The 72,089-nt window shown below is 40.2% G+C and overlaps 1 protein-coding gene and 1 long non-coding RNA gene across 2 annotated transcripts; both read right to left on the reverse strand.

Moving 5' to 3' along the window:
- Positions 1-1,325: 1,325 nt before the first annotated feature.
- On the reverse strand, positions 1,326-7,412 carry LOC116714814 (uncharacterized). Its single transcript, XR_004338133.1, has 2 exons — positions 2,303-7,412; positions 1,326-2,164 (listed from the first exon to the last, which is right to left on the reverse strand). It is a non-coding gene; the product is annotated as an uncharacterized LOC116714814 (long non-coding RNA).
- A 1,040-nt stretch (positions 7,413-8,452) lies between these two features.
- On the reverse strand, positions 8,453-59,453 carry LOC116714910 (GDNF family receptor alpha-4-like). The gene is made up of 8 exons (XM_032555711.1): positions 58,786-59,453; positions 30,984-31,280; positions 25,450-25,521; positions 23,775-24,129; positions 23,141-23,250; positions 21,440-21,574; positions 18,439-18,575; positions 8,453-11,583 (listed from the first exon to the last, which is right to left on the reverse strand). Exons 1-8 carry the CDS (start codon positions 58,823-58,825, stop codon positions 11,362-11,364), a joined length of 1,368 nt encoding a protein of 455 aa, XP_032411602.1. The 5' UTR covers positions 58,826-59,453; the 3' UTR covers positions 8,453-11,361.
- Between the last annotated feature and the right edge of the window lie 12,636 nt (positions 59,454-72,089).

The following is a 72,089-nucleotide window of genomic DNA, read 5'->3' on the forward strand; positions in this document are numbered from 1 at the left end:
TCATTGTTATGTTTTTTGTTTGTTATGATCCAGAGACGGAGACTGAAGATTGTCCAGTGCAGTGGAGGAGCATGTTTGTCCCCGGCCAAACTTCACCAACAACCCGAAGAGAATCTGTGTTAGTGAGTGGACAGCTCTTTGGCCCAGTCTCTTATCTCTTATCAACAGAAACATAAACTGGGTAAGAAGTGATGGATCTGATTATCAGGTTGGTCTGTTTTGTACTGTAATATCCAACAATCTACCTGTTAAAAGAACATTTACTCTATTATATTACATGAACTGCTGGCTTTACTTTCTCCACCTTGTACTTTGAACAATTTCATGCATATTGAAGAAAAATGCATTAACATACTGCATTTTGTATATCACAGCTGATATGTCAGACCTTTTGATAAGCAATATGTGAATGAAAGCGACATGTGAAACATAATTACAAAATATATTTTGTCATTATGGTGCACGTTTTGAAATAAATAAATGCCTCTTTATTACATGTTTATTTTCCAAAGAATTTGTACAAGTTCGAAACAATAAAATACCTCCATCCATCCATCCATTTTCTAGTGCTCTTGCTGGTGTCTATCTCCAGTTAACGTTGCAGGCGAGAGGCGGGGTCACCCTGGACAGGTCGCCAGTCTGTCCAGGGCAACACAGAGACAGACAGGACAAATGACCATGCACGCACACACACACACGCACGCACACCCCCACACACACACCCACCCACCCACACACACACACACCATGTTTTTGAACTGTGGGAGGAAGTCGGAGTACCCGGAGAGAACCCACCATGCACAGGGAGAACATGCAAACTCCAGGCTGGGAATCGAACCCAGGACCTTCTTGCTGCAAGGCAACAGTTCTACCAACTGCACCACTGTGCAGCCCCAATAAAATACCTATTTAACATTAATTACAAATAACTCTTATGAAGTTAAAAAAAGTTCTCTGTGAGAGTTAATATTAAGATCTAACACTGAATTAGTGTTAAATGATTAACTCCAGCAGACTTGATATTTGACACTTACTAAGAGTTAAGGTACCAACTCTCCAAAAAGAGTTAAATGAACATTTCCTGGTGTGGACCCATACAGACACTTTAAAAGTGTTGAAATCAAATCTGACAGAGTTAATTTGGGCCTGCTGGACTTGCTGTGTGGGGGCGGTAATGGACCCGAGTAATGGACAGGGGGGCGCTGACCCAAAAAAGGTTGAGAAACTGTTCTACTGCATACATAAATGGGAAAAAAGAGAAAAACAGCACAGAAACCTTCAGGATGTAAAAGAAAAGATAAGAAGAACAACAGCAGAACCCGGGGTAAAGAAAGGTCATCTTGTACATTTATTTTATTATTCACAGGTGAATACAGCAGAGGCATGGAGTGCTTCATATTCCCTCTGGGCACATTCAGCGGGGCAAAATGACACTGGATGATCGGAAATTGAAATATTTCATGCGAGGCCACATATACGCCCACTGAGATACCAAGTTTTTAAAACAACACAGCTTGGGAACCACCCTCTGATCTGTAGCAACCAGGGCCAGAGCTTCCATCTTTTTTTTTTTCAGTCTTCTCCCTATGTGTGTGCCAGAGGGCCTGTTGAGGTTTGTGTGCTTATGAAACAGTCATCAACAGTTCGAAGAGGCAAAAAAAAAAAGCACAGGCCCAACAGAGCGTAAGAAAATAACACACTAACATGGAACAGAGCGGGAGAGGCCGTCCTGTGGGCTCCGACTCCCTCATGTACCGAACACTGACATGCTGTAGACAGGAAGCCGGGGGCAGTGGGCTGGAGGTGGCAGCGGTCAACGTTCTTCAAAAGCATTTACATGGAACAGTTTCTGGCTTTAGTGTAGAATTAGCACAGGGGAACAGGTGACAGACTCAAATAGGGGTGAGGGTAGGGGGGGATTTGTCCGTCTCTACAGAGTTCCCCTCCAGTGACGGCTCAGTCCTCACGACTGTCTCTGTTTGGAGGAGACGACCTTTCAGACTGCAGCCGCTCGCTCATGAAAGCCAGCCTCATTTCCGAGTCTGTGACTGTTTGAGCCCATGTGTGTGCTCTCTCGCTTGGTGTGTGTGTGTGTGTGTGTGTCATCGCCTCAATCTCCGCAGCGATGATGTCCCATTCAGCCAGGCACCTGCCGGGATAAGAGCTGGGGGAGGAGGAGGAACGGGTTTCACTCAGTGAGTCAAATCGGGGAGGGAAAAACATGAAAACGGCTGGCGTGCCCCACCAGGTGCTGCTGGATTGAAAAGAATAAGACTTCCGAAGATCATTCAGCTCCATTTACCTTTTGGGATCACCCGGGGTGCAGCAGCCTAGGTGAGACACGGGTATCCATGGCAACGAATTGCAGACAGTAAAAGGATGGTGCATCTGTTACGGCTGAAAAAAAACAACATTCAGCTAAAGAGACAAAAAAAAAACCACCAAGCAGATATCTGAAATAGTAATCCATGTGGGACGAAGGAGAGAGTCTTTCTGAGAGTTCAGGAGGCGCACGAGGGCCGCCGCCAGCTCCACGTCTTATCCTGTACTGTCTCTTTAAATGTTCAGAGCTGATCCCACTCAGTGTTAAGCATGAGACTCTCCATTAGCAGCATCAATATCGTCATATAGGTGAGAATATATGGATATACTGCCAGAAAGGCTAATGAATGAAGGGTAAAATAACAACACACAGCACACAATCCTTTTTTTTTTTTTTTTACACAAAATGTCCGAATTGATAACAGACGGTTCTTGATAGATCCGTTAACTGCTGTTACTGAACCAAACCTGTGCATGTCGAAGCGTTTCTTACATTAAGAACAGAACAGTAACACACTGAACAAAGATTCAACACAAAAAACAAACAACAAAAAAAACACTTCATTCATAACCAATACAGGCCACGATACATTCAGAGGTTTTACTGCTACAGCCTTGCTACAGTATGAGCAGAAGTAATTCATGATAACAAGCTTTAAGGTTGGTTTTTACATCCCTCTGAAGTTTTATCTCATTTCTTTAAGGCTCTAATTCTGACTTGTCTCCACTGTGGTTGTATCTTGGAGAAAAGGTGCTACATTCAGTGCTAGCTGACTGCGGCTAACTGACACCACAGGAAAATACCAAAAAAACCATAAAAATAACACTGGATTTGAATTTGATTTGTGTCAATGTAAATTCAATCAAAGTTCAGAAAAAAGAAAAAAACGTGAGAGGAAACAAAGTTGCTGCGTACAGTGTTCAACCACTTCAAAATAAGAGCATGATAAACCAACTATTTCAAGATTTCTTAACATGCTGTTCTTTATTCAACTGGAAGTTTACAAAACAGTCCGGTAAATCAGAGTTTTATGATCTATATGGAAACATTTAGGGGAAACGAGATGCGCTAAACATTTTCAAAGCTAAACGCGCTGAAGTGCTAAACAAGAAATTAGCTCCACTATTGCACATTGTTGGATTAGTGGAAGTGTACCCACAACTGGGTATTATTACTGGTAAATTTTATCATTTTTTTTGTATGTATTTTAAATCTACTTCAACTCAATTTACAAAGATCGGCCAAAGACTTGATAGGTCAGAAAAAAGCAAAAACATAAGATGTTATGAGTCTAGATAAATATACTGCTTTGTGTAATGTCCAAAATAGTAAACAATGTCAAAGTTTATTTGGGTTTTTTCAAATAAATTTACAAAAATGCTTTTGTAATAATAAATAAATAAAATCTTTAATTCCTGTTCTCCGCAGGAGATGATCTGAGGCAGGACAAAACTTCACCGCGGCAACTAAAGCAAAAAATAAAGAAATAAAATCCTTTATCAAACTGCAATGCTGAGGGTGTTTTATTGTAATGTAATTAACTGTATATTCGTGTCAGAAGTTTAGTCGTCTAGCAGCTCTGCACATGAGCAGTCACATAAGTGCCTTAAAAAAATGAGGGAACTCCTCTCTCAAATCTGGAGGGTTAAAGCTGCAGGACTCCAGTTCAGCAGACAGGACTGTGTCTCTGTGCTTCTGTCTTTATTCGTATGAATGATTCAGAAATCACAGCAAGTGTGTGTGATTTTGTGGATCTGAAATCGAAAAGGAAGGACACAGCCTTTGTGCGCGTGTGTGTGTGTGTGTGTGTGTTTGGATGACAGTATGTGTGTCTTCTAGCACTGATGCGTCAGGACCTACAGAGTGTGAAATGGAGCAGGGAGGTTCAGACTTCAGCCGCAACTCATTGCAACACACACACACCCTCACACACGCCATCTCTTTCTGCTTTGATTTTCTACTCTTTCTCTGTTTTCCCCTCTCATCTCCACTCTTTCACTCCTCCTCTCCCTCTTCAGTTGCTTACTTCCCCTTTTTCTGCTGTCCTTCCACATCTTCCACTTCCACTGTATCTCTCCGTCGCTGCTTTATTCCACCGCTTTATCTGTCTGGATAAAGCTCTCCCTGCTGTGGAGTTTGTTTTTCCCCCTGCTTTGCCTTTATCTTCCGTTCGGATGGCGTGTATGAGCAGCAGCATGGAGGGAGAGAGGGAGACAGCATCCCCATGTCAGGCCAGTGATGGATTAGAATGCTAAAATACTGGAGAGAGAAAACAGAGACTCTAGACATTCAAATCTGACAGTGGGCGTGTGTGTGTGTGTGGGTGTGCGTGTGTGTGTGCTTTTCTGCATGGAAATCCAGTGCGCGCTAATAGAACAATAAAACAGAGCGTTTGTTTTGGAGCACACACACATTCTCCTCCTCTCTGTTCCCCTCTCACCCTGGAGGCTTTCTCTCCGTCTCTCTCTCTCCAAGTTGATTTAACGCTTGACTTCTCTGCTTGTTTATTTCACTACATGTTAATGTAAATCACTAGTGTCCACTCCCTCCCGTCTACTCTCCCCCCTGTCCATCCCTCTTGTCTTCCTGCCCTCCAGGTCTCCACCCGACGACAAAGAGCTGAGACAACAATTAAAATGAACAACAGGCCCCGGTAAAAAGCCATCGCCCCGGTCCCCGTCGGCCATGTCAATCAGACGTGTGCTCCCCCCTGCTGATCTCTATTAACCCCCGCTACTGGGTGGTAGGAGGTGAGGGAGGGGCTGACCCGGCTACCTTAATCTATGTAAAGGCAGGATGGAGGGCAGAGGGATGTTGGACAGTCCAGACAGTCCAGAAGCTGGACTGTCCAACATCAGGCCGTCCACATGGCTGCAGACTCAACAGAGCAGTTCTGGGTCAGTTCAGTTCTGTCACTTTCACGGAAACAAAGCATTTCTTACTCCCTAAACTTAAACCGTGGAGTTTGACTTTAGTTTTAGGTAATAAGAGGAATTGACAAAAATATATATTATGTTAAGACTCTACTGGTCAGCTATTGCTCATAAAACGCAGCTTGACAATTGCCAGAAGTAATTGTTATTGTTTTTCACAACTAGTGACTATATGATGTATTTATCTGTCATATGTTGCTGAAATATGCTGTACAAATAAACTTGATTGATTGATTGATTGATTGATCGATTGTTTGCCTTCCCCAGCAATTTTGCTCGATTCTCATCACCCCTCCAAGCTTCTCCCATTGAGATGGATTTGTCAATATGAATTTCAATCGGGCCTTTCAGTGAACAGAAGGAGATATTGTAAATGTTGACGTCAATTTTCTGTGCTGTTTTAGAAATGCAGTCTGTAGTTTCAGGAATAGCAGCAGAGAAAATGAACAAAGGCGTTCAGTTCGTGTTCCAAATGTCGAACAATTAAAATTAGAGCAAGCGGAATGCACAGCAATGAATTAAACAGGTAATATTTTCATGAAGCCAATGTTAGTGTGACATTTGCCATAATGTTTACGTTTATTTAACTTTTTTGGGCCAGTTGTTTTCTACTTTTTTGGTCGATAAAATGTTTTTAGTTCATTTCCAGCAACAAAAACAGGAATTTTCCTTTTAAGACCTTCACTATGTTTAGCCGGTGTAATGGGTGAATGTTCCCAAGTGTGTTTCTGAGTAAAAGGTCGCAGGGTTTTTTGCAGGTCTTTCTATGAAATAAAAAGAGAAAGAAAAAAACCTTTGTGTTGTTCTTAACACTTACTTATCTTCCGTTTAGGCAGATGTAAACTTGCCATGGAAACCTAATTTGAAAACACAGGGGCTGTACAAACTTATTCCAAGGGCCACACATGGCTCCTAGAGCTCATTAGAACTTGGTCTAGTTGGAAGAATTGAGAAACATTTGATATTCTACATTATATTTATCTTTCTTATTAATAATTAAATATCCATTATCACATGCTGATATCTGATGCAGAGTTGCTAACTGTTACACACAGTCGGTTTATTTCCCACATGTTCAGTTGAACACTGTAGACAAGTGTCAACAGGTTGGGGAGGGGCTGACCCAATGACACGGGCTCCCTCTAAGTAACTAAACACCTAATATATTATCTGACTACAATGAAGCTGTTAGTTTTGTTGCCTGTTTGTTAATTAGAATTTTTAACCTCTAAGTAAACAGAGTTCTCTGCCTCTGTGATCGCAGCACAGTCGACACTTTAACAAAGTAAAGGCAAATCCCTGGAGAACTCTGCATTCTGTGGAAAGATTGCTTTCAGTGATGGACAAAGTCTTTGTGTGAGGTTCATGTTGGGTCAGAAAGGCCCTTCAGGCGGGGTGTGTTGCTCAGCAGCTGAGCCTAACACAGGGCCTGAGGAAGAAGAAAGGAAGGTTAAAGAACCTGACCCCCCTCTCTCATCCTTTCATTCCTTGGCAGCGTTTCCTTCCTGGCTTCACAAAGAAAACTTTTTCTTCCTCTTCGTCTTTGTTTGTCATTCCTCCTCTATTATCCCTACTCTTCCTCTTCTCCTCACTAGCACTTACTGGGGATTTATTCCTTTTTGCTGAACATAAAAAGGGAATAAAAAGATGGAAACTTCTAAAGATGATTCTCCAATTATATTATTTTAAAGACTAATTCTGACATTTGGCCAGGAGTTAGTTGTGCTTTTTTATTTTGATTTCAGAATTCCACAGTTGCATCTAACCCATGGTGTTTATAACAGAGACCCACGCTCTTTATTCTCAGGGACCAATTTAGTCCTGCTGATTCCCATTAAAACCACCTGTCATATTCAATAAACTAGAATATAGATTAAAAGTACCTCTTGAAAATAATAACTTTTAACAACATTGCCACGTTTTCATTAACTGCAACAGGAAAATCATAATAATTAGTAAAAAATAAAGGCTGGGAAACATTCAACTGTGTGTAATATAATGTGTTTCACTAAGTGATAAAGTTTCTAAAATAAAATGACTTTTCAGTAATATTCTAATTCATTGATGGGCTTGTACTGTAATCATCCCAATGCTCTAATATACAGTATATATACTGTATATATATACAGTATATATATACAGTATATATATATATATATATATATATATATATATATATATATATATATATATATATATATATATATATATATATATATATATAACGTGAAGGAACAGATTTGTAGCCCGGACATTGAACTTCTGGCTGTGGGAATGCGGCAGTATTATTTACCGAGGGAGTTTACGTCCGCCATTTTGATCGCTGTTTACATATATATAAATGCATTTATATATATATATATAAATGCATTTTCCTCCAGTTTTGTTCGTTTTTTCTCCTCTCCCACTGATCATGGATCATCCTCTGCTTTCTCTATTTATTTGTAGCTGTTCTCTTCTAAAACTGTTTTCTGACCTCACTTCCTTTTTTTGACCTCTTGCACTTTTTCTCTTGTTTTCTCCTGTGTGCATCTCGTTCTTCTTGCCCTTTTGTGTCTTTTTCATTTCTAAATGAGTAAAAACCTGGTTCTATTAGTCATCACAACCTTAAGCTATGAAGTACCTTTTGATTTAATTTGAATTAATTAGTGAATTAATTAATTTTCCCCATAATTTGCCTTTTCATTTCTTCCTAATAACTAGCTCCATTGTTGTCTCCTGTAAGTTGCTGGAGTCTTTCTCGTTTCCTTCCGCTCTTCCTCTCCTGTCAAGCCTCTCTTCTTCCCCACTCCTCCTCCTCCCCCTTGCCCTCCGCTGTCACTGCCACCAGTAAGATGGAAGTTAATTTCACACACTCCCCAGGAATAAGAAAAAAGAACAAGAGGGAAAAAATTTTTGTGTCAGCAAAAGATTTATATGACACAGAAAATCAAGAGCCTGCGATTCTCTCTGCTGTTTGTGCTCCAGGGTCCTTTCTGTTCTCGCTATAGCACACTGTTTCTAAAACTGCCTGATGTACACCTCCCTCCACCACACACACACACACACACACACCCCTCCACCCTGCCCCCTCCACAGGAGCCTGTCAGATGATAAAGAGATGTTGTCAGGGACTGATTATCAGCCTCCCAACTAAAAACAAGTAAAACATCAAACGCACAAAGACCACACAGGGACTTGGCCTTATTTTTTTTTCTTAATTTCTCCTTCATATCTCTCTTTCTCATTCCCTTTACAGTGTCTCAGTCTTTGTCAGAAGTGAGCTTTTTTATTCCAAGTCTGTATGTTGTTTTTTTTTGTTTTGTTTTTTTGCCTGCTGGGGAGCAATTTGATTTGTTCTGCCATTTTATTTTAGAGCTCATATTGTTTCTTGTGTATTGTTTTTATTATGACGGCTTAATTCATATCGGCGCCTGTAGCGGCCGGGGCCCCGGTCCTGCATCACCTGGGAGGACGACGGGGACAGCAATAGAGCAATAAAGCCAGAAAGAGCTGCATTGGCTGAACGTGTGTGTGTGTGGGGGGGGGGGGACACCGTGTGTGCAAATGTGTGTGTATGCATCTTTTTTTTTGCAGTGCTGACGTGGGTGGGAATGACGAAGTGCTAGAGTCGAATTATAACAAAGGACATTTACATGTTTGATGCCTGAATGCTCGCGCACAAACACACAGATCACCAACCTGCTGCCTTACGTTCATCACACACTGAGTGTCTGTCACTCATGCTGGCTGGAGAGTCTGGAGAACTCAGAATATCACTGCAACAAAGTTCATGAGCATTAACCCCCCATGGCCCCGTCCCTCTCAGTCATGGTTAGGGTGACTCATTCACACCCAGTGGGGCCAACAACAGGCTCTGACCGAAGCTGTGGGGTTTTCACATGCAACCACTTAAACCAGTTTGCACCAGTTCCTCACTTACTGACTCATCTGCATGAATTCAAACTCGTGGTGGGACTGGATTCAAATTTTTAATGGAGTTAATTCCAGAGTGTGTAGTTTATTAATTGCATTTTAATCGAAGACTATATATTGACAAAACAGTTAACATTTCACATCAGAAACCCCTTTTTGCTGCTAAATTACAGAATAAATAAACATGTGAGCTCAACAACAAATATATTTATAGTTTTTTCATTTATTATTTACATTCTCCAACCATCAGATTGGAGCAAAATGTTATTCTATCCATCTCAGGAACTCCTGATCATTCATGGAGCTTCTGTAGACGTTGACATTAGCGTTAGCATCTGCTGCGGCTACATGTTTAGCATTGAGATGCTATTTTTAGGATTGAATAGCTTTGTTTATAGGCTAACTCCTTTTAGCACATCTTGAACATAACAATAGTCTTTTCCAGCGTCCAATCAGATTGGTTTTGAAGCACAAATGAAAACCCCATTGGGCCATGTGGTTGTCTGCAGTTAGCCGCTGTTGCTTGTGTGTCAGATTCCTGGGCGTAGCGGAAACACATGAATACAAAGATTACACTTGAAACTTTTGTATGTAAAAAACAAAAGGTGATTTATTGCATCAAAATTCGTATCTTATCAATGTAAATAATTAATAAAAATGAACAAATTAAAATACCTTATGCAGTGGGATAGATGAATTCTACACTAAAGATATGACAATATTTGACTTTATGAGCTTTGACATATTTTTTATTCCGTACATTTTGGGATGGACAAAAAAGCTTCTCAGACAGACACCATCAGTAGCTCTTCCCGGCCAATTCAGTTTTCATACAAAAAAATATATTTTTAAATAAAAATCTGAAATTGTCGCGTGTCCTTTGACCACCTTTACTCTGATACCCCTAAATACATCCAGTACAACTAACTGCCTCCAGAAGTCATCCTAATAAATCCTATTTTGACTATTGTGGCATATCCATCAATGTTTTGTTTCCTTTGTTTGTTTGCAGTATCGCATTTAATAAAAATGGCAAAATTCAAAATAACTTCCATATTTTTGCAAACTTTTAATGTTGCTTGAGATGGTTTTTGAAAAAAGAGTTAATGAGCTAAAGCGGATGGAAACATGTTTGGCAATTACATTCTGATGTAACAAACCATCCCATCTACTGGTTGGTCTGTGCCTTACCAGAGACACGAAACTCTGAAATATTTCTACATCCATACCTATTTTGTTTTTCTTAATTTTTTATAAGAATTTAAAAGTTTTCTCAAAAGTCACATGACAATTTGATGGAAACATAACTAATGAAGCCCAAAAGTTCTTTCCCTGTAGGGTTTCGTTTTCCTGATTCTGGGCTTACAGAAGCACAGGTAGTTTAATTCGCCCCACTGACAGTTCACTCAGCTGAGTGGAATACAGATTGAAATCCCATTTTGGAATTAAAAGCCATAATTTTAAGGAGTTCAAAAGTGATTTCCACGAGGCAGACTTCCATGTTCTCCTGCATTTGGGGGAGCAGAGAGACAGCTCCACACAGGATTACACCCTGCCTGGTATTCTAGCTGTAACTAGCATTTACATTATAAAACTGAATGATAATTACTTAAATATCAGGGCAAATTTACAAAATGTGCTGATTTTAAATAAATAACTCGCTCCATGCTAAACCTTTAAAAACTTTTCTACCCATTTTCAAGCACGTGCCATGTTTGCAAATTGCTCGTGCTGGTGGTAGACATTTTGTGAACACTTTGTTTTGGCTACTTGCTTACGCATCAGCAGATTTCTGATGTATAATTTAAGCTAATGTGAAGGAGCCGTTCACAGATCCTGTCAGTCCCACTTCAAACAAAGAGACTATTATCTGTGTGCTCATTTTAAGTACATATTAAAGTATGCTCACTGGTTATAGGTAGCATGTGGAAGCCCCTCTACCCCCAGTGACTGCAGTCAGAGCCAAATAAATAAAAAGTGCTGTTTGTCATGTTTGGAGTGAAGAACGAAAACAAAGACAGGAGTCAAGAACCAAGAAGATGCTTCTGACAAAGAAAAGCAAAGTTCATTTCTTCCTACTGTTTCTTGAACCTTTTCAGCAATCAGTGTTATTTGCGGAACCATTTGATGTGTGTGTGTACATGTATGGGTGTGTATATGTCTGTGTGTGTATCTTCTATATATATTGTTCTACCCCCAGCTGTGGGCAGTAGTTAGGAGCAGAAAAAGCAGCAGTACTGGTTTAGTGGGGCTGGCGCTGGGCGCTGCAGCGCCCCCTGCTTCAGATGAGCCCAGGTTGGAGACGGTGGCCCTTTCCGAGTACAGAGGGATCACATCAAACTGGCCACCTTCATCAGCCTCCTCCTCTTCCACCGTCTGTGTCAACTCCTCCTCTTCCTCACTCTCGACCACCTGTTGGGATGCAGGCAGAGTCAGTGAGAGCCGCAGCAGCATTTAGCAGCTTCAGTAGATTAACATTATAGTTCTGGGATCAGTTGTGCACGACTGATTTTTACACGTTTGTCTTTTAAAAGTTAAAGTACCTTTGTTGTGCTGCTAAACATTACAACATTCAAAACAAAACACAGAGGTTTTAAAATAAGTTTCTTCTGCGATCCTAGTCATCAACATGTCCTATCAGGATACAGACTCAGCATGTTAATGTTAGCCTAGCATTTCAGCAGGAGATAGATGTGGAAAAATTCAGATACGGAGTGTCTCCTCCAGCTTCTCAAATGTAATTGGTGAGTGAATTAAGCAGAGAACAATTAGAGTCCTTATGTACACCATGTAGCACTGATGAAATGTCGATTAGAAGGAAAATCTAAATCCCTTTTCTTAACTTATTAGGGTCAGAAAATTTTAATTGGGAAATAATAAAAAGTCCATAGCTGTAATTTAACTCTCTCAGACAACAGCAAACATATTTCTTGACCCCCAACAGAAATTGAATTTATGTTAATTGAATTTAACTGAATATCACTCAGTGATGGAGTTTTTTACTCATTTTAACAGCAGATCACTTCCACCAGAATTTAGTGTGAAACCTCTAAGCAACACCAGTGTTACATGTTAGGCAACACTGGTGTTGCTGTTTTCACTAAAACAAATGTTTAACTACAGATTATAATGCAAATACTAGCCAGCCTCTGGAATGAGCTTCTTTCACTTAGTGTCCGACTGATCATTGCTACTCTGACTTGATGGGTCGGTGGCGGTTCTGTTTTGGTTCCAACCATGAAGGACTGAGGTGGAGACAGAAAACAAGAGAGACGGGTAAAAACCCAGAATGCACTGCATTAACCCATTTACATCTGTTTGCAGGAAGGAGGAGTTTCACAGTATGAACACATGAAGTTGTGGTTTTAAAAAACTAGATAATGTTAGCTAAGGATAAACAATTTAAATATCGCTGCGTTTTTTGCATTGTTGATGTTTGCATTGTGTCAGGTCAGAGCAGGCCTGGGAGCAGAGATGGTTACCAGTGTTTCAGACTCTAGAGCAACAAGTGGTGTGAGCACTGATGGTCCACCATAAAGCATGACTTTATTCTGTTTTATGGGTATTTTTCCTTTCCTCTTGTCTCACTAACCTGCATAAAATAGACCCACATTGGGAGTTTCAAACACAGCATTAAGAATCAATTGTCTAAAAGCCTATTGATATTCAAAAAATAATTTAATAAAACAGTACTTTATTAGAATGTTTCTATCTTCACTTCTGCTTTGCATGTGAACTGAATATTTCAACACTGTTAATTTAGTCTTAAACTAATAACTCCAAATTCTTCACAATAAACCTGTTTTTTTAAACACACATTTCCACTAATATGTGATATCACTACATCATTTCACTGGATGTTGATTTTGCTTCATTTTTCTTTTGTTTTACATTTTTGTATTTTATTCATTTTCTTTCTTTCAATTACATACTGAACAAAAATATAAACGCCCCATGTCAAATATTGTTGCCATGTGGAGTTAACAACTGTAAATGAGCATTTTCTGACATTTTATTTCTCTTGATTTGTGAATAATTTTTAATCCAACTTGCTGTCAGTGAGAAATACTCAGTGAGTTGCTTTTTTAACTCAGTGCCTGCATGGGGCATGTCCAGTGGGTGATCAGACAAAATGAGCAGCAACTGGACAATCCCTGCACTGGGGACAATAAGGCTGCCCCAAAATGTCTAATTTTGTCACAAGTCATAATGCCTCAGATGTTGCAAGGTATGCTGGAGCGTGCCATTGGCATGTTGGATGCAGGGACGTCCACTAGAGCAGTAGCTGCACAGCTCAATGTCCATAATCAGACCATTGGCCATTTAAGAGTTTGTCTCCAACAGACTGGCACTACTGCAAATCGACCTCATCCTCGTGTGACCACTCCAGCATAAGATCGGCACATCTGGCTCGTCCATCTCCGGGATCGGCTAAGACCAGCAACACACACAGCTGATGAGACTATTGGTCTGCACAACAGACGCATCACACCTCAGACTGTCTGAAACCGCCTAAGAGAAGCCAACTTGGACAAAATCAAATTCCTCAACCTGACCCTTCTCAGGTTCAAAGGACTGTCAATCTGCTACAAATGGCCACAATGTTATCAATGCTGATATGAAGATCAGTAATTACTGAAAATATACTTTGAGTTAGTCTACAGTCATGGCCAAAAGTATTGAGAATGACACAAATATTATATTTTCACATGATCTGCTGCCCTCTGGTTTTCATGTGTGTACTGTATATATTGCGTAACCCAAATATTCATAAAACTCTTATGTTTGACATGGGGCATTTATATTTTTGTTCAGTGTACTCGGTAGTTTAGTTCAGCGTTACAAGAGTAGTTAGAGTTTGACTGAAGACTGAAATGTTTTATTGACTTCTGCAGTTTTGGGGAAAAAAAGTCTACACTGTTGGAAACCAGAAGTTTTCATACTCCCAATAAAAAATAAATAAAGATAAAAAGAACACTTTCAAAAACTACATTTCTGACATTTTATTCATTATTGTGCCATTCTGCAAATAGAAATAAATGTAACAATGCTAACCCAAAATAAGAGACGTTTGGTCTGATTTAAATTCAAACAGTGAGGAAAGGTGTGTATGTGTTTTTATTCAGTATGTGTAAAAAAAAAAAAAGCTTTCCATTTCCTATGTGCAGAGCCACACTCCATCAGTGGTGAACTACATCTATTGTTCTGAAATACTGCACCTCTTCAGGCAGGTAGTCATAAAACAACAGACTGAAAGACATCTGGCTGTTATTTCCTGTCCCTCAACTTTACACTTTTGCTCTAAATTAGCAATTTTGTTAATAATTGCCGTTGGCAATAGTTAATAGTTATTCATAGCCAACCCACATCCATTGTTGTATAACATTCTCTTGCGGGATAGAAAGGTCGCGGTTGTTAGCATGCTATACTCTGTCACAGTAGGAAGGATGCAGGTTTGATTATTTGTAAGAGAAGATCCTTTGGCCGACTTCAGAAAGTTTTGTTTGCAGCATGAATTAAATGTGTTCCTTTTGATCACAGCCTTGATGGAAATGAGTCGGTGCAGCATTGAGCCCGTTGTTAGTGCTGGGGAATCCCAGCTGTTTATCCTCAATAATATGCAAAAACATCTGGAGCAGCTCAAGGCTCATGCTAGGTACTGTTAATTATATACCTCTCTGTCATTCTCAGTGAAACACTGCCTTTGTTTCACTCGTGGCTGACTTTATGCAGGTTCCATCTCTGATTTGTGTTGTTATTTGTTTAATTATTTTTGCTGTTGAACATCTTGTCAGACAGTTACAGAAGACGTAAACAGGCCATTGAGTTTTGGCTATAGACACACGCCGTGGTTTAGTGTTTCCTCTTTTTGTAAAATAACTAAGACTGTGAACAACAACATGGTAACGCAGGCGATTAATCGGAATATTTTAAGGCATTAACATTACATGGCACTGATTAATCGAATGACCGATTCTGACCTAACAGCCTCCCTCCTGCTGATGATTATCCAGTTCACAGCAACGCGTTATGGACTGAACACATGGGAAGCGACAAATGATAGCAAAAAGTGAAAGGTTTCCATGACAGCAGACAGCAACAAAAGTTGAATATTTTCAACTTCCTCATGTTGCTTCACTAGCCCGGGTGTGAACATCTACATGTACCTGAATATAAAAATCTGGAGAACTGAGGATTTCTAGACATGTTTGGTTTGAGACAATAAAACATTGTTTTGAAAATGTGCAGACAGCAGGTGGTTTTAGATATGGGCTATGTGGGCAGTTGCCCAGGGTGGCATCAGAAAGGGTTGGGACACCCAAGAACTAAAATGTAATCTGTCATTTGGCTCTTGAACAAGTTTGCTTCTACTTGTTGGATGTGTAGTGCAGTAACTGAAACTTTATCATGGTCCGTAGCCCACAGAGTAAGTTTCCTTTAGTTGCTGTTCAGTACTAGGAGACTATATTAACTGCTTTCTGCTACAGGAGAAAAATCTGATAATTATTTTCATTTTAATTTTGTTTTAGGGGGATGCAAGAACCACAAATGTGTGAATATTTATATTTCTAGCTGACAAAGTTAGGTATACTGATTAATCGTAATTAATCGCAGCACCAGTGTGTGATTAATCTGATTGTAAAAATTTTTGCTGACTGACAGAATTAAAAATAACAATAAAATGTCTGAATTTCCAGGCCAACCCAGAGACACTCCATCCAGGGTGCCTGACCCGTCCCCCGGCCCGTCCCCCAGCCCGTCCCCCAGCCCGTCCCCCAGCCCGTCCCCCAGCCCGTCCCCCGGCCCGTCTCCTGTACCTCCTCTGGGACGTTTCTGAAACATCTCCTGATGGAGGTGTCCATTTAAGTAAAACTCTGAATTTAAATTCTAAAATGCAAAATTTGTTTTCTCACATCAGTAATTCTAATGGGAAGGTTTATTCTGATTTAATGGTAGACAGTGAGGAGAATATATTTTTTATACAGTACCTGTCACTATCTGGTTTCTGAAGCCATCACAAACATTCTATTAATTAGTTATTGAGTTTTCTGCTCTTTGTTTTCTCTTTTAGAAAGGCAATCTCTAGGACTTCTGAATAGGAAACAAACTCTAAGAGAAAAGCAATTCTGCAATATTTTGTTTCCTGTTAAAAGGGGGAAACACAAACACACTTATCTGCAAAAGAGACAATTAACAGGTGTTCCCCTACCTTCTCACATTTATCTGTATCCACTGTGAAAATGCAGCATTTACAGCACAGAAAAGTTTCAACTCTCCTAATTTGAAGCATAAACTTTAAATTCCTGAGACAAAAAAAATCCATTCATAGAAAGGACTGAAAGCTTTTCAAAGAGACCAAATGAGCATCTGAGTGACAGACTGATGAGGAGATGAGGAGCAGCTATACCCACTGGAGGCTTTAGGAATTTGAAAACAAAAACAAAATGAAAGACAACGGCAAACAAATGCAGGGACTGAAATGAGGATAAAGGAATTGAGGGAGGAACGAAGGAAGGAAGAGGAAGAGGATTTCAGGGGGAGAAAGAAAAACAGACAGGTGACATATGGGTATGAATAAATTCATACTAATGGAGCAGTCCTTCCAACAAACACCTCATCTAATCTGCTCACAGGGAGAGAGACACAGACAGACAGGGACGGGATGAGAGAGCGAGCGATTGGAGCAAAGTTGGAATTCCCTCCTGTCTGCCGGCCCAGATTATCTCTGGCAGCGCGGCACGCCGGGAGCCGGAGAGTCGGCAGCCACGGGAGATTGTGGTCCAGCCAAGGCAGCGGGAGCCAGGCCAGTGATTGGATTGGACCGGGTTGGACAATCCGAGCTGGACAAGGGCAGCCAGGAGCCAGGGCTCTCAGACCGTAGGTGTTCCTGCCGCACTTCAGCATGTGTCTGTGCCCACGCCACAGTTTGCACATTAACAGGCTGGCAGACGGAGAGCAAACAGGGCTGGAGTGAAAACACCACAGGGCCAGAACTCAGCCGTCAGACAGAGACTGGTGGAATCTGATTGGCTTTAAAGACAAAGTCAAAGACACTCTTACAATGATTGTTTCTCGGCTAACACGAAATAAACAGTGGGAAAGAAATGAATGGCATCCTGGGATCCTGTGTAAAGTTAATCACAAGTCTCCCGTTCCGTCCAGCAGCAGACTGTGTTTGGCAGGTTGAACTGCTGCTGTAGTTTATAGGAGGAAAGATTTCTATTTGTTTCATAAATAAAGCCATCACTATTCATAGCTTGTCTGTCCTGATTTTGCTATAAGAGAAACTCAGACATGCTCCCTGAACATCACAAACATCATGTGCAACAAACGATAATTATTTATGATTTTTTTGATGGTACACTGAGAGCCAGGCTTTACAGAAGAGTTCGGTAGAGGAGTCGATTCACTAGAACCTTCTGATAGGTTCCTGCTTTAACACACCTCAGGTCATGAGTGGCAGTGTGTAGAACTTCGCTGCATGCTGATCCAGATCATTTGATCCACATGTGTTGACCAGTGGTGGAGTTATGTTCACACAGCAACTCAACTCCATTTTTTCTTCGCCCAAATTTATCTTCTCTTTCCCGGCAGCCACATTTTCATCTTCCCCCCCACAAAAAAATAATCAGATTTGTGTCACTTTCATATGCGGAACTAACTCTAATATGCATCGGATTGTAGATTGAATGGTATGGAATGGATTCTTCTGTCTGCAAACATTTGAACTGAAGAATCTTTTAATTAATGAATTTATGACGGTGTTATTGTCTTCTGTTTTTGTTGTAACCTCTGTGTGCCGCTGCCAGTCTTGGCCAGGATTCTCTTGTAAAAGAGACTTTCAGTCTCAGTGGGGTGATCCTGGTAGAACAGGGGTCTCAAACTCCAGTCCTCGAGGGCCGCAGTCCTGCAGTTTTTAGATGAGCCACAGGTACAAAACACCAGAATGAAATGGCTTAATGACCTCCTCCTTGTGTAGATCAGTTCTCCAGAGCCTTAATGACCTAATTATTCTGTTCAGGTGTGGTGCAGCAGAGGCACATCTAAAAGTTGCAGGACTGCGGCCCTCGAGGACTGGAGTTTGAGACCCCTGTGGTAGAATAAAGGTTAAATAAAAATCAAATACATTCTCAGGTGGCTGTGGTCACTAATCCCCGCAAATACCAGAGTTCCACTATATAGGATTTATAGTCCATGTATGCTGGATTGTAGACTCTATAATCCCACCAACATAACTCATTTGAAATGTGAACACGATATACTCACATCATTGTTGAGCTCAGGCAGGCGGTTACTGTTCAGCAGCTCGTCCTTCTGGACCAGTGGAGACGGTCTGGGAGCGGGGGGCTGACTGGGGTCAGAGGGCAGCGATCCTGGGCTTCCCATCCAGCTGATGGCGTTCCCTGTTCACACACACATCACCACATCACCTCTGAGCAGATGTGGGAAAAGAAAGCCCCCAGCCTTCGGAGCCTGACAGCTTAGTGGGAACAAAGATCACAGATCCCAGATCTTCAGATTCAGGGTTGGAATGAAATCAAAGCAAGCATCCTGGTTAAACGTTAGCTCTGATGGGCAGAGAAGGGAAGTCTGGGTGTTTGCTGCGTTGGCGCTAAGGTTGGTGTGTGTGTGTGTGTGTGTGTGTTCGCTTTTCCAGCCTGTGATGCAGCATCTGAGTGGGTGTGAACCAACATATCTATCTGGCAGGTTTATTGTCGGAGCCATCGTCAGCTTGATAAATCAGTTTTATGGGATGTGTCCTGACTCATTGATCCAGGCTTTAGTGTTCGGACAAACAGCTCAGTGTGTATCGATAAACCCACCTGACAGCCGCTGTGATTGACTGACAGCTGGAGGACTTCATGTTCCCGCTCCCCTCTCAGAGCCAACAGGCTCCTCGTGGCGGTGAGAACCTTTCAGATGCTAAGACTGGAGCGTGCCGCTGCCATAAAGCTGCAGAGTGCTGCTCACGCTGTGAGGACGGCTGCAGGAGGCAGCCACCCAGTCGCATTCAACTGCCACTGTGTCAGAGTCATTTTTTCATTTGCTCTCTTTGAGCTCTTTCTTTGGTTCTCTTAGGCAAGACAAATAAATCATGTTTTCTTAGCTCCGATTAGCCAAATCACTGCTTTGAAGGAAACATGGTTTTATAGTGAACTATTTTCAAACACGCCTGCAACACCACGCAGAGCGTCATGGGAGACTGAGAAGCGTTTAACCATGTGAAATGATTTTCTTCTCTTTTTAGGCTATGTTTCAGCAGAAACAAGCCGAACACAGGGCAGCTTAAGAAATGCCTTTAACTAAATCAGATCCTCACAGACACAGAGGACATGTACTGGCAGCTCTGTTGAGAATGTGAAAAAAGCCTTAAAATAAATTCTTATTTTATTTCAGTAGCATAATCTCACACTAAAACAATTTTTAGAATTAATTATTTTAACTACATGAATTTAGTGGCAAAAACATGTAAAAAAACAAAATACAGAACTGTAAAACTATTTACCTCTTTAGACCTACAAACTTCTATATTAGTCACACCTAAATGTTTCAGATTACCAACACATTTCAACATCATGAGAAGATTATTTAGTAAATACAAGCAGCAGATTTCAAATGGTGATTTCAGTTATTAAGGAAAAAGGTTATTTTTCAAATGTTAAGTCACAAAGTCTACACTCTCCTTCTAGACTTCCTGCTAGAAAGCTGAATTTATAGCTCCATAAATTGCGACAAGTTGAAAAACTGCTACCACCATGATGTTTTTAAAGTTAATGTTAGTTGAGCCAGGATGTAACAGGACTCCCATTTTTCAGAAAAGGTTTTCTTTTGCCTCATCAGTCTGGGTCTTAACAAGTCAAATTTATGACTATTTAATGGCTCTTTGAATGAAATTTAAAGCAAAACAACCAACAAAAAGAAAAGCAGAGGGAATGATTGGGGTATCCTGATGTATTACAATCAAGCATAGCATATGCGTCACAGAATTAGACACATTCAGGTTTGTCTGTTTATTAAGTGATAAATATGGTTTATAGTTCAATAGCTGCATGAAGAAAAGCTTATAAAAGGCATCTAGTGAAGCCATGCCAGGGGAACAACATTTCTGGGCTCTGTCCGTGGCTCTTGGCAGCAGCTTCGTGTTTCTCAAACTGGCTCTCTACAAGCTAGCTTAAAAGTTTTTGTGCACAGAATCCTCCTAGCCTGGTCTGGGTTGGGAACAGAAGTGAACCAGTAGTGAAAGCAGATGTTGTCCAGACAACTGGAGATAACTTTGCAATTAACCCATGACAGACATGAAAAATAAGTTCATCTCTCCTGTTAGCTAACAATCCCACTTTTCCCATTATAATGGATGGTAGTGGTGGTTTGAACTTCCTCCTCTCTGCTCTCCACCATGCCTCCTTTCCAACTCCTCTAAGATTTCTGGATGCAGAGAAGTTATTTTGGCTTTTCCAACCTTAATCAGCTGCTCCCCGTTGTAAACCACCCAGCTGCCAAGCTGTTTTGTTACAATGCATTCTGTTGTATCATAACTAAATAGGAAAGTATGAAAAATATAAAAATCAGTTCAACTACACACTATCCAAAACAAGAAAGAACGTTGTCAAAATAAATCAAGTTTTCACCCAGAAAGACAGGAATGAAAGTTTAAAAAATAAAAATATCTCAATGAAAGTACAGCTAGACCAACGTGCTGCCACCCTGAGCGGCACAATCCTGGAATTCAGAATGAATGGATGAATGAATGAATTAATGAATGAGTAAATAAATAAATAAACAGAAATTAGGTAGAATTCTAGAATAAATGTTTAAGGGAGGGCAATACTTTTTTGCAGTAATATTTCTGGTGGAGGATTAATGTACTATTAGGCATTTTTAAAATAAATGCTATTGAGGCAATATTCTTTTCTTTCATGTTTTAAAAATGATCAACAATAAATTTACTTGAAGGATCTTTCTTTAGCAGTATTGTAAAAACACTCAACTCAGGGAATTCTCTCAAAATTATGGAATAATACATTCAATATCTACTACTGAAGATTTCTTCAGTAGTAGATATAACATGTTCAAACTGTTACTCATTGGCTGGACTGTGGAAAAATTTGGCGTGAGATCAACAATTCAACTGTAAAATACCACAGTGGTATTACGATGTGGTATCACCCAAACGTGAGACCTGACAGGAACATGAACCTTTGATGGGCCAGCTAACGTGAATCTGGGACGAACAGAGAACACCAATCAGCACACAGAGCGGACTCACGTAGGCAGCTGTTGTGGGTGAAAAGCCGCTGCAGCCGCAGACATTCCTGCCACTGGTTGCCACTGCCCTCACAGTTGCACCACAGCGACACGTCAGCAGAGTTGTTGCTGATGTAGTTGGGAGTCATGATGGTTCCTGCAGGTCAGAATATCAGCTCAGCATCAGGAAACGTGTCTGCGGATACCCTGGATGTTTCTCTGAACACGCTGGATTCGATACACACACTGTAATCTTGATTGTTTAAAATCAGAGAACGGGGATTCTGAGTGTCTGACAGGGTGTGAAGAATTATGTCCGTCTGAAAGCTCTGAGTCCGATCCAGAACTTGTCCATCACCAACAGAGCTGGCAGAAAGCCACTCAACACTCGGCCATCCACATGCGTTTGTCAGCTGTCATCTCTCTTCACACTCTATCTGGCCTCTCTGTACTGTGCTGCCCTGGCCATCTATCTCACACCCATCAACTCTCTGCTCTGCTGTTTTCTTCTCGCTATTTTTGCACAAATTCATTTGGCGTTGCAACAAGAATGTAGCAGTTATTCTGGGTCAATTAAGCTTTGCTGTTTTTTTGGCATCAAACTTTAATTTTGAGTTTTCCAAGTCAGCATTCCCATGAGACGAAGTTTTACTGCTACTAAATCAAACCATTCCCTAATAATGAAGCCCATTATTGCCAAAAGTGAGAAGCGGGCTCTACTTTACCGCATTAGATCACATTTCTTCAATTCACAACTTGTTTTGTAACAATACAAAAAAAACTAATCATGGCATATTTGAAAGGTAATGTTGAAATAAACAAGCTAACAGCTCAACATGCATTTCTGCGTCCCGACAGATGTTTCACAAAAACTGTACGCATCACAACTGCTTCATTCATAGTGATGCTTTCATCAAGAGAAACATCCTGCTGGGTAAAATACTCCTGGACTGAGGCTGATTAGCAAGCAAATAATCACATAAAACATCATTAGGAAAAACAATCCTAATCAAGCAACCCTTCCATAAATTTGAGTGTTAATAATTTGGAAAGAAAACTAAACTCACAAGATTAACTTAATACAATTTGGAATAAAGCTGCAACATATAATGTGGAAATAATGTCAACACTTCCAATATGGCGGAAGGGGAGCGGCTAGCCAGCACATGTCAGGACTTTTCTCTAAACTGTTCATATCGATAGTGAATATGTCAGTTTTCTTTCTCAGTTTAACCTGTGAGATAAAATGACAACCAGCCTTTATGTTATCACTGCATTAGCAGAGGCAGCCATGCTCAGTGGGGTGGGAGCAGCCACAGCATTGGCCTAGCATTCCTCCACTTTACTTTGAGAGCATGGGAAATGTTAAATACAGACTGAAATGTATCAATATCATTTTGTTTCCACTGATATTTATGTGGTGTGTTGCCATAAGCAGGTTATATTAGTGAAGCATGTTTTGTTTTGATTTTTTCCAATACTAATCTCATACATATAGGGGGCCTGATTGTCACTGGGCAAGAGTCAGAGAAGAGAAGAGTTTTAAAAGACTGAACCTGGACTTTTAGAAAAGTTAGTGTCCGGTTTTCTCTCAGCGGTTTTTCGGCTTGAAAATCCACCTACGTCATGTTGACTGTGGAGCTCCAGATTAATTACTGCCTGATTCTTATACTGAGGCCAAGAAACAACATGAACATGTGATGTGTGCTCTCTGTGTCGGTACCTATAAGCCCAGCATAGGCTCGGAGGCAGAGGCCTGTTGAGTCTTTCAAACATCCGCTGGCTGTCAGATGAGATGGTTGGCAGTTACTGAGGAAATCAGCGAGCCTGGACCTGGCAAAAGCACAAACAGCTCGACATCAAATGGAAAAAGTGGGCAGAAAATTTAGGTGAATGATTTTAGGTGTGTCTGAATTTGGGTTAGACAGAAAAGTGTTTTTAGTTCAGTAACATTTTTCTCCACAGAGTTGACAGATTCCTATTTATGTCCAAATTAATGTGTCTCCTTTCATTTCTGTGTTGTTTACAGAACCGTTTCTCATGTCAGGTGGAGGAGGCAGCAGCAGTGCAGGGGCAGATGCTGTTTTGAAAGCTGATGTCAGCTATTACACTTAAAGTTTGTCCAGAGTGAAAAAAAGGGAAACCATCCGTGACATTTATATCACCATCACCTCTGAAGGAAACATTGTGTTGAGCTCATATTCTTAAAAAATGACAAATGAAAAAAAATGTCTGCCCTCTTTACCAGCAACTAGAAAAATTTAATAATTGTCGACACTCATAGGTAAACCCTAAAAAGTATGTTCACTGTAATTTGCAATGCTATAAACTACCATTTAGTTAGCCGAAGGTCTAACCTGCAGAGGTCGTCTCGGCGACAGAAGCTCTGCTGGTGGAGGCAGTTAGGCTGCAGACTCTCTGCATCCTGGTAGGAGCAGGAGGGTACGATGGTTTTCCTCCTCCTCTCTCCACACAGGGTGTTGGTGCAGGGGCAGAACAGGACGCCCAGGCTGTATTCCTCTGGCACCCGCTCCAGGAAGCGCCTGAGGGCCCGGTGGCACTTGTACTGGTTGCATCGGCTGGTGTTGGGTATTGGCTTTGTGCAGGCCAACACGTATTCTGATCGTAGAGCACCGCACTTCTCATACAGGCCGCAGTCCTGTGCTGCTTTCAGGCACTGGTTCTCACCATCCAGCTGCATGAAGGATGAACCTAGAGGGGTGAACAGAATATGACAACAGCCAGCAGCTAAATATGGTAAAAAAAAAAAACCATGATATGATATTCTTTATCATATATCCTGCTTCTCCATTGTAGCCTGTTTGCTTTGGATGTAAAAACACATCAAACTGAAACCATCTGGCCTTTTTGATACATATTTACCAAATGAATCTCAATGTATTCAAACTTAATTGAATTGTGCTGAATAAACTTCATTAATGTTTAGATTTAGCTGTGTCCAGATACACATTATGTTGGGCTGTGGTTGCCACTAAATACATTTTGGATTAACTTGGACCAGATGTACATATGTACCTTTACAGTAATGTTGCAGTTGTTATTAATATATATGCATATGCTGTCTGTTGCTATGGTTTCTCAGTTTTGTTTGTTTTTCTTTTTTTTTTCTCTTTCTGAAGGTGCAGGAACAAACTTCTTAGGTTTTCAGTTGTATTCTCTATATCATGATTCAAAAACTTTTTTACAAATAAAAACCTTAAAAGTGCGGTGTGCAAAAGAATTCAGACATCTTTTCTCTGAGTGCAACCAATTGCATTCAGATGTCACCTGATAACTGCTAAGCAATCAATCAATAAAGTTTATTTGTGAAGCACAGTTCAGCAACAATGCAGTGCAAAGTGCTTTACATCATAAAAATACAGTCATAAAAGACACCATGCAATCAACAATTGAGAAAAGCAGAAACAAACATTACATTTTTATCAGTGTCATGATCAAAATCATCAATACACATCAAATATGTTGATGGTTGTTTCAGTTATTATGAATCAAAAGCAGCTCTAACCAGCTGGGTTTTCAGTCTAGATTTAAAGGAACTCAGTGTTTTGGCTGTTTTTCAGTTTTCTGAAAGTTTGTTCCAGATTTGTGGTGCATAGAAGCTGAATGCTGCTTCTCCATGTTTGGTTCCGGTTCTGGATGCAGAGCAGAACCAGAACCAGAAGACCTGAGAGGTCCAGAAGGTTGATACAACATCAGCAGATCTTTAATGTATTGTGGTGCTAAGCTGTTCAGTGATTAATAAACTAACAACAGTATTTTAACGTCTATTCTCTCAGTGAAGGACTGTAGAACTGGGTGATGTTCTCTATCTTCCTGGTTTTAGTCAGAACACCAGCAGCAGCGTTCTGGATCAGCTGCAGCTGGAGGATTGATGTTTTAGTCAGAACCTGTTAAGACGCTGATCTCTAGTTTCCAGCTGTAATAACTGAAGCTGTGTTGACTTGTTTCTGATGACTGCTTTTAGTTAAGCTTTAAATATTTCACTTCATATACAGAAAGTGAGCATCTTACCGGACATTAAAGAGGCCATGCGAGAGTCAATCATGGAATCATCATAGGGTGATATTTCCAGCTCCTCCCTTCCTGTGGAAAAAAGAGAAAAATTTAAAAAATTGGCAAAAGGATGATCTATATTCAGCAAGAACAGCAGCAGGTTGGAAGGAATAAAAGTAGAACAATTATTTGAGAAAACTGACAGAAAACAGAAAAGCATCAGTTCGCCCATCTTCCCATCCAAAGTGCCCAATTATGAATTATAACAACATTTAGTCTTCCAACCACAGTACCACAAACCAAAACAAGTATGCTGCTACTTTAAATCAACTAGGAAAAGAGAAAAAAAATGACTTCATCCATCCATCCATCCATCCATCCATCCATCCATCCATCCATCCATCCATCCATCCATCCATCCATCCATCCATCCATCCATCCATCCATCCATCCATGTCAGCCTGATTCATTCTTATAATTCACATGGACCACCACTGTCATAGAAAACCCTACAGATTACATCTATAGAACATAATGAATGTCACTAAAATTCAACAGAGGCATAGGTTAAAAATAATTCAGAGTTAAATGACTAATTAAAAGGATCTGAACCCAGTGGAAAATCATCTCAGAATATAAAGGAAGCCTAAAATTTACTCAAATACGTAATCTGTCACGGAACCTTGATAGGATGTCAGACATAGCTGAACTTGGCTTAACTCTATTCTGCTCTGTCACCAAAATAAACGACCCTGAGATTTATTTAATTAGATCTGCAAATTAAACAGGACTGTGTATTTTCCAACAGCTCTCTGCACTGAGCAGACTGAACATGTTCTTCCCAGGAGCTAATTGGGAGAACAAAGACCTCCTTCTGCATTTCCTACAGAGCAGAGAGCTCCCCAAAGGCAGAAACATCCAAAGTGAAAAATGCTACTCACTGACTTGGTTTTATGAGTTTCCTATCATAATTTCGTACATGTGGCAGAGAGTAATCACTGGTGTAGATAAACAGACATTCACTATGCTGGCTTTGATGAATTGCTAGCCTCTAAATGTTCCCTCCTGACAGTCATACAGCCATACTTTACAGATATAACTCCTGCACTATGGCTTCATTCAGTCCTTTACTTTGTAATGCCTACTGACCAATTAAATGCTGGCAAAATGGAACACTGACACTGGGACACTGAAATCAGTACATTCAGATTCAGAGTGCAGATACTGACTTTACAAGTGTTGAGTATTTCTTCTATTTTGGTAGCACCATCTCACAGATCTGACCTAACACAGGAAAGCAATGTATGGACAGATGTCCATATATGTCAGTGTAGAAGAGCCTTACTGTCATGAACATCTTTGTTTCCTGCTTCAGTCTTATGCTCATTATAGCCATCAAAATCTACGTGCCCCAAATGTTGGGATCTTACTGCTAAATGTGAGCTTGTCATTACATCATTTCAGTCAGCTGGGCCTCAGAGTTCTCCGTCATACAGTATTTTCTTTAAAGCAAGCCTCCTTATGTACCTCGCCATTCAGCCAATGACTGCTGGAGATAGGAATCGGCCCCCAGTGACCTGTAAGGATAAGCAGTAAATACAATGGATGGACATTGTTTTTCCCTCTCTGCTCTTGGTTCGATTTGTGGTCATTCTGGGCAGCTGTGTGTTTGAATGTGGCATGCCTGGTCAGCTCTGCCCCAGAAATCTGGGCTGCCCTCGGTCACTCTGCCGGAGAAACTTGGCCGACCCTTGTTTCTACTCAGAGTTCAAAAACTGACAATGGTCATTTTTTGGTTAAAATAGTACATCATATTATTCATACTCATTTTTATACATACATTCATTATATCAATGAATTCACTACTGTGGTACTTTTCCTTCAATGCCTCACTCTTCAGAAGGTTTCTGTCAGGAACACATCAAACCAACCAGAACATTGTTGTTCTTGTTTGCTCCCAGTGAGCATACAGCCTGGATGACAGGAAAACATCATATGCAAAAGAGAGACATGGAGGAACAGAAGTACACTGTGCCGCTGTGATTTAAAGCCAGATCAACACTTCTGCCTCCTCATGTAACAGAATATACTGTACAAAGAAACCGACACAAAAGTCTCAGCAAATTATAAAACTTTAAGAGAGTTAATCTTCAACTTGACTGATCCTGACAGGTAGAGAAAATAAGATGTCTACCACATGAAGACAATTTGTACTGACAAATCTTTAAACTGACCAGGAGTATATTTCAGCAGATAACAGGAAGGCTGAACGTATTTCAGCAAATTTGCTGTTTTATTCCTTTGAGCTTTGAAACTCTTTTGACATGAAACATTCTGGATTTGGAAAAGCTTAGCCTGGTAAAAACTTGTGTCATCCAGAAGGTCTGTACACTTGGCTATGGAGAAACCATTGGTTGTTGAGGTGTTGATTCTGAAGTTTTAAATGACTGGATCTGGTTTTACCCAGTCACTAACATTTGTCTCGTGATGTATGGACGGTGCCAGCTCAAACATTAAGGACGCTACGATATGAAGCTTACCAGAGGTTGCATATGCTGTGACCACCAAACTTTTATCTACAAACATGTTTTTTGTAAAAGTTACATACTGCAGTTTTAAGATTTATTTGTTGATTCCAGTAAGAAAAAAAGAAAGAAGCATGAAAGGAAACAAAAGCAGAGTGACCCTGATAGTCAATCTTCAGATTCTGAAAGACTGTTTACGCTAAATGTTTTATACTAATCCAGTAACAGACACCATTTGTAAGAAGACATAAAATTAATTAACACATATGCTAAAGTTCTCTTAATAGATAATATTTAAAAAAAACACAATTAGCCTGCGACAATTCACTGTTTATTACAAATCTATAAAATTCAGTAGAACAAATTAAATATATAAATTCAGAAGGAAAATGCAAAGTAATCATAACCATGTATTTACTGGCAATTTCTTTCCAATTGTGAATCCCATTAGCAGAGCCTCGATGGGCTGCTGGACAGGCTGTATTGTCCTGCAAATTATTTAAACACAATTCAAAGAACAAACTCAATCAAGAATCCGATGGCATGTAAAATGTTTATGTATGTAAATCCTATTCCCGGCCATATATTTATGGTAATGAAACGCTGGAGCGGCCTAGCAGCACTGGGAACTGAAGAGTGTGTAATTACACTAATGCTCCACTGACTAATAGGCCACAGGGGAAGAGGAGTCTGCCGGCTAGTGTTAGCTCACTTACTAATGCACACAATACACCAGCACTTCAGATGTGCTGGTGAGCCTCCGCTCTTTGTGTTCTGAGCGGAGGCTTTTCAAGACGACACTTGAATGTATGGCCATCTCAGGATGTTTAGGGTCAAAAGAGAAGACTGTTAGCAGACAGAATGAGAAATCTATGGAAAATAAACTGACATAAGACCATGTCAGGTTGGGAGTAGGAAAGCAAATAAACATAAAAGCATCTTACACTGATTCCTCTGACTGACCCACAGGTCTGGAAGTTCACACCACTGAGATAGATTTGTAAATGTACAAAATGTCAGACTCAGAGGTCACACAGATCAGTGAAAGACTTTCCCTGCCCCTCGAACTTTGTATGAACTTTTAAAAGTAAAGACCCTCGTAATGATTGGGGTTGGGATTGTTTAGTAGAGGTAAAATGATGGACTTGATGAAGTCTGGGTACATTGATCCTGTTTCAGTTGAAAGTTTCTTCCTGTTAAAAGACTCATTGATCTCCAGAGATTCTCGCTGCCCAGAGTTCAGAATGACAGACTGCAAAAATGTAAAGATCTTTGCTTTCCTTAGACTGATCACATTTCGCTTTAATAAATGTGAGTGGCACTTTAATATTCTATAGATCAGATTATTAGGTAATGCTCAATAGCTCAATACACAACCGCTCTCACTTTTACAGTAAAACAGTCCTGATCTGCTAGAGTTGAACATTCCCCTCAGTCGTGTCTGAGGTGCTCCAAGCCGTCAGTTCTTAAAGTTGTGAGATGGGTCAGTAACGCTCAGTTTGACTGATACAGGAGAAATTTGGAGGTTAAGTTAACGTCCCTATGAATTTGTTGACTTCCAGAAACAACTTTTGTTTTACCACAGCTACTCCTCTTAGGACTGTTTCTATAGGAGAGTTTAACTACCGTGGGAAAGGTTTAAGGAAATATAAAGATTAAACAGTGTCAACATGTCATCCACATGAATGACAGAAACCAATGATTCTGAGCAGAACAACACCAAAGCCTCAACTTATATTGTTTTCATAGTATCCTGGTGTCATGTCTTCCCTAGATCAGTGATGCAGAGCCAGCCACTGAACAGATCCAGGGAAACATTATCTGATGAAATCATTTTCTTTGTTTGGATCAATGTGAATTTGATGTTCCTGTCACAGCTGTACATAAGTGGTGGATCCTCTGTGGCTGGTTGGGACAATGTGCTTGCCTTTCCTGAACACCAAGCACTACTACGGTCCAATGTTTGAAGACAAGTTAGCATGTTTTTCTTTCGGGGAGGGAGAATTTGAGAATGTCAGCCTTCTCAAGCCAACACAGGGGAGCTGGATCCATCCATCCATCCATCCATCCATCCATCCATCCATCCATCCATCCATCCATCCATCCATCCATCCATCCATCCATCCATCCATCCATCCTACAGCCTTACAGCCTTATCCCTACTAGGGTAGTGAGGGGTACTGGTGTCTATCTCTAGCGGTCAACAGTTGAGAGGCGGGGTCACCCTGGACAGGTCGCATGTCCATCACAGGAGCCTTGGCGGCTTCAAAAGGTTATAGCTTAAAAACCATTTACTTGTTTGTGTTACCACTCCTACAGTTTGGAGTCCTTTTGATAAAATATCGGAGAAAGTTCTGGAACAGATTCCTCTCCTGCTTCGGCTCACGCTTCTTTTGAGAGACAGAAACACAGCTGGCTCCTTAGAAAGTTCTGGACTGGAAACTAAAATCTGCCAATTACTGAGAGAAAGGTAATGCTCTTTTGAAAGCAAAGTTGTCTAGATAACCGGGTCTGGCTAATTAGCCTGCTAATATTAGCTTTCAGTGTTCAGTGAGCTTTCAGTGAGAAGCAGAAGAAGATGCAGAATATTCTCTGTAAGACGCAGAGAATATTCTGCTACTGCTCTTTCATATTATACAGTAGTCTTCAGTTCACTCTGTATATTTATTTAAGAATCTGTTTTAATGACCTGAAAACACTCTTAGACTGGTTGATTATTTAATTTTCCTATGGGATCAATAAAGTATTTTTTAACTGATTGATTTGGGTAACCTTTTACTTTGTTGTCATTGATGAAACAAATATGTATTAGCTAAATTACTCTTCCTAATTTATTTGTGTGTAAAAATGTTTGCTAATAATGAACACAGATGCAAATTAGCCTATGCTACAATCTGGTACAGTGGACCAAATGGTGACATTTCTGTTTGAACTGTATATTGTCCCTTCCAAATAAAATTATATTTATAAATATTATTATTATTCTGTGCCCTAACTCACTGCAGCCCCAGCAGGGACCTAGCTTACCTGGCAGGAGGCGAACCCTCCAGTATATGCGGAGGCACCGCTCCTCCTTCCTGAAGCCACGCTGGCACTTGCAGGCCAGAAGTGACGGGTGTTTGGCCAACAGGGCGTCCTGTCTCTCCAGGCACTCAGATGCTTCTTGTTCCCCTAGCGGTGCGACTGCCGCATCGACCGCGCACAGCTCCAAGCCTCGGTAGAGCGCCTCGCACTGCGGCTCAGTGGAGCACACACGGTGAGCTTCAACGCAGTCGGTCACAGGAGCTGGGAAGGGGAATATCTGGGATGTGGAGAGTGTCACGCCTGAGAAACAGAAAAAAAGGAAAAGATTACATTAGTAAATGAAAAATGGAGCGGTAAATATCAACAACAAGGCCTTGCAAAGGTAGAGCTATCAAACTCACATTCAGTGTGCTGCTGAACAACATGACATCTAACCTTTTACTATACAACAGCAAGAAAGTCGATGTTGGAAGTCGGACACCGGAGGTCCTGTTTGCAGTTTGTCACATACCATGAAGTGGACACAGCAAACATGAAAAAACTTGAGCTGCCCTAAATGGGACTTTTTAATCAACATGGAGGGGAAAACTCACAGTGCATCTCCATGGACACACTGTCATCACTGTATGATGTGGCGGTGTTGAACTCAGAGGACAGTCCTGGAAGGAAGACAGCTAGAGGCTTAAAACCTGAGACTGGTGTTGATGATCAACTTCCAGAAGAGCAACAAGCCCAAACATGCAGGTCATGGATGCAGGGATGAACAGACAGGAACATTTGAGCCGATATTGATATCAGATATTATCCTTATGGTCAACAACTGATATTTACAGACGTTATTCATATGTGACATTTCACTACCCTTCTGACACCTTAAAAAAACAACCACCCTGCTGACTTCACCACTGCTTCTCTGCTTCTGTTAAACTCCCACAATTCTTTGCTGCATCAGTATCAAACAAATACCATATGACCGACCTCCTCCAGAAACAAATGCCAACAAGATGGAAATAAATATTATGTGTTAATATTGGCCCACTTTTATTCATGGGGCCAAAACTGAGATGTTAAAGAAAATGACTAATATCATCTGATACCGACATTGGTGCTGACATATTGTGCATCTCTAAATATGTTGGAGTGGCTCAGTCAGAATAGATCTGCCAGCAATAGGCACTCTAAAACACGAGTTAATCTGTTCATAAAATGCATTTTTTCTTATTTCAAAATATTAAGAATGGACAGTTCTTTTTCTGAGAGACCAATTAACCTAACAGTCATGATTTTGGACTGTGGGAGGAAGCCAGAGTACCCAGAGAGAACCCATGCATGCACAGGGAGAACATGCTAACTCCATGCAGAAAGTTTCTAGAACCCTGGAAAATCTTGCTGCATGGCAACAGTGCTACCAACTGCACCACTGTGCAGCCCTGGTTGTGTTTTATTTTTGCCTTTCCAGGTTTACTCTGCTAGTAGAGATTACAAAGGCTGGGCCACTCAGCTGGTAATTGATGGATTCTCCCTCTTTCCCTATGCTGACCTAAAGATGATGAAGGTCAGCAGTGTCAACATGAATTGCTTCTTGTAGTTAACTGTGAAAGTGACACCAGCCACCCTAATTCGATTGAAAAAAAAAAAAAAGCAGAGGACTCAGTTGTAAACACCAGCTTAGAGCAAAACTATTTAACCTTAGGAGCAGCAGTCAAACATCAAACATTTCTGATAGTTTCATGTTCATCCTTTTACCAGCAGATCTCACAGCCATCATGTAAATGTTTGTTTTTAGTCCCCCACTTAGCCTCCTGTCACACATCTTCATCCTCAACTTCACAGAGCGTCCTCCTCGTCACCATCTCCTCCAGGCTGTTGTTTTGGATGGACATAGCTCATCACCTCCATCCCCTCACTCCTCCACCTGTCTGTCATTCACATGCAGCTGTTGTCTTTACTCCATTCTGAGTTCCATACCTCTGTATCTTCAGCCTCTCTTCCACCTGACTCCTGCTCCATTCCTCTGTTTCACACATACCACACACCTCATCACCTCGGTCTCCTTGTGCAAGTCATGCACTAATATTCTAATATCATTTGCTCTCTGTAGATGTAAAAACACAGAGGGCAGCTAATTTCTCCATCATCACTCTTAAAGCAAACATTGCAAGCAGGTTTTGCACCACCTCTACACGCGTTCCAAAGCTTTAAAAATGTGGCATGAAAAGCAAACATCAAAATAAAATAGAGGGAAAACCTTTTTCATCATAACTTTGGGTTGAATAATTGTTCTCTTTATAAATAAAATGTGTCAAGCCATGGCAAATGGAGGAAAACTGTTTATTCAAATCTAAAATTTGAAATAACAGAAGCTTGTTTGTCTGTTAAACAATAAAAACAACCTTTTATGGATAGAATCTCCAATAAAAATGAACAAAATATGTGTTAGAACCCCTTAATATTTCTTTTAAAAAATTGATCAAACTGTGTGAAGCCTGGGAAACATATTATGTTGTGGGAGAGAAGGTAAATGTAGTCTGAAGGCAAACATTTGTCTTCCATGGAGTGCAAAGTGTTTGTATCCTGGTGGGACAGTCAGACGACATGTCAAAGGGACCAAAAACAACTTTAAAATGCTCGAGTATAAACCGCTGCCTGATATACAGCAATCACATTTTGTTAATTGATTAATATTTTCTTTTTAAATCAATTTACCCTATCCTGCTTTAAATTCTGTTAGATTATATTAGGGCAGAGACTTTAATGTGTTAATTTCAATTTCGATTTTTTTTTCAATTGTTTTTTCCTGATACACCCATAAATCAGAAAAAAACGCAAACAATGGCAGTAGATGAAAATGCTGCTTCTCTTGGCCCTCTGAGGGTTCATTTCTGTTTACTATATTTGTCTTCAAGGTGTGCTAAAAGGAGTTAGCCTATCAGAAAAGCTATTCACACCTAAATAGAATCTCAGTGCTAAACAAGTAGCAGCAGCTAACGCTAACATCACTGTCTACAGTCCACATTTCTAAAGAAGTTCCTTGAATGATCAGGAGTTCCTGAAACTCTGGAAATATGAATGGATAAAAAAACATGTTGATCTAATCTGATGGTTGAATGATCCAAATAACAGAATCAAAGCAATAAATATTGTTGTTGTTGAGCTCATATGTCTATTTATGCAGAAATTTAACGGCAAAATAATTTTTGAATTGAAAATGTTGCTCATATTGTCAGTATATAGCTTTTTAAAATTGGATTAATTATAATTGATTAATTAAATTATGCCCTAGCTTGGTTGTCCGCAGAAAAGGTTTGACCTGTTAACCTGGAAAATGAATTCAGGAGCCGTATCTTCATTTACCGAAAAACTTTCAAGGTAAAACAAGTTGTAAAACTCATTGAAGAGAGAAATGATCTCCTTAAAACAAGATAAGTTTTATTTCTTGTTATTACAAGAAATTTTTATGTTACAACAAGATGCAAAACTTGTTTTAACAAGATATAAAGATTCACTCCTCTGACACTTTCTGACTTGTTGTAAACGCCTAAAGGGGCTTGCTCCTTCTTCCCACATTGTTTCTTCTAGATGACGTAAAGATCCCAAGACGTGTTGCTGTTTTACTGTTACAACCTTTCTTGTTTAAAAGAGAAGATATTTTGATTTTAATGAGATATAAATCTTACCATAACAAGTTTTTTTTTATTTCATTTTAAAGAAAACATTTTCTCATTTAATCCCTGTAACTGCAAAATGCTTGTATGTAAGTGAATGGGTCCATGAAGACACCGGTGTGTTTCATGACAGCTGAGAGGTTTTAAACATGGCTCCTGAATTTATTTCCAATCTCTGGCAGCTAAATGTGCTTCCGTACATTAATAAGTGTAAAAAAAGGACCAGGGAATCATTTCCAAGACTTCTGACCTCGTTGGCTCCACATGAACAGTTCAGCTGCTGCATGCCACGTGTCAGGGCTCAAAGCTCAGGGCTCTTTTTGGCTTCTCCAATCTGGGATTTTACATTTTGTCAAACATTAATGACTCCAAATTTATTTAAAGATTTTATATTGTATGGAATTCAGAGTTCATCCATCTGGAATGGTTTGTTCCCTACTATATGGTTGCCTTTATTAGCAATATTAAACATGAGGAGGCTCTCTTCTAAAGATTCAATATGTGGCAGTCTGGAGACTGCGAAGAAATGTCATCTGGGAGGCAGAAATCAAGAAATAGAAAGATAGATGGAGAGAGAGAAAGAAGTACTGCAGGAGAGAGAAGAAGAAATGGAGGCAGGAACAGAAAACCAGAGTACCAATGTGAACCTTGATGGGTTGGACGCGCGCACAGCATGAAGCACAATCAGCATGCACAGCCGAAAATGATGTTCTTACACTCGCACGGAAATGTTCACCCCTACACACCCAAACACACACATGCAGTGGCAAAATAACAACACAGAGACGTCGCACACACGACTACCCTGAGAAGGACCCTTTTATGTGCTTGTCCTGCTGGGAGGGAGACTAGGAAGCACAGAACCCATCATTATTACCAGAACACAATACTGCACAACCACTGGGGAGGGGGCAGAGGGGGCGAAGCAATCTGTCTAAGACACACACCCGCACACACACCCCTCCACACACACATCTCAGTGTCAGTATAAAGTGGCTGAGGGAGCATAAACAGCTTAACATTCAGTGCCGGATCAGTAGACAGTATGTAAATTGAATACTGAGTGTGCTGATGAAAGACTAACCACACACATAAAACATTGTAGGTTGAACAAACAGCCTTTGTGCAGCACTGCATCCTGACACTCCACCACAGCTCAGTTTGCGGACCCTCGGTAGAACGCCCTCGGCGCCGACGGCTTGACTCTGAGCCGCTCTCTGACCAGAGGCGGTCCCGTCTCCCCGCAGCAGCACATGGTCACACTTCTGCAGAACGTTCACTCATTTCTATCGGCGGTGTAAAGGAAACACAGCACTGATGTCCATGTCACACACTTCAAGCTGGGAGCCTTTCCAGCACGCACACACACACGCCCCCGCACACACACACACAGCAGCCAGACTCTGATTGAGACACTTTTGCTCAGTTCAAGCTTTGCTGGGATGATAATTAGAACTGCTTTAAACCTGCTGCTTCCTATGGAAGCAATTGGTTAAAAATATCTGCAGTGCTGGTTAGAATTATGGAAGTAAATGGCATATTAATTTGGGGCTTTCAAATACATCTATGAACTATTCTTGTTCCATTATAATGTCATATAGTTATTTGATAACTATATGACATAGAACTTTGATGATTTGTTTACAGCTAGAATTTTAACCTACACATGGTCAAATACATGCATACAGTCCAAATAAAGTCTGAGTGAATAAGTGGTACCTCATGTAAACACTTTTTGTATAAACCAACAAGCATCTAGTGCAGGGGTGCCCAAAGTGGGTCCTGGAGGGCTGGCATCCTGCATGTTTTAGTTCTCTTCCTGGTTTAACACACCTGGATCAAATGATGGCTCATTAGAGGCCTAAGAAGAACTTTGACATGCTGAAAAGGTTGTTACTACAGGGAGAGAACTGAAACATGCAGGATCCTCAAGGGCCAAAGCCGGCCTTTGAGGACCGACTTTGGGCACCATTGATCTAGCATAACTCTGGCTGGATATGTGTCATCTCTTCTCTGCAGGAGTTTATTTTAAATCAGTTGTTTTCCTCTTACAGCCTGGATGGTTGAACAAGAGGTCACGGCTGCCTGAAGGCTAATTCAGAACCCAAATGTCAATATTTGTTCCATTTTCAGCTGGTGTGGTCTGATTTTAGACAAACTGCACTGTGCCAAAACAAACAAGTTTTGAGCAACCTGTTCCCCTCCTTGCCTGTGGTGGCGCTGCAGCAAGAACCACTGAAGGAAACAACATAGCATTCACTGGAAGCTAAACCTTCCATCAGGATTATGCTCACAATGCTTTACAGTTGATCCAGTTTTACTTTAAAGCCGCACTTTGCCTCTTCCAAACATACTTCTTGTCATTTTTACCAAATGACTTAATCTCTGGCCCATCTGACCATAAACCTTCTGTACTAGTCACTTAGTTTATCCATGAGGTTTGCTGCAACATTCAGTCAAGCATGAAGGTGTTGGCAGTCTCAGTCAGCTGGTGCTCCAGTAGTTCCTGGTTCTCATTCTTGATCATCCTCAAGACTTTTTTTAAATTCAAGGGTAAAAGTTTATATCTTCCCAACCGCAGGAGAGTGGGCACCATTCAGAATGTTTTCCAGCTCTGAAAGAATGGGGTGGCTGTGGCTCACCATAGAAGTCTGCAGAAAGACATCAGAAAGTTGTGGGTTTGATTCCATCTAATGTGTTAGTTTAGGCGAGTGAGTACAGGGCAGTGCCCATAATGGGCCCCTGAGGACCCCCACATCTCAGTAGGACAGAAACTGACAAATGTACAGATTTTTTGGGACAAAGACTTTCCTGTTTGCAAACTATGACCTGAAGCACAGCAGATCATTATAGCCACAGGATATTATACAGTTTATCTATTTGCTCCAGGCTGTTCAGATGTCAGGAGAATTCATGTTCCACAGTATTAAAGCAGCACTCAGATCTATTACACAAGTATGGGTCATTTGCCTAATTAAAGAGTTAAAAAGAAGTTGGTAAAATGTTTATACTTGGGAAAAAAAAATCTTTTCTGTACAATAATATTGATTGAACCCAGACTGAAATTTGTTATTCATGCTGTTTTCATAAAGCAATTTTCTTTTCAAAAAGCACCAAATAGGTCTAGAATGAAATAAAGCAGAAGAAAGGGAATTGTCCTTGGCTTGCTTACAGGATGGTTGACATCCAGGCTCTGTACAGTTGTAGGGTCAGGAAATGGACCACAAATATCACTGCAGACTCCACACATGCTGTGAGCAAAGTGTTTATACTTCTATCTTGGGGCCGGTGCTACAGAGCATTATTCCCAGCCACCCTGGAGAGCATTCGTTCCCCCAGGCTGTCTCTCTGATCCACACAATGAACAACTTACAGCCTGCGTAAGCATACCACACTATTACACTATTATAACCTGCCTTCAAAGAACATAGACATTAGGTGTACGTATGCATATATCCATATTGTTGTTTTGGCCAATAAAGTTGTTTCTGATTCTGACACCCTGCGTAACTTGAAACGTGCAAGAGTTTTTCCAAAGAATTCCTTTATCTTTTATTTCTTCTTTATAATCTGTCCATGGTGACCCCGCCTCTCTCCCGTTGACCTCTGGAGATAGGCACCAGCAAGCCTTGCGACCCCACTAGGAATAAGCGTGCATGATGATTGATAGATGGATGGATGGAAGGATGGATGGATGGATGGATGGATGGATGGATGGATGGATGGATGGATGGATGGATTTCTTCTTTATTATATTTCCATTTAAACTGCCTAATGAACAACCACTGTGGTGAAGAGAAAAACACAACTACTCATCTTATTTGGTTTGATATTACACAGCAGCAGGAATTGAACACATCGATGAAAACTATACACTACTTTTATTTCTTGTTTTACTGCAGGGCAAATCTAACTAACAATCCAACCAGGAGTTGCCCACAATGCAGATTTCTTACATTTCCAAGTAGCAACAACATGTTGTGTACCAGCTTTTCACTGGCTCCCTCAGTTGCTGGATGTGGCGGGGTCACCGCCTCCAGCTACACTTAAAGAGCTCTGACCTTTTTACTGAGAGATACAGTAGATCACAGCTGCCAATCACTGCTCAGAAAGAAGACAATTTAAATGGTCTTAAGTCTGCTGTAAGCTTCTTTAAGTCACAACGTTTTACTTTGTGACTTTAGATATGCTTCAGACTAATGTTGAAAAGAACAACACAGAATGAAATACCACTATGTTAATTGACCAAAAACCCACAAAGGTCACTGACATGACTTGAAGCACTAATCAATGAAAAAGTTTTCTTTAAATAAACATCTTAAAAAATAAACTAATGAAGCAGGCTTGGACAAAAAAGTCTTTATACTTTTTGCAAATTCAAAAATAAAGATAATTTCAAAGGCTGATCTATGACCAGAAAAGTTCAGACCCAAGTTGATTGCCTGATTATAAACTCTGGCACAAAGTCTCTTTCTTTCCCAAATGTGGGATCAGTTTACAGTCATAAACTGTGTGTCCTGCAAGATTCCACAGCATCACATGGGAGAGTCACAGTCTACTGACTTTCTACCATCAAAGAGATTGGGCCGACCACCAGAGGATTAGAAGACAATGGACATCTGCAGTGTTACCATTGGACTGTGGGCTGTGAAAGCAGGAAGACTTGTGTGAAAACAACAAAACAACATTCTCTAGTACTCCACTTGTAATCAGTCAGTTTGTCTATTTAAAGAGTGACCAGTACTCACTGTGCTGTTTGGTGACATAGAGACACACTGAATATGGACACATAGACAGAAAATAATAGATAAGCATGTTAGCTAAAGGCTATCAGAGCATTTCGAAGCTTGACTACAGTTACACATAGTCATTAGATGTTTAAGGTCCATGGGACTCTGGCCAACCACTCTGGTCAAGGCTGTAGGAAAAAAACTGTTGACAAGCTGAAGAGAGGCATAATATGGACAGAAACCAAAGAGCCCAGAACAGCCAGAACAAGGTAAACTCCAAGGTATAGGTACATCAGTGTCAGATCACAACATCAGTCAGTTTGTGCTAAATTACACTTTGTAAGGAGACATCAAGCAGAACTATATAAAAATTATGTTATTATAATATACGGCGCTATAATTTAAAGATACACAGGGCTGAAGCTAGCTTCCTATTTCAACTACTAAATATGGAAATGACTAAAGGGCGATTCCATCTAATTTTTCACTACCTTGAACTAGTCTGCTTTACTTCACAAACCTATACTTATAGTCCTCAAACCTGCACTGAACCATTTTACACTAAAAGTATAAGATTTGAAACAATTCTGCTTTAAATACAGAATAATCTAGTCTAGTATACTTTGAGTTGGGTTTTTATTTGATATTGTGAACAAGCTGGTGTAAATTCTCAAAGATCTCAGAAAGTCCTTTCAAATTAAGCTAGAGAAGCATGGTGAAAGTCTGTCCTCAAGACTAAAACAATACTGATAGTCCAAAGGTTCCTCTATTCCTTATGTTTGGCATCAAGAAACAAGCCAGTAGCTATTATCGTTGCTATATATTTACATATATAAATAGCAACGATAATAGCTACTGGCAGTAGACAGTTTATTATAAAACTGTCTACTGACTGTAGACAGTTTTATAATAAGTTTTAATGACAGTTTTAATAAAAAATAATAATAAGTGTTCAAGTGATATCACTGCACAGTCTAACATAAAAGCACCACAGACAAAAACCAAACCAGGACTAATGAAATCAAACAAAACAGTCAAGTACATTGGGGTTACACAACATGACAAAGATCCAAAGCACACCAGCAACTCAGAATTGCAATTGCAACCTGGCCAATCAGTGAACAGAAGAGGTGGTGAATGCTAACGTTGATTTTCTGCGCAGTTTTAGGATTGCAGTCTATTTATGGTTGTAGTTTCACAATGCTAGCAGAGGAAGTGAACGAAGCCACTGAGGCTCCAAATATTAATAATTAATAGTAATTAAAGTCAAAATCAATTAAATTAAAGACATTTTATTGCGGACAAAGATATCGTAACGTCATACTGTAGTTTCCTTCATGATTGAGCTGGCACCCTGCATAAGTCACAGTCAAAGGTTAGCGATATGGTAAACTCAGGTCCAGTTAGCAGAGTCCATGTCTCCAGCAAGCAATCGTTTCTCAGTAGTTGATGGTCAAAAGCAAAGTGGAGAACAAGAAGCTGGTGTTTACCAGGCTAATCCTGTCTGGACAAAGATGGAATCACCCAAATCCCACGGATCAGTGAGATCAGGGCGTTTATGTTGGAAAAACAGACTAATGTAACTGAGTTGAAATCACAGCACAGCCAAATTCCTTCACAGTGATTAAAAAACATTTACCAGTTAAGACAATGAGTTATCAGGTTTAGAAGATCGTGACTTTGTCACAGATGAACAGGTTGGTTTGACTGACATTTTTCCCAATTAAAAAGGTTAGTCTTCAATTTAACCTGTCATTTGAAGACTGCTAGTGTAATAATCAGATAATATTTGTCTGATATTAAACTTAGATCTCTAAGGGCCAAATAGATTTTCACATCCCTGTATAATAATTTGATGACATGGGCTATAACTACAGCCTTCCTCCTCAGGCTCTTCTAAAAACAGAGAGAAGGGATCATTAATATTCCAGATTATTACGTCAAGCCTGTTTCCTTCCAGATAAAAACCGTCAAATACAGAGTGACTCCTGGAAGGGTTAGCTGAAACTGATGTGATGTTGCACCATCCCATTCTGAAATACTCTGGCACATCCAGCTGTCATCTACATTTCATATAAATTTCACCCCAATTTTCATGCAAATCTGTGAATAGATGCAAATACTAATGCAGCTTCCTATCCACTGTTTTCTGAGGGTTGATCAAGATGAACATTAACCAAGAAAAACTATCACCATAGACAGAGTCAGTAAACCATAAGAAAACAGAAATTATGCAGCATAATTATGGACACCTGACAGTCTTGAAGAGTTAAAAAAAAAAACACCTGATGAAAATGTTATATTTTGTTTCAAAGCAAGATACCTTTGGGAAGGTTTCCCTTAGCTCTATACAAGTTATGTATTTGCAGGTTTTTGTTTATCATTACTATCATGACTGCTCTAAATATAAACGTTACACACATTTCATGTTAGGATGTATTTCTTTCTGTTTGTTTGTGAAGATTTTATTCCAATTTCAAATGATTTGTTGTGTTTAAAACAGATTTCTTGAAGAGAGATGGAAGCAGGCCAAGCATTTGTTTGCTTTTATTTGACATACAAACACAGTTACATCTATTAAGAGGGTATTTGGGTATTATTAATGCTGCATTGTGTGGAGTAATTAAGAGTAGTAACGTAATAAGTGTATATATATGTGTGTGTGTGTGGGGGGGGTGTAGGCGTGTATGTGTGGGTTGTGTGTGCGGGTGTGTGTATGTGTGTAATGTTAATGTAAAAAACAACTCTTCTTGAGTTCAAACATTAGTATTGTTGTTTCTAAACTAATATAAACTTGTTTTCTTTGCATTATTTGAGGTCTGAAAGCACTGCATCTTTTTCGTTATTTTGACCATTTCTCATTTTCTGCAAACAAATACTAAATTTTTGCTTGGAATCTCGGAGACATGTTGTCAGTAGTTCATAGAATTAAAGAACTTGACTTGCATCCCGTCATTAAAATATGTTTTGCCAGTTTCCGTAAAGCTTGGCATGTGCTCAGTTCCAAGAGGCATTTTGACAGAATGCCTCTTGTAACAGAGTCATTGTTGTGAACCCTGCTAGGTAGATACATAACAGCCGTACGTTCATACCAAGTAATCATTCTGAATGGAAAACCCTGAAAACCAAGTTCTGTCAAGTGGAGCTGAATAAGTTCTAGTGGCAACCAGATTTTTATCTTCTTAGTAATCAAGTGCTGCAAAAATAATGCAGTTCAAATATTTATAAGAAAGTTTTCCAATAAACTATCTCAGTGTAGTTGGATTTAGTTTTGGTGATCTACTGTGTTCATAACAATGACAACTTTCCATTGGTTGCACAGCAGCTCTGTGATCTCAGAGTGTGAAGGGAGTCACTCCTGTGTTGACTTCCTTAAGACAGTCAATTTACATTCCAACAAATGCAGCCTATGACTGGTTCTGAGTGATTCATTTATATGAACTGACCATATGCCATATGAATATATTGCTACACACATCTCCTACTCATATGAAACAGAAATGCATGTTGGTCCATATGCTGCCAATTAAACTGATATATTAGTCTGAGAGACCCGGTCAGTCAGTATTCGATTGATTATTACAGAATTAGATCAATGTGGAAAATGAATCAGATGATCTTTATTGTTCCCAAGAGGACGTTCACTGGCCAGTGAGATGACGCCATGTTAAAGGAAACATTTTCATCACCATGCCATGGCACTTATAAAGAGTAGACAGTGGCAGGCAGTGCTTTGTTCCTGACTCCCTGATGACTTAGAACTGGGTCACTGAAATGGTTGTACCAAAGTGAACAAACAGAACACAATGATTTTGTCCATTAGCAATTCTGCAATTACACTACTTGTCATTTTTCTACAAGCTAGCTGAACTGCATGACAGAGTTTTAGGCCGTAAAATCATTGGCTGTTTGCCTGAGAACCATGCTCTTTAAAACACATTACTTTTATTTAGCAATCCCAGAGGATACAGCCACATCACCAGACAAGAGCACAGCACAGTGACAAAAGCATCATTAATTTCCATCAATGAAAATAAGAAATTATGTTCCGTATTATTAGGTATTCAAATGGCGATTAGACAAGGAAAATCAGGGAAGATAGATTTCAGTGTCATATTCTTCAACAAATCCATCAATCCATCCATCCATCCATCCATCCATCCATCCATCCATCCATCCATCCATCCATCCATCCATCCATCCATCCAGTTTTCCTGAGACTGTCCAGTTTGTCCTTTCAGTGCATCATCCCCCACAGACCTCCCATCCAGATCAGAGTACCTCAGTTGAGTCCTTTAATGCAGATGAGCAGTAGCTCTACTGTTACATTTGTTCAGATGATGGAAATCCTCATTTTATCTCTAAGGGTGAGCCTAGCCACCATACAGAAGAGGTTTGAACAAGGATCTTTGTATTTCACTCCATATCCATGTCTCATAAGCAGAACACAGATAAATTGGTAATCATGAACTTCTCTTCTCAGCCTCATTCTTTCTTCACCACATCACAATCCCCACTTGGATGTGAAGCACACCAGTACCTGTAGATGCCCATGACGGGCTGTTGAGGTTCTCAAATCAAACACCCTCCTCTCCACGACTATAACATCCTGTCCATGGACGGCACAAAAAGGGATCAGAGGCGAGACACAATGCCTCCAGGCTAAAGGTCTGATCCAAAGCCAGGAAGAAAACCATTGCACTCTGAAATAAAATTTAATTAATTAAATTCATTTTTCCTGATAAATTCTAAAGCGATATTTACTTGACTGCTTTGTAAACATTCAGGTGAATAAAGTTCAATATCTGTGTTGAAGATTTGGTTAGTGACTGTTAAGAATTTGTCAAGTAATTAAATGTTTGTATTCATGCTCTTATTTTGAAGTTTCCTCTCCTCACATTCACACAAGAGACACAAAATAAAACACAGAGAACAAGACAAAAGCAAAAACATGATATATAAGATCATTACAGGCAAGGGTCACCCTGGACAGGTCACCAGTCCATCGCAGGGCAACACAGAGACAGACAGGACAAGCAACCATTACACACACACACACACACCCACACACACACCCCCACACTCACAACTAGGGATAATTTAGAGAGACCAATTAACCAAACAGTCATTGCAGGGGGGGCGCGGGAAGCAGTATGGATGAAAAAAAAAAACAGTCACACAAAAGTGTTTCACTGTAAAGATGGTTTGTAGTTTGTTTTGTTGCAACCTGCAGTGTGAAATAAACTTCAGTGGAGTTTGAAAACAAAATATGTGTATAAGTTTATGTCTGGTTGAACGTTGTGTGTGCCCAGTTGATTTTTTATTTCTTGTTGGGGGGATTTTATTGTAATCCATAGGGGGCCCAGAAAATCTTTGGGAACCACTGAGTTAAAGGGTTGTAGTCTTTGAAGGAAAGATATATTTTAAATTGAATTTAGCATGTTAGCAATAGTTTCTGAAAACTACTGTGTTGTACAGAGCTTTAGCAGAGCTAATGTTTATGATTAGTACTTTAGAGCACAACTAAGGTTTTAGTTAGCAGTGTCCTCCACTGACACAACCCATACCACGGCCAACTGGACTGGTCTCATAACTATTAGAGAAAAAAATGGCAATAAGGTTGGATTGGTTGGGCATACAGGCTGAGGGAAACTCAACAAATCATCATTTATGATTCCAACTAAATCACAAATGATAATAAAGGGAACAGCTGGATAAAATAGAGGTATTGTGGAAGCATACCTAGCTGAGTGTATTGAGTCACATTCATCAAAGTTCTGCTGAAAACTAAAGAAAGCACAAGAACATCGTTGTAGGTACTAAAGAGGAAATCTTACCTTCAGAATCTGTTGAAGGTAGAGGAAGATCAACAAACATTATTCTAGTAAACACAAACTGAAAGCTGTGGACTGGTCCGACAGAAGCCTGACATCAGCACCAATAAAACCCGTAACCTGTGGATAAAAACCGCACAAAACACGGCAGCCATCGCTCACATTGCGTGTGAAGGACAGAAGAATGAATAGGTATTCATGTGAAAATATCGATCACTCGCTTCCTCGCAGTGAAGAAGCGTGATAAATCACAAAAGACAACTTCACCGATCACAGGCAGCAGCTTCAGCACCAGCTCTGTCTTTAATAATGATGCACTACAGCATCAATAAATCCTTAGGGCATTCATTCTGAGCTTGTGATATAATTACCATTAACAAACAGAAACAGCTGCTGTTGGCCTTTAGACTCCTACAGGATTACACTCTGTGCCACACAGTTAGATCTGTACTTAGTTTGAAGTGCAAAGCAAGAAGTGAAGCTTCTCCACAACAATGTTCCTCTCTTTTCATTCCAGCTGCCCAGCCTAGACGCTCTTCCTGCAACACCACACATTCCTGCTGCTCACACGTTTTCATATTTTGCTCCCAACAACTGTGTTGAGGACAAAGAGGAGGAAGAGAGCTTTTCTGGGTGAAAGTAATCCTGGCACTGTGATGAAAAGTGGACGTGATGCGTTTCACATCCACTTTGGGATTGTTTGGAACCAATAGAGGAGTAAATGGTTGGTTAGAATAGCAAGAGATGGCAAACACAGTCGAATGAATAGAGGAAGAACAGACAGCCATCTCAAAAAAAAAAAACTTTAACTTATCACAAAAGAGAGAGGAAAGAGGTCTCAGTAGGAATGACAGAACACAACAATAAGGAGTGGCTGGCATAAAAAAATAAAAATAATAAAAAAATAAAGCCATAATCCCATCAATTCTGACTTAAATGGCATGTCAGTTTCAGATCAGTGGAGTCAACATGTTGGAGAGTGAGGTAATCAGTAAGTAAACAGAAAGCTAGTTCAATTATTCATTACAGAGGCACTGTGCTGTACTGTACAGCCAGAAATGGAGTCTTAACATACACCTGTTCTATCCTATTCATTCTGCAGTTCCTCTGCTGGCTCCATTACTACAGCTTCATATATGCAAGCATGTATCTGCAGAACTAATGCCTGGTTCACCACACACACAACGCTAAAAACACTCCGGCATAACGGGTTTGGTCGTGCAGTGTGTGGTGTGGAGCCACACAGCAGGAGTAACACACCACACACACACACACACAGATTTTACTCTCCAACAATCAGATATCATGCAAGAAGTCTCACAAAACCCCTTGAGACCAAACGTGAGTTCATAGCAAACTGGGAAGAAGCAGTGGTGACAGTTTGTGGATTATATTTAACAGACAAAACTACACAAAGACGTCTCTGATGTCCAGTAGGCTTTCTGATGCGCCACGGCAGTCTTCTTTATTTACAATTCCTCTAATTACAGAATGCCTTTATTCCTGGACAATTTTAACTTTTCCCTCACAATTTTCCAACTTTTTAAAATCAGAGAATATCCCAGTTTTCTCTTGTAAATAGTGTGAAAATCACCTTAAAATGCTTTTTTGGTGGAAATGTACTGCTCAGTGACAATAATTCTCAGTTGTACAAATTCACTCACGAGAAAATAACTCCAGAATATGGCATTCTGCCAAAAACTGAAATGAAACGTTTCCCAACCAAAAGGGGAAAATCTAGTTTAGTTGTTGTTAAGGAGCCATTTCTGCATTTCTGTAAAAAAAAAAATTTCCAAATTATTTTTGATGCTTTCTTTTCCAGATTGCAATAACCTGCTGCCATTAACTCCTTTTTTTACCCGATTGTGTTTCTCTGTTTCTGTTAGGCATCTTTTTCTAAATATTCTATTTCACAGCTATAAAATACAGAAATGGATGTACTGTGTATCATTTAAAACCTGTTATTTCCTGTTTTCACGCTCCCTGCATCAAAATGAGTATGAAAGGAAATGTAAGAACTGATACATTTTTATTTTCTTTTTCCCTTACCTTACCATTTTCTGCTTTAATGATGCTCACCATATCAGTCTTTTCAATAATAAGGTCATGCAGCAGTGGAGTTTCCACTCCTGATAGCTTCCTTCATTTCTGATGGCTGAATTGTGAAAAGCTCACCCTGAAACCCGACTGAAGCTGAGTAGAGGCAGGCTGTGTGTTTGCAGCCTGTGGTTACCGGACATGTGAGGGCGCCTGCATGGACTTTGGCTCCACTTCATGCGCTTCCTTACTAAGAGCTGAAGTTGAGAGCTCGTAATTGGAGTCTGAGTGACCTTTTAACAGATCACAAACTTCAAAACACTTGTAAAATTAGTTCTGGAGCACCAGGGTAGGTCAACCACTCTAATAATAAAAAAATGGAACATGTGGAACACAGTGCTGAAAAATAACAATATAAATTGGCTATTTTATACCTCCAACTCTTAGGAGTTTGTGCCCTGATTCCTCATCATTTTTGCACAGAAGTCAGTCACCTGCAAAGCTCTTATCACATATCCCAGACATTTAGAGACTCTGAATCACAAATCTAATTTCCCCCACTTCCTTGTTTATAAGACACTGTGCTAATAGAGGGGCCATGATTAGTGTAATTATGATCAAAGACCAATATAATGGATGATGTCAGGATGATTGGAAACATCCCACACAGTGATGAATGCCTTCTCCTGTTGGGTTGCTGTGTACTGAGCAAACTGCAGCCTCAAGTAAAGTGGCTGAACGGGAGAAGAAAAGAATTGAGGAGGAGGGATTCAGCTGAGTCCCTCAGGTCAGATACAGAGGCTGGCCTGATGTAAACCAGCCCTTCAGATTGTCAACATGTCTTCATGGATTATAGCAAACTGTAAAGGCATCCAAGGTGCCTTTACAGAAACATTAGGTGCTATGTTGCCTAGGGGTTGCCAATAGTTGTGTTCTGTTAATTACACCCTGACCCAGCGTTATGAATGTTCTTTGTCTTGTGCACAACATATGAACTGAACCTGCTTGGGCTGGAAGCCACTCAGCCAGGAAGAAGCCTTTACTTCTAAAAAGGAAGCCTGGTAAAAACCAGCCCCATTCTTCAACGCTTTGCTTCATACAGAGGTTAGGTGCAGACATTTTTGTGGAGGCAACAAAATCAATCAATTATAAAACATTCATTCCAATCTGAGTATTATCTCTGACTCTGAACTCATTGCATCTCATTCTCCAGGAGCTGATGGAGCGCTCAACAGTTCTGGACCGGAGGCTTTGGCGCACGCTTGTTGCAAGATGGCATTCTGCAGGATTTCCTCCTGCTGGCCCTCGTTCAGAGAGGAATGAAGACTTCTGATTGCTTCAACTGGAGAAATGTTCCCCGATTTGAAAATCTTGCCTTTTGTAATTCCAGTGTGGCAGCAGAGTGCGGATTCAGCCGCTAGCTCAACACCAAAACTTTGAGATGTTTGATTAAACACAAGAGGGTGAATAATTAATGTCATGTTCATAATTTATGTCCTTTAACAAATATGTTTTACATATTTGGTAAAATGATGATTATGTTGTGACAGTACGATATGAGACAGATAATCTGTGAAAAGATCGAGTCCTTCCACCTCCTCCCTGTGCTGCCACTGCCGTCTGATAAGAGCACAACCAATCAGAGCCAGGAGGAGGGTCTTAGTGCTGTCAATCAACCTCATGTATTCATTGTATAATGTGCTAAAGGTGGAAAAAAACTTGTTTATCCATCATAATCTGTGGTCATTCTAACCAGCCTGAGCATTTGAGGCAGGCTTTGAACTTAAGACCCGTTTTATCCACAGCACTTAGAGGGCAGAATAAAGTTTATTCCATTTCCAAAACTCAAACAGTCTGGAAAAATGTAAAAGATGGATAAATGCTTCTGGTTGATCTCATGAACAGCTGAATACAACAATGATCGACGTTATAACTGCCACATGTTCATCTGCATGAAGGTTTTTGCCATCATTACATTGGATGCTTGTGGTGAAATCAAAGATTAATGTTTCAGGCTCCAAAATGATAGATGTGAGCTCTGGCTTCAAAAAGGTGCCAGTTCTTTGTAAACCAGTAACTTTTCAGGCTGCGGTTCAAATATTCATATGCAGCCTGACATACATGATCGAAACATAGTTCAGATACATATTATTAGGTAATTGCTCAAGTGGAAAACAACTGCCCAACACTGCCATGAAGGTCACATAGATATAGAAGAAAGCATGGCTGTTCAAATATTTGGAAGATTAATAAATCTAATAATAAAATAAATGATGAATATCCTCCAGCAATACCAGTTTTGAGCAGCAGGACAACCTAATAATTCCAGTACAACATGGCACAATATGGTTCTGTCTGGAGGCTCTGGGTCTGAAGGGGCCACAGATTACTGCTACATGTTCCACAAATTGTTTGGGTGCAATATGTCTGAGTGGTACAGATTAATACAGCTGAGCTGCTGAGAATATTTATGCAATAAAAACCAAACGAAATACAAACAAAAATGTATTTCAACATGAGAGAGCAGAAAACCACCAAGTAGCCAAAGATAAATGAAAAGAAACACATTTAGTTATTTGCCAAAGCAGTGTAGCGCTCCTCAGACCTTTGGGATTTAACATGAATTTCTCCAGACCTGATGTATGACTCATTCGAAATATTTTGCATTTTCTTTGTCTTATTGTTGGCTGATAAGGCAAAAATGCCTCCACAAATATCTCAGGGAATGCAGTAACGCAGTGAGCTTCACTACTTCACCATATAACCGTGTTAGTTTGTCGGAGGTCTGTTCTGTTTTCACACGGAGGAGGAGCCATCTTGTCTTGGTGTCATGTCAACTGGCCGTACGATATTCTCCTCACAAGAAGGAGAACCAATCACAGTCGCTGCTCACACCTGGGAGATAGAATCATAACATCCTTGTTCAGTCACAAGCTGAACTTCCACTTTCATCCAAACAGAACTCAGCAACGGAGACCAACGCACCAGCCAGACCTTAGCTCAATAAGCTTCAGTGTTAAATATGACATTAGTTATAGTTATCAGTGTTTCTGTTTGTGGGGAGTTAAAAAACATCTCTCCTGATTTGTTTTGCTCCGAGTTATTATTATTTAGGGTTGGGGACAATGTAGTAACCAAAAAAAAGAAAATAGCTGTCATTTTATCATTGAATTTTTATTTATTGTTGGTGATAACTGAACTCCAGGTTCATGTCCTTAGGGATTTTTTGTGTCCATCCACTGATTGGTACTTCTCAGTAACCTTTTCTTTGACTGGTTGGAGTGGTTAGTCTTCATGCTAATGGTAGCCATGGTTACTGAAAACCAGAGAATGGACCTTCCAGAACCAGATGTCTTTATTCTACAATCACAATGAGAGGAATGGAGATCACCTGACTGCAGTGAGATGACATGCACCAATTGGCAGGGACTCTGTTGAATTAGGTCAGTCACTTTAAAGTGGATGAATATTAAGGTAATCACCAACTTTATGTGTCAAATTTGGATTTAATTGTCATTATTTTGTAGAAACCAGATTTCACTTTGACATTGAATAGGTTCTTTTGATTTGCCAAAAAAAAGCCTAATTTTAAAGGTCCTAATTGATTTGTAAAAGCAATTAAAAATGTTAAATATCCAAAGGAGAGATTTTTTTTCTGGAAACTCCAAATAGCTAGGCTTTTTTTTTTTGCCTTTGTGTACATACAATTTTAACACATGAAACCACAGAAGTTTTATGCATTTAGTCCCGGAGCGCCTGGAAGGTCTCGTTTTGCTGCCATAAAGAGAATAAATGCACAATGACTGAAAACTACTTCGAACTCCAAACATCCCGACTGCAAAAATGCAGTAGAAAGAAAATCTGTCAAACAGCCAAGAATTGCAGCTGTCAGGGGAACGGAGTGAGAAGCAACAACAAAAGAAAAATCTTGTCAAAGAAAATGGTTCCGAGTTTCACAAGCTATAGAAGAGAAAATGACTGCTGGAAGAGCAGAAGTAAATGATGGTTTTATGTTTTCCTATTTCAAACACTTTGGATTACTGTGATTTGAGTGAAGTTTCCAAACAAGATCTGGAAAAAATATGTTTTGGTTATTGTTACTCAAATGATAAGCTTTTTATTTGGTCTGGTTATTGCAAAGAATGGGTTGGATTTTAACTGTTTTAAAATGTTCTCATGCTGTTTAGATCATACATTCAGACAGAAACTGTTACGCAGCAAGAGAGAACCGTCCAATTAGGACACCATTATGAACACCAGCAGACCTGTGATGGGGACAGAAGCTGAAAAGTCTGAAAAGACTTTCAGACGCTTGAGCAGTGGAATCATAAGCGAGCCATAGAGTCAGGGTAAGATTCACATAAATATCCTCTATGAAGACATCCTGCTTAGTTTGATGTATGATACTCAAGTTATTATTATCATTTTTGCCCTTCTGCTCTGATGCAAGCTAATATTAGCTAACAATATCTGGAAGTGTGGTCATTCACTTCCTCTGCTGCTATTAAAAAGACACAACCATAGACAGACTACAATTCTGAAACAGCTCAGAATCTCAACATCACGATTCAAACCTCCTCATTCTGTTCACTGATTGGCCAAGATGAAATGCATCCTGAGAAACTGATGAGCTCAGTGGGAGAAATCCCAGTAGGGAGATAAGTACTGAGCAGAATTATATTAGAATGCAATGGCCAGGCTAACCCGTTAGCACAAGCCCAATCATGTTACCCTTCACCATGTCATGAAGGGTAACAACACAGAACAACAATAATTCAACAACATGGCTTAGTGTATCTGCTGGAAATCAGCTGTGCTTTAATTATAACCTCAAACTATACAATCAGCTGAAGTTCAAGCGACAGTAAATTGAAATTAGCTGGTCCTCAAACAGAAACCTCTGTTTGATGACCAGCTCCAAAACTGCAGGGATTCAACATGGTGAAGAGTCACCATGTTGAATCCCTGCAGTTTTGTACGTGACTTTTCCCGGTCTATCACGAGAGGCTCTGCACAGACCATCCATCAGAACACCAGGGGGATGTTTTGTAACCTTTGCAACCTATAATTTAACCTATGATGATTTCCTATATGTTAGTCATGGTCTACTGAAAGGAAAAGTGGTTTTATTACTTATTACTACCAGCAGGAAGTCACTTAGAGTTATTCTGGTTGATCAGAGGACTCAATCGTTCATATTTCATTCTACCCTACTTGCCTAAATTAGAGTAAATGTAAAAGGGATGTAAAACAATTTTTTCAGTAAATAATAAACTATGAAATCCAATTACACAATGTGATTTAACAGTTTTACCACTATGACATTATGACATCTGGAATGGCCAGCTAGGCAGGGAAATGAACTGAAATACAAGTATATCAGTGTGAAAGGGTTTGCTTGTTGGTACAAAATGGAAATAGGAAAGTATGAAATGGCAACGTGTGTATTAAACTGGGGGTGATTGCTGCCAAAGAAACAAACTGATTCAGAGTCAAATAATTTTTTTTACCTTCAGAAAGACGTGTGGTTCAATTGTCAAAAGTGTTTGAAAAGTGAAAATGTGAACGAAAAGGCAAAGTGTTTATTTTTCTCCACAGATAATGAACGTTCCCTCAGAGACGCTCTGCTTCACACGTTACACAACAAGCAGACGTCTGAAGCTAAGAGCTTGAAAACATTTGTAGGATTTAAAGAACAAGCGGAAATGGAAGTCAGTGGTTCCTGCTGCCATCCCAAATCTGTCAGAGAGACTAACTTGGGATTGTAGGTCCAGCCACAGATCTGAAGCCAATTTCTGACACATCTGTCACTATGATAGCAGATGGACATGAGGTCAAGCCTTGGCCCAGACCTTCACCGCAGAGAGCAGAGGTACCTTCAGGGACCACTGACTCGGGGCCGGAGTCGAGTTGAGATAAGGACACACTCGCAGACGCATCCCCGCACGCAGCATAATGTTTGTTCACACACTCAACAAACACACAGTGAAGGCAGCAGCAGCCAACACACCATCTGCTTTCTCTGTGTTTGAGTTCCAAATCCCAGTTATCAACAAACCACACAGAAGACCTCCAAACTACTCCCCCAGACACACCGATTCCCTTTGAGAAGCATGCGGCACGCACACACTCATCAGCAGGCACACACGGCGCATACACTCCTGCTTCCAGATCAGATGGAAGCAGGTGGATGGAAGCCTCGTCCGCTGCTCATTTTTCATTAAATGTAACAGAAGAGGGAAGATGGATTTCCTCACTTCTTTCACCAAGTTCATTCCCCTCACTCACCTCTAATCCTCTTCATCCTCACTCCTCCCTCTAACCGGGTCTGACCCGGGATGATCGCCTCGCCATCCGACTCCAAGCTGCTTCTTTTTTTTTCTTTCCACACTTATCATCAAAGCAGCTTTATGATACTCATTTCACTGGCCTCATTGCTTTTCATAGACGTCATCATCTGTCACCAGCGATCAATAGAGATAAGACGTCCTCTCTCAGTCTCAATCTCACTGTCTGCTTACTGCAATGGCCCCTGTTGTTCAAAGCATGTTCCCCTGCAGTGCAGTGGAACAATCGTCAGAAATACAGTAAGTGTTTCAAAGGTGAGGCGGCTTAAAGAGCAAAGCCAAAACCGCCCAACATCTGTGTGTTTGTATGAATATACGTTCTTGTGTGGGAGAAGGGTTTTCTTAATCATTTTGGCTTTTTACCCAAAGCAAGTAATCAAAAAGGAACAACACACACACACGCGCACACACACACACACACACTACAGTAGAGTAAGAACTCATGCTGTGTGGATGAAATTCTTTAACTTCTAAATTAAGAGCCATAAAAGGAAGAGGTGCTGAGGAACAATTTATGCACGGGTTTGGAGTGTTGGAGTGTTAGGACAGATGTCTTTCTTAAAAATAAATGAGTCGCAAGATATTTGATAGCACAGAAGAATCCTACTGCTTTGAGGAAGCTTATTCTGTCATCAGGATGAGAGTGAAAATAGTGCAAACTGAGTCTGCTTTATGTCTCAAAAGGTCCCTAAGATGAAATCAGCTGTTAATGAGTAAAAGTCTGTGGAAACAAACAGGGTTCAAACTAAACAGCTACTGAAATCAAGCTAAAACTCACACAGCCACAGGAAGTCGCCATGTTCTTTTCCAACATGTCTTCTCGTATGGAACAAACACCTCTGGCTCCTCCTGCATATTGGAAAGTAAGAGGTTCCATCACACTGTCTTGGGGTACACCAGGTATGGTTCATTCACACCAGCCCTGTTTCATCTGCTTTACTCTAGATTGTTTACCATGAAAGTCCAGTTGGTTTATAATATGTTTTAAGCTATGATGTGATTGTGATGTCATTAGTTTAAATCAGAGGTGTCCAAACTTTCTGAGGCCAAATCTGTCTAATTAAATTAAATTAAAATGCAAAAAATTGGGTTTATTGTAATTTTTTTGTTTGTTTTGTTTTACTTGCTCAATAATGAACAGTTTTTATGAAATCTGTGTACCACTAGAGATCCAAAACAAAAGCACTTTGGATGCTTGCTTTATTTTCACATTTTTTGAATTCATCAATTTTCTATTTTGAGAGCTAAATTTTTACCATTTTTGACTTGTGGTCTGGGGCCAAACAGATATCATTTCCAGGGCCATATCTGGCCCCTAAGCCACACTCTGAACCTTCATGGTTTTGATGGTCTGTGTAACAACCAAACCTTTTGGAAGCACCATATGATCATATGATGCCTGGAATGCTGATTTAAAATGATAAACTAGAATCTCAATTTCTGTAAGGATTTAGTTTTTGAATCATAATGCCAGTTACTCTGTTATGAAATGAATACATATGATCAAGTTTAAAGCATTTTTATTCCCTATTTAAAGGTTTAGTTTTCTTTTAAGCAAAGTTATGAAAACAAATAAATATATATCTATGGTTTTGCTCTTTTTGGATAGTTTGGTAAGTTGAAGATTAAACAAGTTGAAAAAAGTGATCATCTAAAAGTTGAATTCATGCAGAGATAATATGTGTTGATGCTCTCTGGGAGCAGGTCTGGGTTTTCTTCAGGTTTTGTCTCACAGCAAGGAACAAAACACAAGGAAGGTGATGAGAGATCCTAACTGTGACAGACTACGTAACGGCTGCCGATCTGGTTTGTTGCCCTGTGATGGCCTGGTGAGGCTAACGGGTGTAGAAAAGGAACCGAGAGATGGATGGAATGTTATGAGCAAAAAACTACTGAATTTTATGACTTCATTAAGTAAGAAAATGATGCAGTTTGATTTCTAGATGTGTACCGATCCCAGAAGGAAGTGATCTGAAAGAGAACCAAATTAAAGTTTCTGTGCTACATGAAAAATCCATGAAAACAATTACACAAAAATCTCCATTAAAACATGAGGTTACAGTTTCTTAAAAAGCGGGGGTTAGATTTGGCCATTGTGGCTCTCCGCCCAGGGTGCCATCCCATCAGAGGGCAGCAGGAGCAACACAGATATCTGTTTACTGTACGGTGAGCAGATATCGTTTAAAATCCACTTTCTGCAACATCTATTTGTTAAAACAGAAAAAAAGCATTTTAATTATTAGCTATTAGATTGATGGAGAAATGTCCAGATGCATGAAAACCCAGCTGACTGAATCAGATGTTAGTCAGAATTCTTAGTATTATCAGACATGTAGTTAAAATCTCATCTGTGTTTATTAATTGGTTTCTGCATGTGGAGAAGGAAAGCATAACCCAGGGTTCCATTTATGCCAGACGCTGCCCTGCTGATCCAGCCGGTCCAGAGACATGAGGACGTTTAAAGGGGAACCAACGCGGAGTGATGCAGACCTGTTTGCTGAACTGCTACACTCCCAAAGTATCAGTATCACTTTATGTCCTGGAAAACTCCCAGGAGGCGTCTACGCAAAGTGAACCATGTTACGAATTCACTCCAACCCCCTAAAAATACACACAAACACGCACACCTGTCTGAGCGCCGATAAGACGTCAAACACCGCTGCTCCAAATGTGTTTGCACACCGGTGTCGGTTGACTGCACTTCCTCATTGAACGACTTGAACAATTTATTCTGACGCGCAGCTGAATCCGAGGGGGAGTTTAGATTGAGATTGAAAAAAGGAACGAGTCAGACACGACCTGAAAGCCTTCAGGGAGAGAACCGAGCGTGGAGGGGGGGAGGGGACTCTGAGGGGGGCAGACCTGGAGATACATGAGCCTGTCACTCAACGTCCCAGCATCAGAACACGCTGGACAATCATTAACAGGACTAATGAACACAGAAGGGCCACGCCGCAGTACAGAACAAGCTCTCGTTTAAATCCACCGTGGGAGAATTTCATTAGTTCTGCTACGGCCCTGATAAAGGCGCTGACCGGAGAGCCGGCCGCCTGCACCTGGAGGACAAACTGAAAACACCAAGCAGATGGAGCTTTATGTTTTTCTTCTATTTTTCTTCTTTACTTTTTGAGAAAAAATATCTTTCAAAAAAAAATCCAATGAGATAATAAACAGGAAATGATGGTAAATTACATACAGCTGGACTAGTGAACTGCTTCAATATAACTGACCCTGTTACCATTACACAACACAATTTTCTGAAATTCAGCTGAACATAAACTCTGCCTGGTGACCAAACACAAGTATGAGAGATATTCTTTATATTATTATTTATAATAGAAAGAATCCCACGGATATTAAGATTTATTTATTTTTCTTTATTCGCATGACCAACAAAAAGTCATCTCAATCACACAAAAAGTGGAAAGAAAATCAATTAAATTTAAAAAGCTTTTCCTTGTTTTTTTCTGGAAGCAAATTTGTCTTTTAAAAATCAATCAGCAACATCACGTACGTCCGGTTTTCAGTTTGTCTTAAAGCGTTGGAGTTGAACAAATATTTGGCCGTGGCAGGTAACGTGTCCAAATGCGGCACAGCTGAAAAATCCCCTGTGACTCTATGATTTTTCTGATGAAATAATCAATAACCCCCCCCGCCACTCCTCCAGAGCCCATTCTGAGCCATACAAACTGGCTTTGTGTTTTGTTTTTTTTGTTTTTTTGTAAGAAACTATTTCACCTTTTGTGTTGCCTTAACATATTAAAAACTATCCAGCCTCCTTGAATTATGAGCCTGAATATTTGCTCATATTTTCTGCATCTGGAACCAGATAATTGCACTGAATTTAGACCAGCAGCATCTACCTGTAAACCTGTTCCAGACTGCAATGTGAAATTACAAAATGGTTTCTGCAGCTTCAACCACGCCTATTAAATATGGTATGATAGCCATTCACAGCTCATTGTTTTGGGGTTTTTTTGTTTTTTTTTTGTTACTGTTATTATTAATTTCTTCCAGAGTTTGAAGCCTGGAACACACACAGACATGGAGTTGAGCTCAACAAGCTGGCCCTCAGGAGCACGCTCACACCCACAAGGAATGTATCTCACTTTATTCTAACAAGACGCAGCAATTCAGATTAAAAAAAACTTTTTGTTAAATGGATCTGAAATTCTCAAGAAGTGCAGCTGAACATGTGGTGCAAATCAAATCCTCAGGAGATCCGGCTTGTTGTTCAGATGAGATAAAAGGCCCTGCTCTCCGGGAGAAAACAAGAGCCTCATCGAGACCTTTAATCAGACAAAATTGGACTTGAATTGAAATATAAAAAAGGAGACTAACTTCTGAAAAGCTTCAAAAAATTCAGAGATGTTTTACTGTATCCATGTTCCCTCTGGAGAGGAAGAAGGAAGAAAGGATTTACAGAGCAAAAAGGATAAACTCTAGAACAGGAAAAAGTAAATTTATTTTTTTTTCTATAGCTTAGACAAGATTTTCTTACTGAAACTATCCATAAAAATATTTTATCCTGAAGGTGTTAGAGATCTTGCTCCATCACTAAAGCAAGAATAGAGAATTGTGTTACTTTTACATCTGCAGATATTCTCTACGTTTTTCAGGAAAAAGGGAGAAAAATATGTTTACACTCCTTTATAATCAAAGTAACAGATAACTAATATGTTATATATATATATATATATATATATATATGAAAGATTCATTTTTTATGTTTCTTTTTTCTTTATATAAAATGCTACTGGTGTAAATATTGTGCATCCAGCTGGGTGAACTGGGAGGAACTGGGAGGAACACTCCCTCCCAGTAACCCTGACATCTGACTGATTGACCGGTTGATCAGTGAGGAGCTTTCAGCTGGAAGGGCGTAGCCTAGTGGCGTTTAATGTAAATATATTTACAGTCTGTCTCCCATTAAACCACAACCAGAAACTAACCTCTGACTCTAAAATATATTCACATTTTTGATCTGAAATTTCCTGCTGAAACGCGGGAAAGTTCCATTTATTCTCCCTCTGAGGAGAGAGTCCAGAAAAAGAGTCCAGAATGAAGTTTGGATCAGAAAGCAAGAAGACAAGTGAAGTTTACTTTCAGTGATCATGTCTGGTAAAGTTGTAAGGAGCCGGTTTCTGTTTCTGGCTCTGGTCTGCAGAATCACAGCAGAGAGCGACTCTTACCTGGGAGGAGAAAAGCGAGCAGGAACCCCAGGAGAACCATGTTGTTCGTGTTCGGGACGCCCGGTCAGAGGGCTCGGGGAAGGGGGGGAGTACAGGACTAGTGAGGAGGGACGGGAACACTTCCAGCAGCTCCGCTTTGCGCGCCGCAGAAAGACGCGCAGCCGGCCGGCGGACACCTATCCGTGGGTCCGTTTATCCTCCGCCTGCAGCGGTCTGCTCCCCCCGAAGTTCTCAATTCCGCAGATGGAGAGAAGGAGAAGCCTCGGAGGAATAGTCTCGAAGTGCACTCTGGAGAGACGGAGGCAGTTTCTGAGCGTGTGTGTACGTGTGTGTGTATGCCAAGGCTCCAGCGATCCCACCGCGCTGCGCTGAGATATCTACCCGGCTGGGTGGAGGAAACGTCGGGCGTCACGGGCTGCAGCTCCGCTCACTGTCGGTCATCACGACGCGGCTCCTTCCGTGGAGAGCTCCCGGTGCTTTCTGCGATCATGATGCTGACAGGCAGGGGGAGGCTGAGGTTATTAACTAGTGACATCCCTTCTTCCTCCTCCTCCTCCTCCTCCTCCTCCTCCTCCCCACAGATCATCATCATCATCTTCACCTTTAGGGGCAGTCGGATGAAAACAGTGCCTCATTGAGGTCATTATAATCGAGCAGTCTGACTGCACCAAGATTCAGGATATAATAACATAAACAGTTCAGACTTTTATTCAGAAGAAGAAAAACTGAAAATTACTGATCAAATACTTTGTCTCAGTCCATTTATGTTCCTGTCGGTTGAAACAGATTGTCTTTTCTGGTGTTTGTAAGGTAAGGTCAGTTTATTTATAGCGCACATTTTCAGCAACAAGGCAATTCAAAGTTCTTTACATGAGTTAGAGGAAATACAAACAAAATAACAAAAGAAAAGCAAGAGAAAATAAAAGTATAAAAAGTTTACAAAAAAGGTAAAAGTATAGAACTACATATTGGTTTCCCATGTTTAATAAAAATAAGAATTTATAAACTAGTAAGGGTTTCTCTGGATTCATGATCTGACAAAACTGGATGTTGGTTCTCCATGTTTGATTTTATTAAATAGATGGTCCTAAATGTTGATCTAAGGTAATGAGTCGTTTCTCTATAAACTAATATAGTTTCTCTGGATTCTAAGTTTGTTCCAATTCTTGCTCTGTTGAATGAAATCCTCTGGATCTTTGTGTCGTTTATTTTTCAGAAACTTTACAGCTGAAATACCAATGTGACCAAATTTATAGCAGCCTACATTATATTACGCTGTTTAAAAAAAGAGACCAAAACAAACCAGGTATCATATTTACACTGCTTGGTCTGAAAAAAAACTGCAACCAAAACAAAAAGTTCACACCAAATATTTTATTGGATCGCCTCTAACTTTGATCAGTGGCATAGACAGACAAAATGTGGCAGACTGATTTGCATTTAAATCCAGAGATGATACCTTGGACCACATTGTACACTGTTAGAAAAAGACAAATATTTCAGAAAGGCACTTTGTTGTCCAGGTGTTGTAGCACCACTGGTGTCTGTCTGTGCACATTCCTGATTTTAATTCTAACTCACATTCACTGCAGGATTCTTCAGATAAACTTCTGCTTATCAGATTTATTTCCATCCACTCTTGCATTCATTTTTTTCACTGAGATCTTCTACTGATCATGGGAGAGTCTGACCACTGAGTGAAAATAAAAACTTTCTCCAGCACGTCCCAAAGACTCTCAGTGAGGTCAAAGTTCAGACTCTGTGGAGTCTGATCCATGTTCCAACATGATGTTTCCCTGAAGGACTCTTAAACAATTTCAGTCTGATGAAGCTTGGCGTTGTCATCTTTTAATATCACCGCCTCATCAGGACAGAAAATAACCCATTGATGGAACAACCTGTTCTTTCAGCATCTCCAGGTAGTCAGCTGAACTTTGACCTGACCAACTGCAGCAACCCTAGATCAGAGCGCTGCTCCCTACAGGCTGTTACATGTATACACTGGGTATGATGGGTGCAACACTTCATCTGCCTGTCATCTTACTCTGGTTTGCCCATCATTCTGGAAGAAGGTCAATCTGGACTCATCAGATCACATGACCTTGTTAGATCATTCTAGAGTCCAGTCTTTATGCTCCTTTGCAATTATAGTTTTTTTTTCTTTGGAACCTCTGGCAGTGTGGGCTGGTACCAAGTCTGGCTGGAAAATCAAAGCAGCATCTCCATCCAGCTGGTCAGCAGAGGAAGCATGAAGTGTCTAGGTTCCTTTCCTCCTCAGCCAGTAAAGCGTCTCTGATGTTGTCTCTGATCCAGCAGTGCTTTGACATGAGAATGCTACATGCTACAGTCCATGTCTAGTATTCGTCTGTGTGTGGCTCTTCTGGAATGGATTTCACTTTATTATCCTCTTAAGGCTGAAGTTCTTGTTGCTGGGGCACCTTTTCCTACCACACTTCTTCCTTCCGCTTAATTTTTTGTTAATATGCTTGAATATAGAACTTTGAACAACCAGTTTCTTCAGCATTGACCTTAGTGTCTTCCCGTCCTTGTGAAGGATGTCTGATTGTCTACTGGAGGTCTGTCCAGTCAGCAGTCTAACGTGATCATGTAACAGACTGAGTCAGAGTGAGAAAGTGTTTAAAAGTCCAGGAAAAAATTGCAGGTGTTTTGAGTTCATTTGCTGATCAGGAGTTTCCACTAATGACCTTTGTAACAGTATTCTAATTTCCTGAGACACTGAACATGTCTCAGGAAATTGGGTTTATATTATCTATAAGCCAATATCATCAAAATGAGCAGAAACAAAGGCTGAGTATGTCACTGTGTGATGATTCTATATAATATACGAGTTTCACTTTTCTGAGCTGATTTTATAAGAAATGTTGCACATTTAGACAATATTAATTTTTTTATGTGCACTGGTATGGTTAGACATTAACCACAGAACACACACTGCAGTCAGAAGCTTTTATTCCCATCAAGGTTTTTAAGATGTAACATTTTTATTCTTATGAGCCAATAACATATGAAATATTTTCTGCTTTTCTAAGTATTGCTAAGATTTGATCCATTTTAAACAGAGTAACCAATTATTTCTGCACTGCTAGAGGTTTACTGAAAAGGTGTTAATGGTAGAAAATATGACATTGAAAAACATATTGAAAATATACAGTATATCGCCTCATCTAAGCATATATTAATGAGTCATTGCTGACTAGAGCGAGTGAGTCACTAGTGGTGCTTTCGGACACTTAAACCTCGCTGGATGATAACGCAGCACATCATCCTCTGTCTTCTCCAGCTAACATTCATGCAGCTGGTAATCCTCCTCTAACCATACCACACTAACCTGAGGGGATTTACAGTCGCTCAGTGAGTTTTAGAAACGCTTTCACAGTCCTTCTCAGTTGGTTCTTGGATGTCTAATAATTCTAAGAAGGAATATCAGAAAAATATACAAAGGATTCTGGGAATAAGTCCTCAGGTATATGCGGTGATTTCAACTCTCCTGGATGGAAGGAGGAGGCAAAAACTATAAAAGGAAGTACATTTCAGAGGATTATGCTATATTATTGTAATAGACCACTTTGCACCACATGCAGCTTTCAGTTATTTTGCCTCTGAAAGGCAGCGAGTTAAAAAGTGGGGTCATTTAGAGGGCTGCAGGGGCTCCACCTGTTAAACCACTGTAGCATCACTTTCATTTCATTTGTACATAAGACAATAACAGAATCATAAAGGACCCTAACTGCCTGCAGTGTCACAATGTTCCTGCAACACTGCATGGGTCTGATGGCTTTTTTTGACATTTGACCAGCAAAGACATCATAAAACTGAGATAAACAGTCTGAATTTAACTCTATGAATTATTCTGCAGTTGATGTTTGTCTTCTTTCAATATTTGTTTCATTTTTGATTCTTCACAATAAAAAGTTAAACCTCCTGAGACATTGCCACATTTCCTCCTTATAATGCACAGCTATAGTGTTGATAGGAGGAAATCATTTTGTACAGTCATTTATTGGCCAATAAAGGTTTTACTGTACCAGCTGTTTAGTACGGCAGCATATTAGGGCCATTGTAAACAGAGGAACAAAAAGGAGTAAATATCTGACAAGAAACTCTGAAATTTGCTAGAAAAAAAACTGAAAATGTCTGACTTTCAAAAGAGTTTTACTGAGCAAATGTATATGTTTCAAACTCAAATTTCAATCATTTTCACTAGAACATGTCTCTCATTAATCTCCAAATGTCTGATTTTTTTTTCTTGCAAATTTCTGCCGTCGTAGTTTAGAACCGGTGTCTGAAAATTAAACCTACTGTGATTGGAGCAGTTGCTGTGTTTCACTGCACTATTATTGGCACCAATGGTGAAATTGTGTAAAAATTCTTTAAATAAATTAATCGTTATTTAACATAATTGAAAAAGCTTAAAAACACCAACCAATAAGTGAAAGCTTTACTAAAATTTACTAAAATATTTTGTACATTATTGGTGCCACAATGGTTGGTGCCCATAGCAATTGTTCTAAAATAAGCAAGGTGTCATGGTCAACCATTCAGCTGTAGGTCAGACATTGTGTTTGGGATTATTCACACCAGCCCTGTTTAATCCGCTCTAATCAAACTCTAGTCCGTTTAACTATGACTGGATGGTTCGATGTGAATGCCTAGTGGACCGGAGATGTAGTGGTCAGGTAAGGTCATTTTATTTATATCGCACATTTTTAGCAACCAGGCAATTAAACGTGCTTTACATGAATTAGAGGAAATACAAACAAAATAACAAAGAAAAAGCAAAAAGTACTCCATAATTCATAGACTAATAGGAGTTTCTCTGGATCTTTTTGTTTTAACTAATAGGTTTGATTCCTGTTCTGGGTTGAGTTGAGTATATAAGCTAGATGCTCCTGTTCTGGGTTGCTAGATAAGTAAAAGTACTGGAAAAAAACAGCCTTTTGTTGTAGCTCTGCTTCGTCCAGAGGGTCTGGACGATGGCGAAACCACCGCTTGTTGAAGACGTGGACTAAACTGTAGTTCTATTTCACCTGACTGGTTGAGCATTGCCTAAACTTTCTGGTTCTTTCTGCAATTTTACGTTTGTTCTTCAGCACCAGTGGAGCAGATGGTAATTGGTGCAGAGGGCAGTGGCCACAGCGCTGTGGTGTGGGCAGTTAGGAGCCCTCCATGACTCCCAAAAAAAAAAGATCAACTGGATGAGACTTTAATGTCTGGCCAACCATAGAGATCAGCTACACGATGCAAATACATAATAGTGAGAGTTTTTTCTGTGCAGTTCCTTGACAGGAAGCAGCCAAGATAGGAGCAAGATGGCTGCCAGGCAAAATTTTTTACAGGCATAGATTAATCTCACTCACATCAGGGAGACCAAATAACAGAACAGAACCCTAAACATGACATCAGTCGGCAGAACCAGGAAGTAACAGCAGGGTTCAGGAGACAATAAAATGCATAACGCCGTCGTGTTCATTTATCGACAGCTTTTTCTGTTTCACTTACAAATCACAGACTGTAATCAAGGGAAGCATTTTAATCATGATGCCTGTGTATACACACACACACACACACACACGCCTGCACGCACACCCCCACATGCGCAAGTGTTATAACCTTACACCATCAAGCAAATTACATGCCTCCCCGCTCACCCCCAGAGGTCATCCAGCACCGCGGCCTGTGGGCTCCCAAGCTGTTCAGCTAATCAACGGAGAGCCTGGTCTCTCCAGGGGGAAGCATATGGTGAAGAGCAATATGACATCACAACAAATAACAACCGCCGTCGCATCACAAAGGCAGCGCTGCGGCAACAGTATGAATCTCTTCCTGAACACATCTGGCTGAAACGAGGAGGTCTGATTACTGCCTTGCTCAAGGGTTCGGCTTCTAGCTCCAAGAACGAGTGCTGGTGATCAGCACAGATTGCTTTAGTAAGTTAAGTTCTAATGCAGTCTTATCCACAACAGCAATTGGCCCATTCATATCCTATAACTGCATTTATTCTGTTCTACTCAAGCTTGCAGCTACATCAGCGCTGCAGCCAACAAAGTCTGTAATCACAGCATTTTCATTGCGTTGAACTCAACAGTATTTATGCACACTGACCACAGACAGAGGCAGCTGAAAGCGTTTAGTATCTTGTCTCAGTGGCCACTGGCAGTGAGTGTGGCACCACTAGCACCAAACAAACCTTCGGCCATGATGGTTATGATTTCGAAGCTGAAAAGTCGGCATAAGTGGGACGATGTGAGCCGGTTTGAGACAGCGTCTCTACAACTGCAGCTCATGCTGTAAGGGGAAGGTGTAAGGTGAAAAACATAAAAGAAAGAAAAAGCAGAACATCAATATTCAGATTCATAATTAATGAATCAATAATTCATTAATTATTGATTAATATTTATAAATTAACCTTGTCTGAGCTGGTTCCAATTCAAACTTTGATCATGAACCAGAGGGCTTTACAGAGTACAGAGTTCTGTTTCTAGCTGTGAACTTTTATTGGCAACATCTGTCAATGTTTCTCTTTAAATCTGCTGAAGCCACTTTCCCAGCTTGGCGGCTGAAACTCTGAACCAGCACAGCCCCAGAGGGTCCAGCATGGCAGGATGGAAGTTCAACAGTCGGCACGTGGTCACGTAGTTTTGTTTTCACACACACAAAACCCACTGAAGCGAGCTGTCATGAACCTCCCACTGCAGGACACTTCAAAGTGGTTTGTCGTAGGGGTGGTCTACCACACACCTGAACTGAAGAACCACACAAGTTCTGAAGCTTGGAGGAGGAGATGCAACATCTCATTGTGTTTTAAATGTTATCTGAAGCCAATGAAAGAGCAGAAGGCATCGGTGAGACGTTCGCCCGCTGCGTGAGACCAGAACCGAACCAGGGGAGCTCAGTGTTTTGGTCCAACAGTATTTACTTCCTCACAGCCTCACATTTAGGCTCAAGACCATCCATCCTGCTCTCTGGCTGAAAACAAAGTTTTTTGGAAGTAGAGCAGTTGGGGCTGCTTCACGCATAAATAAACATACTCATGAAATTCTGACCAATCAGACAACAGTTTCAAAGTCTCCTCTGGATAACTACTACCTACGTTGTATACAGTATGCAGAAGATGGCAGACAGTTCACCGGGAGGTTCTGAGAAGAAGTGGTGGATGTTGTAATGCTGAGAACAAAATCATGAGATTTCCGTCACTCAACTGCGACATTGAGGACTGATTTCTGGATTGTCACTGGTTCATGCAGAACCATAAGGGCTTCAGTGACTTCTGGCAGTACTGAGCTTTTAACCTTGTAAATGTTCTCCTTTCTTTGTGTCAGTGGTATTTCTTAACACCAGTGAGTGCGGCACTGCACTCACTGCTGTTTCTTCTTGCTGTTTCTGTCCTTAACAGTAACTGACCACAATACTCCTCAATTTTCCCGAGCTTTCTAACCATAAAGACCCGTCTGCCATGACATGCTTTTCAGTCTGGTTCAGAAAGTCCTGCACCCTCAGTGCCTCCAGCTGTCACTGCAAGGTAATCCTCACTGAATCAAGGCAAAGTTAGATGGAAAAAAGGGCCAACATTTCTGCACAAGGATGTGAGCGGCTCCTTCAGAAAACAACCACTTCAGTTATTTATGCTGAAGTGGCTTCAACCTACTGATTCAGCAGGCTTCCCCTGATTGTATTTGCAGTCAGAGAAACTTTCACCTTCCAATCACTATTATATACTCACTCACTATAAATATATGTGGCTGTCTGGCTGACTGTTATTACAACAATACGCATATGCATGGTGAATGTGTACAATGTGAATTCATGAAAGTACAGAGCCTGAACAGAAGCGTAAAGTATGAGGGGCCGTTTAGGACAAAATTTACGTTTTGTTTCTCACACACTACCAAAAACTCTCGCATACTCCAAAAAAGTAGCCACGCACACTCCAAAAAATTACGTTTTGTCTCTCACACACTACCAAAAACTCTCGCATACTCCAAAAAAATAGCCTCGCATACTCAAAAAAATTACGTTTTGTCTCTCACACACTACCAAAAACTCTCGCATACTCAAAAAAATTACATTTTGTCTCTCACACACTACCAAAAACTCACGCATACTCAAAAAAATAGCCACGCACACTCAAAAATTACTCACGCACATTCAAAAAATACTCAAATTGCGTATACACACACTACTAAAATGTCACACACACACACACAAACGTTAACTTTCTCGCTCACATACACTACTATCAGCTCGCTCACATACACTGTACTAACAGCTCGCACATTCACAAACGTTAACTTTCTCGCTCACATACACTGCTATCAGCTCGCTCACATACACTGTACTACCAGCTCGCGCACATACACACAAACGTTAACTTTCTCGCACACATACACTGCTAACAGCTCGCACACACACAGACGTTTATCTCTCACATACACAAGACTAAAGTTGAACACACACACAGTACTAAGACTCGTTTTATGTATGTGTGAGAGCGAGACTTTTTATGAATGTGTGAGAGCGACACTCTTTATGAATGTGTGAGAGCGAGACTCTTTTTGAATGTGTGAGAGCGACACTCTTTTTGAATGTGTGAGAGTTGTCACGGAAGAGGCGGGGCATAATTTTTGGATCAAACTGCGCATGCGTAGATCCTAAACTATAAGTTTCGATTGTTGACTCACTGTATGTTCTATTACTTAGTATATTTGTGCTTTTAAATATATATAGAACGTTTAACTTTCTTGTAGATTAAATGTGCTATAGAAATAAATGAATCTGATTGATTGATTAAAAATAGCAAAATTGCTGTAGTACAATCTGTCCACTGGGTGCCAGTATTACAGGAATTATTAACCGGCGCCAACTAGTGCCGAAGAAGAAAGAGTTTGCTATACCGAACATGGCTAACTCTAATTCGAAACGAGAGAGAATTGGTCAGGCAGCTGCCATTTTAAACACCATTCTATCTTCTCCGGAGGCAACCAGCACTTTGACAGGCGCATTAAACGATTCAACGACTGCCCGCAGTGCTACAATCTGGCACCCAGTGGACAGATTGTACTACAGCAATTTTGCTATTTTTAATCAATCAATCAGATTCATTTATTTCTATAGCACATTTAATCTACAAGAAAGTTAAACGTTCTATATATATTTAAAAGCACAAATATACTAAGTAATAGAACATACAGTGAGTCAACAATCGAAACTTATAGTTTAGGATCTACGCATGCGCAGTTTGATCCAAAAATTATGCCCCGCCTCTTCCGTGACAACTCTCACACATTCAAAAAGAGTGTCGCTCTCACACATTCAAAAAGAGTCTCGCTCTCACACATTCAAAAAGAGCCTCGCTCTCACACATTCATAAAGAGTCTCGCTCTCACACATACATAAAACGAGTCTTAGTACTGTGTGTGTGTTCAACTTTAGTCTTGTGTATGTGAGAGATAAACGTCTGTGTGTGTGCGAGCTGTTAGCAGTGTATGTGAGCGAGAAAGTTAACGTTTGTGTGTATGTGAGCGAGCTGGTAGTAGTGTATGTGTGCGAGAAAGTTAACGTTTGTGAATGTGCGAGCTGTTAGCAGTGTATGTGAGCGAGAAAGTTAACGTTTGTGTGTATGTGAGCGAGCTGGTAGTAGTGTATGTGAGCGAGAAAGTTAACGTTTGTGTGTATGTGAGCGAGCTGGTAGTAGTGTATGTGAGCGAGAAAGTTAACGTTTGTGTGTATGTGCGCGAGCTGGTAGTAGTGTATGTGAGCGAGAAAGTTAACGTTTGTGTGTATGTGCGCGAGCTGATAGTAGTGTATGTGAGCGAGAAAGTTAACGTTTGTGTGTGTGTGTGTGACATTTTAGTAGTGTGTGTATACGCAATTTGAGTATTTTTTGAATGTGCGTGAGTAATTTTTGAGTGTGCGTGGCTATTTTTTTGAGTATGCGTGAGTTTTTGGTAGTGTGTGAGAGACAAAATGTAATTTTTTTGAGTATGCGAGAGTTTTTGGTAGTGTGTGAGAGACAAAACGTAATTTTTTTGAGTATGCGAGGCTATTTTTTTGGAGTATGCGAGAGTTTTTGGTAGTGTGTGAGAGACAAAACGTAATTTTTTGGAGTGTGCGTGGCTACTTTTTTGGAGTATGCGAGAGTTTTTGGTAGTGTGTGAGAGACAAAACGTAATTTTTTGGAGTGTGCGTGGCTACTTTTTTGGAGTATGCGAGAGTTTTTGGTAGTGTGTGAGAGACAAAACGTAATTTTTTGGAGTGTGCGTGGCTACTTTTTTGGAGTATGCGAGAGTTTTTGGTAGTGTGTGAGAGACAAAACGTAAATTTTGTCCTAAACGGCCCCTCATAGTAAAGTGTGACGTGCCATACTGAAAGAAAACTCCATTCCAGTCACATCACTGAATAAGAGCAGAATTGACTGGCTCTCCTTTCCTGTCAGCTCCTGTATGAAGATCCTGATTGTAGAGTAAGGTTGTTTTTTTTCTTGGGTCACAATTACTTTATATGCTTTGATTTTTACTTATCAGTCTGGTGGACATCTTCCCAGATATCTCCAAGACAATATGGTTTCTGTGCATATAGCTCATCACGTTCACACTGAATGTGTTTCAGGTTCTCGTAGCAACAGCTATTAGAGTCTAAAACAAAACACGACTCAGAAAAGCTGAGTCACTCTTACCTATGAAAAGGGAAGAGTTCATAGGTACATTGAAGTGTTTGATTAAGACTTCTATTTTGTTGATTTGAAAAGATTGCAACCTTCTGAATGAAACAAAAATATTTCAATGCTTTACAAAGATGCTAAAGCCAAAGTAAATGTTAAAGTGATTTTCAGCCACTGCTTGAAACACAGCCTGTGTTTTTTATTATTTTTAGACAGGAGGACCCATTACTGAGTTCATGGTTTAAAACCACAGGTGATGAAGGAATGAGCAGCGAACAGAAAGCACACTGCAGTAATTACAATTACTGACTTGCCCATGTGAGCCTGTTGGAAACCTTCATACTGCACTAAATAAATGCTTCTAGCTGTTTCAGCCTCTCAGGTCAGGTGGTTTTACTTAAGAAATGACATAACAAAAATCATAAAGTCTCAGCGATCAGACCGTTCTAACTGGACCGGAGTAAAGTGGACACAGCTTGACACACTCTCCACATCTGCTGCTTGCTTTTTTTTACCTTGTCTGAATTAAATCTGGCATCAGGATTGACTAGTTCTTCATATTTCAGCAGGTCCCCTATTAGATGACTGATAAACTCATATAAACACAGAAATCCAATTGGGTTCCATGGCTAAATGAAGAGCAACTGAACAACACTGAACAGGGAGGAGTCCATATTCCAGATTTTCTATCTGATAATAACTTGGAAAGTGTTTTTTTCAGTGATTTTGTAGTTTGTATTGTGTTGCTGTGGTTTAGAAGTAGACTTCTGTTGACTTGTATTCCCTCCAAGATAATTTCTCTCCTCTACTCTCATCTCCTTCTTTCCCTTAAACCCCTTTCATCACATTCCTCCCTTTCCACCTTTTTCTGTATCCATGTCCCTCCATTTTAAACAAACTGAGGGTCCAGGTCGTCTGGATGAAGCACAGCGTAGAACAAGAGGCTGGTTTTTACCAGGATGCGTGAGAATAGTGACATATGTAAATCTGCATATGAATAAGTACATTTAGGTCTGGTTTTGCTTTGTATGTTTTAATGCTACACTCTAAAAACTGTATTTGGGCTGTAATTCAATTTATGGTCTTATTTATATTACCGTAATCTCAATTCTTTTGGCTTAGTGACGACAACTTATGTAGTGTGTTGAATTAACTTAAAAGTTTCACATTTTTAACTAAACGGAACTTTTTACTTTGACTTTACTTGTAACCAGAGTGCTGTGGTGCCGCAGGGGTAGAGCACAACAAACATAAGGAGACCTTCGTCATCAATGCAGCAGGTTCAATTCCCAGCCTGATGATTTTGCCGCATGTCTAGCACCTCTTTCATTATCTCTGTCATTATAAAGGTCGCCTGAGTGGAAACAAACTTAAACAAGAGATCATTTATTAGTTTACTTCTTTATTTGAAGTAAACTAAATTATTGGAGTAAGACTGGCTTAAATTTGTCAAGTTAAACCAACTTAATAAATTAAGTTGGATAAGCTTTACTGAAATACTTGTCACTAATTGAAGCAATTCAATGAAGTTGGTTCAACTATTTTCTTTTCCCAGTGTACATCTACAACATGCTTAGATAGACTGTATCTGTGGTTCATTTAGAGTGAGAGCAGGAGTCAGAGCGGGTAACAGGAAGGCTAAACAGATCACAGCAAAGCTGCTCTGCTTACCTCTTTACTTTTTCAACCTCTGGCTGTCACAGATCTGTTCACTGCAGAGAAGATAGAGACTGCTTTAGAAATGCGAGTCATGCTAACTATGCTAACATAAGATGCTAAACACAGACTAAAACTTTGATTCTTTCATTTTTTTTTCTTTTGGTTTTAAAGTAATAGTAAAACTGGGTGTTACACCAAATATTCTCTGACATATTGTATTGAATGAATGATTAATGATCACTCATGATAGGAAGGCAAGAAGAATACTTTCTTCTATTTTCTATTTCATATTTCTACAAGGGTCTCAGCAGCCAAAGCATTGCAAATTTTCAATCTTCAGTTCATAGAGGAAGTTTAGTTCTTGATTTAATTTTTAACCTGACCTGGTGTCGGTGGTGTGATATTGGAGCTGAACAGCTGTAGTCCACATGTGGCTTTTTTTCTAAAGTGTGTTTTTTTCTGTGTGTGCCACTGGCTTTAAAACAAAAGCTGCTTCATGAGGCCAGTGCTGGGAACAAACAGAAGAATGAATCAGGAAGGAGTGAAGGAAGGGGCAGACAGATCAAAGTGTGAAACAACCTGATGTTGTAACTAAATCTCACAAACCATTTCACGTGAGTCTTCTCCCACTCAACCTCTTGCCTTTCATACCCACACCTCTTATTTCCCTTCACACCCTTTGTTCCTAACCATCCGTCTCTGGTTCCTCCTTCCCTCTTCACTCCGTTTCCCTCTCCTGTCTCCAAATGTCACGTTGAACGTCTCTCCCTCCTTATCCTCCTCAAGAAGCCCTCCGCCTCCTCGTGTCTTCTTCTCGTTACCATTTTATAGGCTTGTTAGTTCCACTTGAAATCCTAAATGACAAACAATCTAAACCCAGTGAGCCGCTACCTTGCTACCCTCAAAGAACTGCAGAGTCGAAACAAACAGGATGTGAGCTGAAACACTCACACAGTCCGCCCACACC

The sequence above is a fragment of the Xiphophorus hellerii genome, chromosome 23 (genome assembly GCF_003331165.1).
Source record: "Xiphophorus hellerii strain 12219 chromosome 23, Xiphophorus_hellerii-4.1, whole genome shotgun sequence".
Taxonomy (NCBI): domain Eukaryota; kingdom Metazoa; phylum Chordata; class Actinopteri; order Cyprinodontiformes; family Poeciliidae; genus Xiphophorus; species Xiphophorus hellerii.

What these genes read in the sequence shown, in the direction of transcription:
- LOC116714910 (XM_032555711.1), bottom strand. Translation starts at nt 58,825, where the DNA reads ATGGTTCTCCTGGGGTTCCTGCTCGCTTTTCTCCTCCCAG. An exon ending in GAGGGTTCGCCTCCTGCCAG is followed by an intron (nt 25,522 to 30,983) that starts GTAAGCTAGGTC and finishes TTTTTTCCACAG; the next exon opens with GAAGGGAGGAGCTGGAAATA. An exon ending in CACCCACAACAGCTGCCTAC is followed by an intron (nt 18,576 to 21,439) that starts GTGAGTCCGCTC and finishes GTGTGTGAACAG; the next exon opens with GGAACGCCATCAGCTGGATG.